At 46.6% G+C, this 65,243-nt stretch overlaps 2 long non-coding RNA genes across 2 annotated transcripts; one reads left to right on the forward strand and one right to left on the reverse strand.

Annotated features, from left to right (window-relative positions):
- Window positions 1-21,940: 21,940 nt before the first annotated feature.
- Window positions 21,941-24,689, reverse strand: LOC119443967 (uncharacterized). The gene is made up of 3 exons (XR_005190386.2): window positions 24,593-24,689; window positions 22,719-22,813; window positions 21,941-22,224 (listed from the first exon to the last, which is right to left on the reverse strand). It is a non-coding gene; the product is annotated as an uncharacterized LOC119443967 (long non-coding RNA).
- Window positions 24,690-31,842: 7,153 nt separating this feature from the next.
- Window positions 31,843-39,587, forward strand: LOC119445692 (uncharacterized). The gene is made up of 4 exons (XR_005190656.2): window positions 31,843-31,954; window positions 32,950-33,046; window positions 35,685-36,537; window positions 39,319-39,587. It is a non-coding gene; the product is annotated as an uncharacterized LOC119445692 (long non-coding RNA).
- Window positions 39,588-65,243: the final 25,656 nt, after the last annotated feature.

Raw genomic sequence — 65,243 nt, forward strand, 5'->3', positions numbered from 1 at the left:
TTGCCAGGTTCAGTTTTCATTGGCGGCCTGTCCGGACCCAGAGATTCTTAGCACCCTCTGCCACGTCGCAGGTCTGACCGCTGCCTTGGTCAGGTGGTCCGCAGCCACTGGGGTCTGAGGGCCATTGGTTAAATGTCGGAGTCATGAGGGAGTTAGTGGCCTCATGACTTTTATGAAGCTTAGTGGGCCTGCCTAGTTTGGTTGCACCTGAACCCACTAGCTCTCACTAGCTCTCGGCAATATTTTTTTGCCGGTGTCAGGCACCACTCCATGCCTGAAAATGTAGTGGACTGGAGCAGGATTTGAACTTACGACCTTCAGATTTGAGGTCGGGTGTTCTACCTCTGCTCCACGCCACCAGCAGTGAATGGTGGTCCCTTATGAAAATGGTTATGTCCTTTATGATTACTGTATGTTTCCTAGGGGTCACACGAGGAAGCATCCTTTATGTTTCCCACATGTTGAAATTTGGCCACTGCTGTTATGTTTCCTTCATGTGTCCGTCCTTTATGTATCCTTCATGTTACCGTACTTTATGTATCCTAGATGCTGAAATTTGGCCATTGCTTTTATGTTTCCTTCATGTGTCCTTCCTTTATGTATCCTGTACCGCCCATACCACGGTGAGGCAGACTTTCTCAGTTTTGGAATAATTTGCCTCTGTGCGTGAGAGCGTTCTGCTTGCGTAGGCAATCACTCTTTCCATGTCCTACTACCGCTCCACAAGAACACCTCCCAAGCCAACATTGCTGGCATCAGTGTTGAGCAATGTAGGAGTGGTCTCATCAAAGTGGGCAAGCACTGGAGGTGTCTGCAGACGTTGCCGCAAGACGTTAAATGCACCTTGCTCTTCGTCGCCCATACAAAAGCAGCGTCATCTCTCGTGAGAGGAGTTAACGGCGACCCAATGCGAGCAAAGTCTGCAATAAACCGACAGTTATAGACGCAGAGGCCGAGGAAGCGCCTGATAGCCTTTTTATCGGACGGTACAGGAAACTGTGCGACGGCGGCAATTTTTTCAGGATCCGGGCGGACATCGGCGTAGCTGACGACATGACCAAGAAACTGTAGTTCCGCAAAGCCAAAGTGGCACTTCTGCGGCTTCAGGGTGAGTCCCGCGGATCCTATGGATTGAGGAACCACTTCAAGCCGTTCGAAATCTCCAAACGTTGCGGCGAACACGACGACGCCGTCGAGCTACACTAAGCAGGTTTTCCACTTCAGACCCAAAATCACAGTATCCTTGAGGCATTAGAACGTAGTATGGGTAGAGCACAAGTCCAAAGGCAAACCTTAAATTCGTATAGGCCTTCTAGCGTCACAAAAGCAGTTTTTTCACGGCCTCTCTGGTCTACCTTCATTTGCCAATATCCGCTTTTTAAGTCCATTGAAGAGAAGTAACGTGGGTGTCGAAGCCTGTCGAGGGAATTGTCGATACGGGGAAGCGGGTACACGTCGTTCTTTATGACCTGATTTAGTTCTTGGTAGTCCACACAGAAACGCAAACTGCCGTCTTTTTTTTTTGACTAGAACTACAGGGGATGCCCACGGACTCGTTGATGGTTGGATTACGTCGTCTTCAAGCATTTTTATCACCTGTTGCACGGCTTCACGTTCTCTGGGAGCCACACGATAAGACTTTTGGTGAATTGGTCTTGCCGTATCCTCTGTAATTATTCGGTGCATTGTTAGAGGCGTCCGACCGACTCTTGACATCGAAGAAAAGCAATCGTTGAACTTGGCCAATAGCGTAAGAAGCCGTTCTCGGCTGTGCTGCAGCAAAACAGTGCTGACGTCAAGTGCAGGAGCTGGGTCTTTGTGTAGGTGCTTGTTCGGGTAGGTAACAGCAACCGCGAACATCCACAACACCGTCAAACTAAGCCAGAGCCGTGCCTTTTGGAAGGTGCCGTCGCTCTATGCTAAAATTTATCAGCAATAGGTTCGTGCGCCCGTCGGTGACATTTACAATTCTTCGTGCGACCGAGATACCGTGAGTAAACAACAAAATGGTTATTTGGGCTGGTATTTTGTAGCGATGCCTTATGACTTATTCTATGCTAGTCTTATCATCCACCGCTCACGGCCGGCTGATCCCGTTGATAACGCCAGGGGACCATCGCTCTGACAACTGACAAAGCGCGATAAGCGCGAAAAGTTATTAGCACCGGAAAGGCATCGCCACAAAATACCGGCCCTTGGGTGCTATGCAGGATGCGCCGAGTTTCTCGTTCGCACGAGTTTGACCCGTGTTTGCTCGATGGCAGTCAGTGAACGGAGATAGCAAGGAACGTGCAAGAACAGCAAGCAAAAATAAATGTCGAGATAAAGCCACCTATGACAACATGAGCGCACTCTGTGCGGCACAGTGATTCCGTGCTTCAAGCACAGACGAGTGCGCAGCAAAACGCGCCAGCGCCGCGCATTGTTATCAACGTATTATCACCATTTAGCAATACCATGACTGTACCGCTGTCTATCTGCACACTTGCCGTGAGCCACTTGCCACGCCTTTCTAGGGCGCGTAAAGGGCGTGCCTCCTCTTTCGAGCATTATCTTTCTATCCCCTGTCGAATGCGAACAGGGCACATGCGGTGCATTGTTGCGCCTACACTTTCCCTCAATCGAATACGTTCAAATACAACAAATAAAATAAGAAACACTTTATTTCTTGAAGTATCTGTTTTTCGTTTGGAATGCCATAAATGTTTGATAACAAACAGAGATCGAGCGAATTATTAAGTTTTACACTTTTTTGCCGCAAGTGGCGACAGTGAGGCGAAACATTACAAGCGGATACATTTTAGAGGGTCGCACGCACGAGGGAGTTCATACGGTGAGCAGTCGCCAGGGGCACTGCAGCGCTATCCTTGATAGGGTGCCTTGATGCCCGCGCGCATCGAGGCACTCTAATCCTTGATAAAGTCAGTCATGACAATAGTCTTTCCATTTCCTGACTATTAGGGGAATGGCAACGCAGCGCTACGGCATGGTTGTTCACCACAGGTGCTTCACTTAGGCCGCTATTAAGGCCGCCGCTTTACCAACTGAAACAACGGGAGCAACGGTTGTCACTGAAAAATGGCTGTGCGGTATTGTAGGGTCCGTAGTGACGCAGCACAGTGAAAATGCGCCCGTTTATCTGCGAGCGGGAAACCTCCGCGATGCATTGCAAAGAAGAGCGCGCTCCCCAGTGACACAATTCATCGCTTGTCATCACTTGCCCAGTGAAGGTGCCTCCGTTCGCATGTATACGCAGAGTTTGAGTGTGTTGTTCTCTCCAATGTGCTTGCCGATTGCCTCTGCTGCTGGGCTAACAGCGATCGCAGATAGATATAGTAACGACAGAGCAGCAATCGCATTTTGGCGGGTGATGGCTCCTGTGTGCAGTTAGGAAATTAAACTTCGAACGCAGGAAGGGGTTGCAACTATTTAGTGTGCCGTGCTTGTGATGAAGAAATGCCATCGCACTGGGTTTTAAAAAGTGAGCGTTTCTCGGCGCTGACCGTGTTTGCGACACTGCAGATCCGATACACCACCGATGACAGAGCAGCCATCTCAAACAACAGCTGCGATACCTTTACGTTGGAAAACACTACGCACTGCTCAGCATCGTCATCCACCACGGTGCATCGACGCCTTGCAAGCAGCTACAGTGTCTTTCCGATAATGATTTGCTGTGCACTACGTCGCTACAATGCAGACCATGTTGTGGGGCCATCACAGCCTAAGAAGATAGATGCATGAGCCAGCGAAAGTCACCGCTTTGTTTTTGATAGTGGTTCTCAGTTACAGTGCATCACCGATGACAGTGTGCTGTGCGTATTTTCTGTCGGCGGTCAAGATAGCTGATGCCTCTCAGTTCCGCACCACGTCGCTGTTGCCGGAAAATAAGTTGGGCGTGGCCCAACCGTGGCGGGCGCGCGCACAAGAGTTACATGCCTCGCGCGGGGCGTGACGTGTGGTTTTGATTGACACGCGAACTCGGGCCAAACTCGTACATCGCGAAACCCCCCTCGAGTTGAACTCGGGAACATGGTGGCGGCAGCAGCAGCCTGTGTAATCGCATCCAGCGGCAGCAAGCGTCAATATAACCATCTGGACCCGTTCACCTACATGTCCGACGTAGAGTTTCAGCGTCATTTTTACCTTTCCATAACGTGAGTGTGCTGGCTGTGTGACGAGTTAGGCGAAGGCCGTCGTCTGCGGAGATAGGGTGGCGGGCAAATTATGCTTTCCCAGCGTAGACTGGTGTGACTAGGCTGCGGAGGAATAGTTCGTGCGATCGCTTCGGCTCTCTCCTGTTTCAAGCAAGCTCGTCCACCGCGCCCCAGCCCCAGGCCAGGTCCGGCGTCGTCATCGGCGTACTGGAGCACCTGCGAGCACCTGGGGTTCAACCCGGACCAACCAACCTGAGCAGGCGAAGTAGTCACATTATATTGGAAGACTCAGAATGGACGCCGGGCTGCCTTCCGGTGCAACAGGTGCCGAAATCAGTTGTGGCAGGTACACGGTACCGCTGCACGGCACGGGCAGAGAGGCGAAGGAAGTTACTGCGCCAACACGGACCGCCTCGGCCGTCCGAACGACCACCTCTCCAGGCGGCAAATGATTTGGCTCACGTACTGTGTGAGCAAAAGCGTAGACTAATGGATGTTGAAAGATACCGTAGACTTGTTTCCTCTATCGGAGCACGCCATCGCCGACTGGAGGAACTACCCCCGTAAGGTCGCGAGGGACGAGCTGCTGGCGCGAGCTCCACTCGGTGGTCCCGGGAAGACAGCGCAAATTGACGAGTGCCTTCTTCGCGGCGAGCAAAAGTGCAATCGAGGCCGCCTAATGACGGGCGACAACGTTCCGCCGAGCCGCCAAAACTACGGTGGTGTTTTGGCGGCTGGTGGTGGCTCATGGGTCTTCGGCATGCTCTGCGCGACCTGAGGGCTGCTGCTACTTTTCAAGGTCCACCAACGAAAGGCGGCGACGTTAGCCGCCATTATTGCATCCAATGTTCAACCGGGGACCATTATTCATAGTGTCGAATTGGCCGCATACAGCTGTATCCCAAATTCAGTGGATGCTAACGGGGCTATGCCTCAATCTGCATTGGGAGACAGTTAACCACAGCGTGCACTTAGTGGAAACCAACACGGGCGTTCACACGCAAAAAATAGAAAGTTATCGTCAAAAAGTGAAGCGCCACCTCGTCAGCAGTGGGTACAGAGTAACTGCACTGATGCTGGAGTCCCACCTGGGATGAATGTGGTGGCACTCAACGGCCACGTGCGCTGCAAAGACCCTTCCTTACGTTTGTTAGAAACCAGAGATTGCTCGAGCTGCCCAGTATAAAGACTCTTTCCTGCGGTTGTTAGAACAACCGCAGGAAACCGCAGGAAAAGCGAAGCTTCAACAGCTTCGCTGTAAAAAAATATTGCTCCCGATTTCTTCCTAATTTTTGGTGATAGTATCACTCAAGCTGTAATTTCTTGTACAATGTTGTTTACTCTTCGATGGTCGCGTCCAGCAATAGAAAAAACTCTCATTGGCCTTATGCTGTATGTGCGAGTGAAAGCGCGCGAGGGCGAGGGACGCGCACTTTCACAGGGAGCGAACGCAAGGCGGAGAGCAAACGCGACTTCCCAGTGAAAGGAGAGTGGTCGGCGAGGAGGGCATCGATGCGCCCTAGACTGTGCGTGAGCGTGCCCGCTTTGTGGGAATAGCCGGTAATGAAGAAGCGGACACCCTCGTCAAAACCGCCCACCATCCTGTTGTGCCGCTCACACGAGCAGTCGCTTCCTCTGATTTTTCGAGGCAGCGCCTGAAAAAACTACTAGCAACCGTTCACCCGCATGCCAGAGTGGTAAATGGCAAGGGTCCCATGCTACATTCAGAGGGTGGGCTTACCAGGAGGGAACGTGCAACGTTGCTTCGACTGCGCACGGGCTGTGTCTAGGTGGCGGCGTGGCTCCAAGCAAGGAGACGCTCCAGCTCACCGGCCTGGGAACGTTGCGGCGACCCCGAGACCCTCCAGCACCTTCTCTGTGCTTGCCCAGCGCTAGCACAGGATAGCTCAAAAGTCATCACTGCCTACAGACAACCGGGTCTACAAGCAGTGACCTCCTGTTCCCGTCGCCTCCCCACCACCCAGCTCTCCATAGCCTCTTAGAGTTTGTGGAGTTGAACGGTATCACCGCCTATAACTAAGCGCTCGCCCTCAGCAGGCCATCGCCTTCATCACCGGCATCTTTCATGAGCGGATGAGACTACTGCTGCTTCTCCTTGTCTTCCCTTCCTCACATCTTTATCTCCCACTTCCCCTTCCCCAGACAATGTCCCGTGCTCCCTATTGGGCAGCAGAAATAGGCGTCATTTTTCATTAATAAACCACTACTACTGCCCGCTCTCCCACCGCGGCGCACGCGCGCAGCCCTGCCAGCCTCTGCCGCCTGTGGCGCCGACTCTCTCTGGGCTCTCGCCCGCCTCTCCCCTAACAGTGTCGACAACGGCTTAGCCGTTCCGTCACGTAGCCAGTGTTTTGATAGCGGTTGTGTGCGGCCACACAAACAACGCGCACAACTGCTGTCGACGGCGGCGGCGTATTGACCGCGTTCGCACCGAATGCGGGCGGCGTTGGTGTTGTGTTTATGAAGAACGTGCCAACCTTTGCCGTACACCCTATGTCAGTGTACCGTAGCGACCATGGTCCCTGTGGTCACTAAATAAATGAAAACCACCGGATTATATATATTTGTCATCTTCAATAGTTCCAATAACCAATTACACCATCACATCTTAATAGTCATACTTGGAAATACGTAATTCCCACCATAGTACAGCTTCTGTGGTCTTCCATTTCCACCCCAGTGGAATGGCTGGCAGTTTTATCTTTCTACTTATAACACTCTTTCTACTTATAACGCTGTCTGTTTGCCCATTTCTCGGTTTTTATGTCTAGATGTTTGCAGAACTTACTCATATCTGTGCTTGGTGAACTTATTATTATTATTATTATTATTATTTGTACTTGGCACCCACTGAACACGAGTATTTGAGGTGTTGCATATCAATATAGAAAACCAATTCATGCCATAATCTTTACCATGTATCGTCAGAATGATTTGGTGAATGCTCTCTGCCGAAATATGCCACACAATGTACGCGTTATCTAAATCGTTTTCATGGCGGAGTATACGTTTTTTCTGATGACTGAAAAGTGCTTCCACGAAAGAGACGCTGCTTTCATACGAAACTTCTCATGCGCTTATTCCTGCACTATTGGACGCGTGCTGAAAGCGTAGTTTTGGCATCATTTTCTTCTGGACTGCTAAAGGAGAAGAAATACGTGCGATAGCCTAACGAGATGCGCAAGTGCGAAAAGGAAATAACACAATGATTTATATCATGTCAATAATGTGTCATTTCGAAGGTTGCACAGAGGAAGCAGTAATGTACGTAGATTCGGACGCACTTCAAAATATATAATAGTTAGCACTCTACCGCACTGATCCACTTTATGGCGGGTGGAGTGTTACACAGCATTTTCTTCCTGCTACAGCAGCCCATAGAATGCGTCCGGGTACTAAAGACATCTCACGCTCCGCGCTATGACAAATGCAGTTGTCACGGTAACGCGGATGCGCGCTCTGACTCACCAGTCGACGTGCGTCAACCGCTGTTGCAGCTAACTACACGCTTCTATGAGCGCACGGTCGTACCTATCTACTTCCGTCAATTACGAAGCGCAGCGAACGAGCTATGTAGCAGCGGTGCTCGACGAGATGTGAGCAATGGGGAGCAAAGAAAAGGCAGATTCCGCTGAACAAAGCTGTCGAGTCGTTGTTATTGTCTATTTTATTCTCTTTATTACTATCTATTAGAATTATATTAAAAATTCTTATTATAGTAATTATTCGCTAAAGTATAGCCGTGAATGGCCCCATGGCGATGCTTGTGATTGAATTATTCATTGGTTTGGGCACATTCTTTGACGTTACGAAAGTTTGGAAACTTTCGCAACGTCAAAGAATAACGTCAACCGTAACGTCAACCCTTAGCGTGAGCTAAGGGTTGCAACACTTAGCTGACGCTGATAAAACACAATGTTTTCCTTGGCCTTTCGGGGTGACAGAGAGAGAAATAGACTTCATTATTTGAGCAGGCTTCTTCGACAAGAGCCCAAAGATACGTGGCCTCCTCAGTAAAGGTAGCCATGGCTCGCTGCCATCGCCCGAGCCCTGTTCACCAACCGTAGCTGGTTTCCAGGCTCTTGGGTCACCAGCAGAGCCTCCCACTGCTTTTTCGATTCTTCCTCTTGTTCAGCTTCTTTCGGCTTGTTATCGCCTGGTGGTGGTGATGACGGTCGTACGTCTGGGTTAATCCTTCACCCCAGCACCATGTGGCACAGCATGTTGGGCGAGTCCGGCAGGCAGAAACTGCAGTCCCACCCTTAGGTCCTTGGATATATGGCGTGCATTAGTTTTCCGCGCGGATAGGTTCCGGCCCGGAGTCTTCTCCAGTTCATCGCTTGTTCTCTACTCAACCTCTTGTGTGTTGGCGGGCAGCAAATCCTCTGCTTCCGGTAGTGTGCCAAGATCTCAGAGCACTTCGTGCGTATCCGTTCATCCTCTTCGTTACAGCCGTTGGTCGATGTTCTATGCGTGCCGGAGATGGCTCGACGGGTGCCTGGTTGAAGAGTAAATATCTCTACTTAGGTTGTTGATAATTGCAGTCCCATAGTGATTGGCTTTATTTTGCCAGACGAAAATCTGTTACATCAACCACTGCCATTTATACTGACAGGAGCTTTTCTCCGCGCTATAGGCTTAAGAAAACGTTTGAGCTCGGGCCCAACTCTGACGCTGCCAATTCAAGTTTGCGTAAAACGCATAAACGCTTTTCTGAGATAACTCTTGGATTGATTTTACTAAAATCTGTTTTATTCGAGAAAAAGACAATTTAGCTTACAGTGTCTGTAGCAATAAACTGGTTTTATAAAGATTGCCGGAAATTGGTAAGTTTAAAACAATAAAAGCACGAACTTTAAGAATACATAACTCTGCACTACAAACAGATATGGCACTTGTGTAAACTTCATCCATTAGAGCTGCTAAAGCAGACAAATAATAATATATTTCACAGGGGTGTATATTATATCAATTTTGCCTGCTTGATATGTGTTCAAGAGGTATGGCAGCGTAAATGGTAGATGTTGGTTGTAATGAAATATATTAAAAAATTCCACATGCCATAAAAAATGCCAATGGGCAATAAATAAGACTTTTTTGTGGCTAGATCGCTTACCCTTCCTGTGGCCCACTACCAAAATTTAAGGTGTGTTTAATTATTCAATGTACCTTTTCTCTGCAACCACCAAGAGGAAACAGCAAGGAGTAAGCCGCAGACAGCCAGGAGATAACGCAAGCTGTTCGCGCGGCCGGACCAGCGGTGACCTCGGAGACGGGACGGAACCGCGGGGGGGGGGGGGGGGGCGGCGACATCGACGACACAGACGGTCTTTTTGCGGCCAGTTTCGGTTTCAAGGAGCCTGCCAAGGGGAATTAATTTTTCGCGTAGCACCCACATGAACTCCGCTATTCCAAATTTGATTGTTGGGATAAGTGGGGTTGAGGACGGGCTCCAAAGTACTCATTTGCTGTAGCCACCTTTTGTTGATAATTAGAAAGTTAAGTGCCCTAACTTCGCTAATTACGCACGCAAGTGCGGAAATTGCTCTCTATCTAGCGGCCGCCGATCCGTACACTCGAATGGTAAACATAAAGTGACCAAGATATATTTTTCTAATTTTAAAAATTTAGTGCAGCTAAGAAAACACCCTATATATATATATATATATATATATATATTCTTAATGGTGTGTGTGCGATTTTTGTTACCTGAAATGTTGACAGGAACACAACTGCGGCATTAATATGAGAGGCCAGCACTGATGTTCATGCCATCTCCTGACGGAGGGTCACCACGCCTACGCTGCTTGGATAACATTTATTTATTTATTTATTTATTTATTTATTTATTTATTTATTTATTTATTTATTTATTATGTATTAGTTCATTTATTTGTCTAACATTGCGATAACAATTATATGGATACTCCAAGCGCATTTCTGCCATCGTCGTCGCCGTCGCCGCGAGGTTCCCTATAAAGTCCAACGGCGATAAAATTGTCACCGCGCGCCATAGACTTTGTGTGCGAGTGAGAGCGTACTAGGGGAGCCGGCAATCGTGGCTCAATGTCGAGAAGCGCGCGGTCGTCTTTGGCGCGTGCGAAGCACGGGGGCGAGGCGACGGAGAAGGAGAGGGGGGGGGGAGAGGATTGCGTTCTGCTCTATCGGCGGCGGCGCCGTATCTTGAAAGCGATCTGCGATGCGGGCGAAGTGCGCGCCCGCGCGGGCCTCATCTTCAAAGTGATCTGCGATGGGGACAAAGTGCATGCGCCGAGTGCCGGTACCTTCGTATGCGCTCTGCTTTCGACGTTTACTTCGCGTTGAAGCGAGCAGGGAGATAGCGCGAAGGTCAGTTTGCCCGCTGCTGCTGGTGCGCTTTCTCACTCCGGCGTTTTCACAGCGAGTTTTCGCGGTTATCGAGCAAGATGAGTTCATGTTTACCTATGCGCGCGTGACACCGTGCTTCTATATTTAGTTAGTAAGCGAATGTTTACAACTTTATACGGCCAAATAAACTACTATCTTTGTTTCGTGTAGCTCTCCACTAAATGGCTGTCGCAATCGATTCTTCGCCTTTTATATTTATTTATTTATACAATACTGCAGGCCTTGGCGAGGCCCAAGTAGGAGCGGTATAAAATAATAATAAATTATATTAGCATTAGCAGATGCAAATTAACAGTGCACAGAATACCACCCAGTCCATCAGCTGCGAGACCAAAGCCCGTAAAACAAACACTTGCTCATGTAATGAAGAAATTCCCGAAACATATAAAATGAGGACCATATGTAGAAATAAATCATCGATACAGTTTAGGCGAAGTAAAGGAACAATAACGCAAAAATCATCTTGGCTAATCAATTCACGAGAGCATGCAATGATGTCAATAATTCAGATGGTCAATGGAATCAAGACAGGTTAGTAGCGATGGAGGTAAATTGTTTCAATCCGCAATGGTGCATGGGAAAAAAGAGTATTTAAAAGGTTACTTCCGGTGTTATAGGGAGTTAAAGAGTCAGCGTGACGATGCCATGTTCGGCGTGCCACCATTGGCTTTACATAAAGCTCGGAAGTGAGGGAAAGGAGGTTATTTTTAAGAAGAAAAAGAAATTTTAACCACTGGAAAACGCTTGGTGAGCATACTTAAACGGAAGCTATGCCACTTAAGGTGCATAACTCGATAAAATTTTTACAGAGGATGATCATGATGTATGATGTTTAATTGCGCAAGGGCCAGGTATAGCCAAACAGCGCCAGGCCAGTGGTTATGAGCTGACAATGGAGCAATGAATTGTGAAAGGTGTGTCGTGGCAGTAAAAGGGCCTAAATCAAATCGCTGTAAAATGCGTAAAATATATATGTATTAAAATTATGGCAATGGCTAATGAGGTCCACTATGATCACGAAAGAACAAATTCCAAGGAAATGACGATAAACGAAAATACATCACAGATTTTTTTTTCCAAAAAGCACTACTGCCTTGATAGACCCTTTGAAGACGTAAGGGCCTGGAGGCGCGTGCTGTTGAAAACTACTATCGCGGCGACATCCTCTGAGGAGAGGATGTGCTACGAAACTATTGGGCAAATGACATGCAGTACAACATCGCTCAGAAAATCCAGAACAGCTTTTGTGTTAAAGAGAGGTTCGTCGCCAAGAAACATATATCGGGGTGGAGAGGGAGACGGTACTGGTATGCCAGAGGAAAGTGTCTTTTATTGCGATAGCAATTATATGGACACTCAAAAGCAGATTTCTGCCGTCGGCGTCGCCGTCGCCGTCGCCGTGATGTTCCGTATGACGTCTATGGAGATGAAATCGTCGCCGCGCGCCGAACGCTGTATGTGCGAGTGAAAGGGTGCGAGGGGCGCGCGCTTTCACGGGGAGTGAACGCACGGCGGAGAACAAACGCGCGGTCTGCGCCGCGCTCGCTTAAGGGCTGCAGAAGTAGGCGTCTCTTTCCTCCTTTACAATCACCATATATGTAGAGCAAACGCGCCTTCTTCCGACACGCGAGAGGCCGTGGGGGAGGGGGGGAAGGGGGAGGGAAGGGAGGCGACGTTTAGCTGCGGCACCAAGGGCCTATTTATATCAGAGGCTCCGGCAACAGTCACCAACGCCGCACGCATTTTGAGCGAACGCGGGCAAAACGCCGACGGCGTCGACAACAGTTCTGCGTGTTGCCGGTGCTGCTGCATGTCCACGTTTATACAGCTGATAAAGCTAATATCATTACTCCGTATAGCTCTCTACAAATTTGCTATCGCAATTGATGCTTCGCCTTTCAGGTGAAACTGCGACAACTTTTTTCTCTCTCTTTCGGCTTCCCTGCACTCCACGAGCACGTGGAGCATGGTAAGCCTCTCTCCACATCTACCACAGGTTGGCGGGTCATTTCCAGTTAAGAGAAAGTTGTGGGTGCCGAATGTATGGCCTATTGTCAGACGAGAGAATAGTACAGTAGTTCTTCGTATTTTCGTAACAGGATGCCAAGGGCCAGTCTGTGGCGTAACTAAGTGGAGCTTATTGTTAGTTTCGGCATCCCACAAGCACTGCCAGTGGCTTCGAAGTTTCTTTCTCGAGTAGGGATTAAGATATCCGGCAGGGATAAAAGTAGTAGGGTTAAGGGCTCGCGATGTAGTTGATGTGGCCATTTGATCAGCCAGCACATTGCCCTCGATGCCTCGATGGCCAGGCACCCTGCATAAATTAATATGCTGGTTAGACATGTATGCTTTGCACAGAGCAGAATATAGTCCAATAAGTACCGGGTTTTGTGTCTATGTAGAGTCATGACGGCTTTTGCGACGCTTAGGGAGTCTGTAAATATTATTGATCTTTTGAGTTTTGATTTGTCTATACTCTTCACAGCCGATAAAAGTGCATAGGCCTCAGCCGTAAAAATGCTTGTTTCCGGATGCAGTACATCGGACTCGGAGAACGACGGTCTGGCTACTGCGTAAGATACCGCTGCATGTGACTTGGAAGCGTCAGTGTAGAACTGAGTGCAGGACGAGTACTTGAATTGAATTTCTAGAAAATGCATTCGGATATGTGCCTCTGGAGCATCTCTTGTGACCTCTACAAACGAAGTGTCACACTCTATGAGTTGCCACTGCCACGGTGGCACTGGCTTTGCTGGGGCCATCAGAGCATTTTCAGGTAGTGGTATATCCATTTGTTCACTAATTTTCCTTACACGTACTGAGAAGGGTTCTCTTGCTGTCGGCCGGTTATTAAAGAGTGTGGCACTGGTCATGTCATTTACGGTTGAGAAGGACGGGTGTTACGAGTTCGAATTAACTTTCAGGAAATAGGTGACGCTTAGGTACGAATGTTGCATGTCAAGCGACCACATGTTCGCCTCTACATACAGGCTTGCCACAGGACTTGTCCTGAGGGCACCAGTGGCTATATATAGGCGGATGCCTAGGCGGTGTAAAGGATCCAGCATCCTTGGGGCGCTAGGCGTAGCGGAATGGTGCACTATGACGCCGTAATCTAGTCTTATGAGTATGAGGCTCTTATAAAGGTTCAAAAGACACTTTGTGTCGCTACTCCAAGCGGTGCGTGACAATACTTTTAGAATATTCACTGTTTTCATGCACTTGTTTCTTACATACTGTATGTGTGCCACAAATGTTAGCTTCGTATCTAAAATCACACCTAAAAATTTATGTTCTGTTTTTACGGCCACACGTTTTCCCTGCAATTCAATGTCAGGATCGGGGTGCAGACCCCTCTTTCTGGAGAACAGGACGCAGGTGGTCTTTTGTGGGTTAAGGCTAAATCCATTCTCATCTGCCCACTTAGACACCTTGTTCAGACCAAGCTGAATCTTCCGCTCACAAACTGCAAGATTGCACGAGGCGAAACCTATCTGTACACCATCGACGTATGCAGAATAAAACATGTTTCTTGGGATGTACAGACGCAAAGAACTCATTTTTACGATAACGAGAGTGCAACTGAGCACCCCGCCCTGTGGCACTCCAGTTTCCTGCACAAATGGCCTTGATACAGCATTTCCCACACGAACACGGACTGTGCGATTAGATAAATAATTTATTTAACATGTTACCACGTATACCAACGTGTGACTGCCACGTGGTATCGTAGGCTATTTCCATATGAAGGAATACAGACAGAAAGAACTGTTTATGGACAAATGCTTCACGAATTTGCGTTTCAAAACGTATTAGATGGTCGGCGGTGGATCGACCTTCTCGAAACCCGCATTGGTAAGGGTCAAGCAGTTTGTTTGATTCGAGGAAATGTATCAGTCGGCGGTTTATCCTTTTTTCGAACAGTTTGCAGAGACAGCTTGTTAGTGCTATGGGCCGGTAACTTGAAGCAGATAATGGGTCCTTGCCCTGATTCAGTATAGGAAAGACAATGGCCTCTTTCCAGGCAGAGGGGATCTTGCCGGAGGTCCATATAGCATTGTATAGGGAGAGGAGAGTTTTCTTTGTTTCATGGGGAAGGTGTTTCAGCATTTCATAAGCTATGCGGTCAGAGCCTGGGGCAGACTCTTTGCAACAACTAAGCGATCCATAAAGCTCAGCAATGCAGAATGGCTGGTTGTATGCCTCGTGTCTAGCACATTTTCTTTCTAGTTTCTATTTTTATATTGCAGCCTTGTGTCTTTAAAATGTTTGTCAATAATGGAATGAGCTGGCCACATGTTCAAAATGTGCTCCCAGGCAGTTAGCTTGGTCTTCCAGAGTGTCGCCTTGTGCGTTTACCAACGGGAGTGGATAAGTTTGTAAACATTTTATCTTATTAACTTTCTTCCAGACTCTGCCCTCGTCTGTATACGAGTTGATGCCTGATAAAAACTTCTAACTCTCTCTCCTGGCATGTCGACGCGTTCTTCTGCCCAGCGATTTTATCTTCTTAAAATTGGCAAGGTTCTCCGCAGTTGCGGACTCGCGTAGCAACCCCCACGCTTGTTCTGTTTCCTACGAGCATTCCGACATTCGTCGTTCCACCATGGGACACGGTGTTTGCAGGTCGCACCACTTATTTTAGATATACATTCAGAAGCAGCATGAATTAGGAAAGATGTAAGATACTCCACAGCAGCATCAATTCCCCGCGAAGATATGTCAGACCACGAGATACTACTTGTAAGACTTTGGAATATCTCCCAATCTGCCGTATCCGACTTCCACCGGGGGGCCTGTGGTGGAGGTTCCTTGCGTAGTGGTGATCTCAGCAGTATCGGGAAGTGGTCACTCCCGTAATGATTTTTTATAACTTCCCATTTAAGTTCAGGAAATATAGACGGGGAAGCTACACTGAGATCAATGGAAGAATATGTTTTGGTTGAGAAATTGTAGTAGGTGGGTTCCTTTTTATTCAGGAGACATGCACCAGAGGAGAAAAAAAATTGTTCGATTAGGCGTCCTCGCGCATCGATACGCGTGTCGCCCCACAAGCTGCTGTGTGCATTGAAATCGCCAAGAACGAGGTAAGGTTCTGGTAATTCATCTATAAATGACTGAAATTCATGCTTGTGTAAAGGATAATGTGGGGGTATGTAGAGCGAGCAAATGGTTATGAGGTTACCCAGAAGTACAGCACGAACGGCTACCGCTTCAAGCGGTAGCCGTTCGTGCGGAACGGCTACCGCTTATTGAGTGGAAGTTGCTGACAGGCTACACTTCTGTCGAGTATGATGGCCACACCACCTGATGATGCAGCAGAATCCTCCCGATCTTTTCGGAAAACAATATTCTAACGTAGGAAATTGGTGTTTATGGAGTTTAGGTGTGTTTCTTGAACACACAGCACTTTAGGATTAAACTTCCAGAGAATTTCTTCGACGTCATCTAGGTTTCTTAATAGTCCTCTAATATTCCACTGTATGATGTCCATGTTGAAAAAAAATTGTTGTGCCTGTGTGTCTCAAAAGGGAGGAGATTGACTTTACTTTACAGGGCCTTTGTTAGGCCCTGTAATTGGTGTTTTGTCTTTTTTGTAGCGGTTGAGAGAACCTCGCTGCTCCTTCGACGCTACATGCGCCGTTTGGCTTGGACTGGTGTCCATAGCCTCTTGCGAGGCACTGGACACCCGCTCCAGAGAGCAATGTGTGGGATGCGTAGACTTCATCTCGAGCGACGAAGTGTTCGCCCCCACCGGGCCGGAGGTCAACAGGACCCCTGTGGCCTCTGCGGTGCCCTGGCTGCTGCCGGAGGTTGTAGTGGCCACTGGTGTGAAGACTTTGAGAGATGGCAGGGCAGCTTTGGCTGCTCCCACCGTAGGGGCGGGTGGCGTTGGCCTCGGCACGCTAGGCGTGGTCCGGGCTGCCGCCAGAGGCCGTTGTGGTGCCGCCCCCCGTAGCACCACTTCGACGAACGATGGTTTCAGTGAGAATAATGAGGAGATCCGTTGTCGAGCTTCACGAAATGTTATATTCTCCTTAACCTTTACTGTAATTATTTCTTTTTCTTTCTTCCAGACTGGACAAGCTCTGGAGTATGCAGGGTGACTGCCGTCGCAGTTCGCACAATGTAGCTCATCATTATTGCAGTCGTCAGCAGAGTAAGCGGTTGTGCCGCACTTTGCCCAAATAAGCTGCCCTCTGCAGATCTGGGATGCGTGGCCAAATCTCTGACATTTGAAGCAACGTCGCGGGTTTGGAATATAAGCTCGAACATGATGTTTTACATAGCCGGTTTCGAGAGTCTCAGGTAAAGTAGTTGAGTTGAAAGTTAGTATTAAATGCTTTGTTGGGATTTCGATGTCATTCCGGCTGATTTTGATGCGCTGCACGTGGATTACGCCTTGGTCCTTCCATCCATCCAAGAGTTCTCCATTCAATGTCATTAGGTCATCTGATACTACACCTTTCGCTGTGTTCAGAGTTCGAAGTGCGCTCACAGAAACAGGGATGTTACCAAAGGCTACGAGGTGTGCGTGTGAGTTTGTTGTATTGTTACTTGTCTTTTAGTTTGAGGAGCAAATCTCCGCTTGCCATCTTTGTTACCTTATAATCGGCTCCAATGGTCTCTTTTAGGCACTTGGCCACAAGAAATGGTGAAATTGCTCTAGCTTTCGTGGACGATTGCTCACAGTGAAGGACGTGGAATTTCGGGAAAGTTTCTTTGTTTTTGCGCCAGAATAGCAAGGTTCCGTCGGTGCGTACCCTTTTCGAGGCACGATTTGTTGAAAAGGGGTTTGAGGATCCCATGGAACGATGTGATTTATTCGGCAACGGCGTGTGCCACCCACCATGGAGCCCAACAAGGTGGACGTGGCAGAACATGTAAATAAGTCTGCACAGCGCCAGCAGTATGCCGTTACTATAACCCAATATGGTATACCCAAGGTAGGACAGCCACACCAGGTTAACCCTTGCCGCCAGGAAAAGTCGAAGTGAATGGAATAGATCTAGAAAAACAGACAACGTGATTAAGAATCCACGGAGGTATGTATAACAAGCAGACATCTGTGGTCTACTGCTTTGGGCAACAGAAAGGGAATCAGATAAGAAACAAATCCTCTAGGTGTAATCAGGAAAGATTAAAAGCGAGAGGGAAAGACAAAGATTGGAGAGAAAGCAAGGAAAAGGCAACTACCGATTTCGCTCGGGTAGGTCAGTCCGGAGGTGCCGTCTACGTGAAGCGGAGGCCAAAGAAGTGTGTTGCCTCCGCCGGGGGGCCATAAAGGTCCAACTCCCGGCATCGGCTCAACCCCCAGGATCCCCTTTTCCCCGGACACGGCTAAACCACGCACGGTAAAGCGTGGGAGGGTCCAACCCCCATGTGCTCGGGTCCGTGGTGTCGCAACACACCAAACGCCTGCTTAAGCAGACGCCCCCACAGGGTCGTCTGCGAGGGCGCCTGCTACGGGGGCGCCTGCCTTTGCGGTTTTTTTTTTTACAGAAGCTGCTTTTCTGGCAAAGATTTTTCTTCTAAGATTCAGCAGTGCAACTAAACCAATAATGCCTCTTTAGCTATATTCTAAGAGTAAGTGGTCATTTCGTTCAGTACTATTGACAGCGTACAATTAGCTGATAAAGTTTACCTGATAAAATGTCACGTATATATTAAATTACAGACCACGAACGCAGAGAATGGAAATAACAGCAGAAAAAAAATGCACCCTAGATATGTACTTCAGATAATTCTGCCACTTTTTGCTCCGTTTGTTCATGACTGAATACTGACAGCACCACCACAATAGAGCTGCCCGTTCCAAAACAAACAGGAAATACGATAGCTTTTTTGTAGCATTTTCTACTGGATAGGGTAAAGGCCGCTCTTGCGTTTGTGTACTAAAACCCTTATGAAGTACACCATTTTGAGTCGGCAATGTGCTAAGTTAGTAGAACATCAGCTTGTAGGAGCAGACAAGCGAGTACCGTTACATTTCAGATTAGGTCAACAGGGAATGATAGGTTATCACGTGGCAATAAGTCCTGTAAAGTAGACCACACTAAACAACTGCATGAAGTTTTCTGCTATTGCGCTGGTCCTCTTAACGTTCTAAAGACATGATTGACGTGTGCACCTATTGACCACTATTGCAAACTGCGTAGACAACGTAGTCTAGTTCCTTATCAGTTCGAGTGCTATAAACCAAAACATCATTGAAATATGTTTCCATCGATTGATCGGTGGAAATGTAATGAGTCATAAGCTGGCGCAAAATCTGCATGCTGGCACTATCTAGAAAAACAGACAACGTGATTAAGAATCCACGGAGGTATGTATAACAAGCAGACATCTGTGGTCTACTGCTTTGGGCAACAGAAAGGGAATCAGATAAGAAACAAATCCTCTAGGTGTAATCAGTGTGTTTACCGCACACCTCGTGAATGCTCGTGGGTGGCAGGCAGCACTTCCAACATGATAGATCCAGTATGACCGTGCCCATTTTGGCGGCGATATGAATTTAATCTACGCGCGCAATAGAAAGGTCCCCATCTAAACTATCCTTTATTGTAGAGTCAGCACATACGTGTTGAACTGCTCTAAGGAAATCGTTGAATTTCATGAGCTGATCTATTAGCACGTATGTGAGCTTTAGAGATGCCAATCAGCGGACTGTATTATCGCGAGGATGTGACGGTCAATAATTATACCAAGCATCAACGGTGAGCCACAAAAATAACCCGTTATCGGGCGTACCTGTGCCCACGAAAACACGTTACACGGGGGCGGAACTTAACGTCTCTACTATTGACGTCATCACCAAAAACATACTTCCGCGTTGAACACGCTAAGAGGCGAAACATTTTCGTTCGCCTGCACAATAACGCTGCACCGTAGACTTCTGAGGACCATCCCCGTTTGCCAAGTCGTTGTGACAACGTAACTCCCCTCGTTCACCGCGAGCTCGAAGCTTCCTATTCGCCATCCTTCTCCGGGATGCCTGCCATCACATCATCAGCCACGATTACGATTACGCAGGCCATTGTCCGACATGAATTTAAATACATGGATGTCAACTCCGGGAGTTAGTCGGTCCACGTGCCCAGCTTGCAACACTTTTCTCGCGGCCCTCCTCGTTCCCGACAGTCCGCTCCCGCCACATCCTGCATTCCATCTGAATGTCATAACTCAAAGGACCGGTCTGTACGTTTCCATTGCTGCTGCATTAGTCACATCGCTTGTCACAGCCCAACCAATCATTCTATCTCCAACATACACGAGTGCTGACTTCCGTAACTCTGCATCTCCTGCTCTATATGCAACTCTTGAACGCACTGCCGCTGACGCCACAGCTCCACACCTTCACTTCGTCCTATCACAGTCGCTTCTTTCCGCCGTCCATCGCCGTCTGCACCCGGCCTGAAACTAGAAACTGCAGCTTCTATGGGAGAAGCTGCGATGTCGACCATTCCCTCAAATCCTCTGCCCACGTTGCATACGAACCCAAACATCCTTGAAGTTCTCCTTCAAGGCTGTCACTGCGCTGATTGACACTGATGCCCACCTCTCTCTTATGAGCGCTGCCTTCCAACGACGAATCAAAATGCTTCTTACTCCTGCGCAAACACGCGTCGTCAGCATTGCGACTGGCGGTATTCTTCCTGTGGCCAGCACGTGTAGAACACGCGTCAGCGTTCCCGGCCGCCGCAATTCTGTCAATTTTACCGTGATTGTTTATTGCCCGACCAACCTAATTCTCGGCCTTGATTTTGTGCCCACACATTTGGATGTTAGTGACTGTTCTCGCAGAGTACTCCGCCTAGAAGTGTCCATGCTTTCGGAAACGTATGATGCAACTTCCAACCGCTTAAACCCCACCAGCTTCGTTCGACTGCCGCCCAGGTCATTATCTTACATGGAAGTGTCGTCTTCCCCACCCGTTCCTGATGGAGAATAAACCTCATCACGCTGCTCTTGTAAGTACACGGTGTTTCACTTAACTTGGGCAGAACTTATAAAATGTCCAATGCTACGTAGCTGGACAGAACCAAGGTGATGTTGTTTGCCGTCGCTTGGAGAAACTCATATTATTTCTTGCAATCTGATTAATTACTGTTATCCTAAATAATTAACCAACTTCTCAATTATTATAGTTAGATGAAAAGTGTCAAATGAAAAATTGTAGAGAAGCATGAAAACTCCCGATACTGCTTTTTGTTGCTCAATACGTGCTGCATGAAAGTTTTACGGAGTGTGAACGATGCCCGGAATGCACGAAAAGTGCCAAGAGCAGCCCGTCGCGCAGCAATATTGCGTGTATTCGCGGGCTTCTTTCACGCTTGAAATAACGCTTTTGTGTAGCACGTATTGAACAACAGAAAGCTGTAGCGCGAGATTTTCATGTAGCTCTACAATTCTCTCATTGAAACGTTTCAAATAAGTATAATATTTAAGAAGTTTATTAAAAATTATGAAGGTTAATAAATAATTAAATAATCAATTTTCATTCCGTCTAACTAGGCGGAATGAAAAGAAATTATCTGAGTATCTCCAAGCGACGGCAAACAACTTTACCTCGGTTCTGTGCATTTCGGTGGCATTTGCACATTTTCAAAGTTTGGACCAAGTTAACTGAAATGCCTTGCATAGTGTAACTAGTCTCTTTTGTCTGTGTCTGCCCACATGTAACATTAATTTATGACTGCCAGGATAGTAGAACGTTACAATCGATAAACCTACGTTTGAAAATATAAAGATTAGCGCCGATGCTAAACAGAACTTGATTACTAAAAGTATGCGAAGAATAAAACCTTTTTACTGTATTTTGCCTTCTTCCTCAAATCGCTTGATATCTCGTGGTGAAGTGACAATCCGAAGTGCGGAAATATGAACACGTGCTACGTCGAAGCTTAGATCCAGTTTTCATTGGAAGCAACCACGCGCCACATCGGCGAGCATCTGTCAGCTAAGACGTCAATTTAAATTTTTGAAAGGATTACCGGTAATGACGCAAATTAAATGTTCATATAAAAACCAGCGTGAAGAGTAACATGAAGCGGCGTGGTGCTTATTTGTTCGAATTCGTACTTCTAAAGCACGCTCTATTTGGTGCTGTTATATTACAGTGATCGTCAAGAAATATAGAATCGATTCATGGCAAGCCTGCTTGCATCCTGCTAATCCAGTAAACTATGTAAAACGCAGCTTTCCAGATTGCTCTGCAGCAAAACACTTTTTTCCTAAATTTTTAAAAGAAGCCTTTCAGAATTCTCCTTGAGGAATGCATAATATAGCGTTACATGTATAAAACCACCATTTCGAGCTTTTGCCAGGTCTTGTTCAAGAAGGCACTTCACATCGCCTAACACAGAAATTACCGGAAGAATTCCCAGGCTCTTTATTATCTCATTTTGACTGGATAGAATAGAATCCTTTCAAGAACATAACATTTCCTTTTTGGCTAACTGACTGGGAAGCACATCGCTTCATAGCTCGCCCAAGCATCCTGTCGCGGACATCATGTAGTAGACATCGTGGGAGCGCTGTTTGAGACCGTTCCATTTGCATTGTCCTGAGTTGTTGAATTTGTGGTTTCTTCGGCGCTCACAGTCGTCACTTGGGGCTGCGCCGTAGAGGACGTTTCATTTCCACTCCTGGTGTGATTCTGTGGGTAGCAGAGTATGATAAATATTAAACAAGAAATGTTGTTGCCACGGTGTATGCGGTAAGTACACTTTGGCCAACCTGAACACATATGTTAGCGCCAAGCTTAGGCATGCAATATTCTACAAAGCTGGAGTTGTACCAACCAATTCTTAAAAGTATTGTTTCTGTGTAACTGCAGAATAATCCTTTTGAAATTCGAGTCACATGTGTCACCTCAAATAAGGATCCATCAGGCGAGATTATCAAGTTCAAGAATGCCTACGCACTTAAAGGTCATATCCATTGCAGGTTCATCATAGCCAGCGAATACACACTATCAGCAGACAAGGCAGTTACAATTGGTATATAAAGTTCAAGTAAAGCTGCCGCAATAATATATATTCACGTTTGCTAGTTTGCTTGGGGAAAGTTTGACAGAGCTAGGGAAGCGTTCAACGTATTCTAAAAATAATGAAGTGACAAAAACTGCCGTGCGATGTTGCGGCTGCTTACAAAACGGTGGTGGTGTCCGTGGTGCCTGCCATGGTGCCTTCCGAACTCAGATTCACCGCGTTCCTTGCGCTCACGATCGTGAGGCGAGGCTGTCACTGCATAAAATATCACGAGTCATATAGTTTCCTGTCTTAGCCTGAATTAAGCTTCGATTGCAAGATGAATTTTTTGTTGCGGTTGCTCCGCACTGTTATTAGTTTGCTGCTCCAGCAGAAGGTTGACTTAGAGAAATAGAGCAATAAACTATCTTCTAATTTAGATGCGAATTTCTTCTGGTTTCTTTCTGTTTTTCTTTGTTTTTTTTTGTCGAGGGACGTTGTAAGAATGTCATCAGTTACATATCCGCAGTCTTAGCTGCACTGTAAGGCATTTCATAGTACTGATTTGCATCTCTCAATTCATTTCATTTGCATTCATAAATAAAAACCGCGAGATAAAGAACACTTTGTAGCCGCCTACAACGCAAACGATTTAATAGCCTACTCTTCATATTAGAACGAGTCTATTGTCCCAATTCAGAGCAAGCAGAAATAGGGGCGTGACCTGTAACGTGCCGCTCAATAAACACAAATTAGTTTTATCGTACCTTGATATATAAAAAAAGCTCTTAATCAGGAGTCACACCAAAAGCATAGGCACGTAAATGTATTGAAAATTTAAGAAATTCAGCACTAGACGCGGCAGCGCATCAAAATGTAGTGTTGTCTGTTTTTTTCTCGGTCCGCGACGATAGATCGCCGAGCGTTTAACCCATTGCGCCACAAACGCAATTGCAGAGAGCTACACAGACGCGCCTTATATATCTAACACTCCTCCGTGTACCTGCGCTCTTGCTCGGGGCGGTGCCGCCGCCTACGAGCAGAAAAGAGAAGTACTGCATTATGACACTAACGCGCACCGACAGTGAACGCTTCGGTGGTCTCATCACTACGACTATAGTGCCTAGAATATACTTACTAGTGTGCCGACCGCCGGGCGTTTCTAATGGGAGACGCTGGCACCGCCGGTGATGCCTTCCGCCGGAGGCCACCAGACGGCGACACTGTTTGGGACCGTGCTAACCGAGCGGCGCATCGCGCGTCGCTTGCGCTTCGGATGCACTTTGGATGCGCGTTCGTAAGCGCAGTCGGTTGCGGCGCGTTGTAGCTTTCGAGCAAGTAGCATGTGGTGCCGCCGCATGTCATTGAAGACACGTTTCACTTTCGTGTTCTATACCGATTCCTATATAAGAGGGATCAACCACATTTTTTTTCATTCTAGTAAACACCAATGCAACCTTGAAGAAAGAATAAGAAAACGTAAATAACGTAAATGCCTTCTTATGCTAGTCTATATCACACCCACAGTGTAGGCATTTATTGTCATTTTTGAGCTGTTAACTTATTATTAGTACCTTGCAGACTGTACACATGAGTCGTAGTAGAGAGCTGTGCTCGTTGGTATAAGTACATTGTTAAGGAGCGCAAACAAATGGACACAGGCCACGTAGACACCAAAAGTATGCATGTGACGGGTTGCACACTAACTAGAATGGAGGCTATAATTTAACAGTCCCAGCTCCCTCTGTATTTCCAAAATACCACCTGAGAACTGCGTGGCTTTCTCCTGGATTTATTTTTTATGCGAGAACATTACTTGACTCAACGTGTGACGCCGCACTCATCAGAAATCCCTGGTACGAAAAAGGCACACAAATTACACCAAGTATATCTAACGGAAAAAGAGTGGCTACGGTGAGGACTCGATCCTCTGCCCCACCGCAACTGCTACCGCTCAGTAGATGAGCGCGGTAACCCCTGCTACACCACACAGTTTTCGACTTATGAGTAGGGAATCAAGTTCGCACACAAATGGAAAGAGCGAAATCAGTTTACCTGCATATGCTGCCACCATCAAGAATACCAATATAGCCAAAGTTTTCATGGCGCTCTACAAGTTTTCTCGTGTTGCTAATGAGTACATTTACGAAATAGAGATGCTCCTTTTATACGAATATTCTCCTCCTCTTATTCGTGTAGTATTAAGCACGTGCTGAGGGCGGAGTCCTGTCATCACTTGCTTCTCTGTTGCTAAAGGAGATGAAATATGTGCGATGACCGAACCGGATGTCCTTGTACCAACAGGAACTAACATAATGCTTTATGCCACGCCATGTCAGTGATTTTCCATTCTAATGGAGGTCTAGCGGAAGCAGTAATATACGCCGATTCGGGCACACTTCCAAATATAGGAATAGTTAGCGCTCTACTGCACTGATTCGTGGCATGGCGACTTGAGTAATATACAAGAGTGATTCCTTTGCCGGCTTCAGCAGCACCTAGACTGCGTCCGGGTAGGAAACATCACATGCTCTGCGTTCTACGAATATCGCAGGTGGCACGTTAGCGGGCATGCGCGTGCTGACTCACCAGCCACCGTACGTCAACAGCTGGTGTAGCCGACTACACGCTCCTATGAGCACACGGTCCTACCTATATGTATCTCTTTCCGTCGCTCGCGAAGCGTAGGGCGCGAACTACTTAGTAGCGCGGTTTGACGATGTCTGCAAAACTGCGTCGTAAGGAATACAAAGTCCCCAGTGCACATCTACCATGCTCGAAATAAGTCAGCAATAATTTAATGTAATTAACACATTGTCTTAAAAGGAGAGGGTCTTAAGTTCCAGAATATCAGGCACAGCTCCATCAAAATTCGTAGCTGTCGGCAAGAGTATTACACATCAGCAAGCTCTGAACACTGGGAGGTATGGAATCTCTTCAACGGGGAAGAACGGGACTGACAAGCGCCGTGCTACGTCTCCTGTCTGTGTCTCCCGATCTCCGGTGTTTTTCCTGCTGTTTTAACGATGAATGATAAATGTATCTACTTCGGAATGTTTAATTCGCCGAAAAACCATACGCTATCGCAATATATGTCGCACTATTATTATGACTTGCATCATTTGGAATGGGCGCCTCGCCCCGGCTAGAATAGCACTGCGAATAAAATTATTCGGCCAACTGGTTATATTGGTCCCCACACATAGACTACACCGGTTAAAATTTTATTTGTCGGTTTTATAAAGCTCGTTGCACTTGCACACAACCGTTCCGCCTTTCACTCCTCCATACTATTTTATTATAAAAAATGAGGCTGTAAGAACCCTGTCATGCTGACGTTTCACCTATAGCTGATGGGAAGACAGGCGTACCTTTAATTACCGTACCTAAATCAAGGTCCTTTGCATGACGTCCTTCCAACGACACTGGAATACGTTCTTAACACTTCCATAACAAATATCTTCCGTGAGAATACCCACGCTTGCTTTACTGCATATGTTGACCTCGCATATGTTGTGGGTGTCGCAGGTCACGTACGCAACTATCGTTTGCGAACCGAATGTGTCCTTTGTTGGGATCGCGCTTGCGTTTGTGTTTGATATATCTGAGTAATATATATATATATATATATATATATATATAGGTTTATCTTTGAGTAAGGAAGGCTGCTTACTCCTTCATAATTCTATGAGTTACAGTATAACAGCGAATCAAGCTGCGTGGTGCGTGTGCTTGCGTACCTTGGTTCGGAGGGGTCATCCGACCTTAAAGAAAACTGAGGGGTCGAGGCTGATAAATAATCTGTGGTGTCCGATGCTATGCGATGTTGCAAGTGGAAAGTTGTTACGTACCCAACCGCTTTCAACGTCTCTTTATACGTATATTCTAAGTAAGCTTTCTGTAAATGTAAGGTTTCTTTCCACGCTGGAACTTCTTCTAATCTTTTTTTCGGCAAGCGTTGCGATTCAGGTTCCTTGATACTTCCAATTCTCCGCCGGTAACATCGCTGTTGTGAGGGAGAATCCTAACGGTATGAAGCAACTAGCTTGAACACCTGCAGCATGTCCTGTCACCGCAAGCATTACTAAATTGCCAAATTTGAACACTTACAATAACAACATTTAGTTGTTCTCTAACAATAAAGAGAAACGTGCAAAAAATTGAGGTTAAATTCTTTAATGGTAACATTGGAAATCTTTAATCGCAACCCCCCCCCCAAAAAAAAAACACCATACACACACACACAACAGCAATAGTTATATCATGCAGTCGCAAGGTCAGCTGAGTGATCAAGAACTCGAGCTGGAACATTTCAATGCGCAGAGCAAAAGTGACCGACACTAAATCTTCAGCGCCAACCATTTGTTGACCACGTGGTAGCACACTGGTTGGTTTTATATTAACTTGGCGGGAAGTGATACTCCTCACACAGTAAGCTAGTATCCCGCCAGGACGTTTTACATGAAATGCATGCAGTTAGGCAGAAAAATAGCGCATGCCCATCCGCTTTTTTGTTTATCGTTGAACACCCTACACAGGCTGTCACTTTTAATATGGCAGTCGGGTCACAGGTTTTTAAAAGCTGTGTTTTAGCAACGGCTTGCTTCCATACAAGAAAAAAAGAAAAAGAAACAGAACCGTGTGTCAGCTACAGAGTTGTAGCTCCTCGCGATTCATGGATAGAGACACGTCAGCATAGACTCTTCCAAAACAGTCATCGTTGCTTTGCGCTTTTAGCTACACGCAGCGCAGGTAAACATTTAGTACCGCTGAGCTAAAATGGAAGCATTCAAAATGAATGCGAAGACACAATGAGGGGGAATCACCTTCTTCAATCAAGTGACCAGCCGTGGTGGTGTATTTAGTAGCTTCGGTGTTGCGTCGCTAAGCCCGAGAGCGCGGGATCCAATCCCGGCCGCAGCAGTCGCATTTCTACGGGGGCGAAATGCAATAGCGCCACCTACCGTGCGTTGGGTGCAGGTTACAGAACTCCAGGTGGTCAAAATAATTCTCAAACCTCCGCCACGGCGTGCCTGCCTCATAATCATATATATATTGCGGTTTTGGCAGGTAAAACCCAAGAAAAGTTCAGTTTTCAAATGCGTTTCATAAACTACCCCATTTTCAACCAACCTTAGTTTGCCATAAAGAAGAAATAAGACAACTATTTAGGCTTCAGAGGGACCGAAACCTTTTAGCAACAATAGGAATCTGGACTTGCCTATGAAAAGTGCCCCACCAAACGCGCGTGTTGGCAACTACAGGCCGCGGACAAGCTACTATACGCGCACATCCTTCACATCGTGTGACTACGCTTTAGAGGTGTGCTTTTCTAATATATATAAAAATAGCCCCTGAACTCTGCATGGAATAATAGTTGTCCATTTCTTCACTATAGTTCGCTTCTTTGACACTTTGACGATTCCCGTCGAGTGCCATAGTACTAAATTCCCGCTTGTTTAGTTTATACATGTCACCATGTAAGACAAAGAAAAACTGTACCACCGCATGCTTGATGTATGGCCCACAGCGTAGTACGTTTTCTTTTACATTTCTGTTCATAGACTTTGTAAGCGAACATATCCGAAGACAAAAGAAACGTGGTTAAACCACCACGTACAGGCGAGCTTGCTAATTGAGTATTTCCATAAAATCACTGTTCCAACAGTGCCAAATAGGTCGGAAGATTGAATCGCAGTTACGTGTCTGCATTTAGACTCTTTAATTGTCAGCCCATGTTAAAAAACTGAAAATGTGTTTGAGAGCGGTTCTAATATCTCTCATTCATATCTCGAATTGTACATTTCATGATAAAGAAATACACAGAAGGTTTTTTAAACGCATAAGCAATCATGCAGATACAAAAATAGATTGCTTAAAAAAGTGTTTACTTAAGTCTCACATTTAGAGGCAATTTCGAGCGACCCACTAATAGTATGGAAACGAAAGGTGACAGCCTGTTGTGGCGAAAGCAAGGCAATTTTGGCCAAAACAGCAGAATTACACTTCGCACCTTTATCTCCATAGCCTGCCTATTTCTCTCCTCAAGGGTTGCGTCACCTAGCAGGGTCCCGCGTTGCCTTTTCGGAATCCTGGCGATAAATATCATGAGGTTTTGATGCGCGATGTTGAGAACTATAATTCTTAGATGAAACTATGCTCTCGAGCCTAATGTGCAAGGGCCTCAAACTAGACACTGTCGTAGAGAAACCAAAGTTTATCTATCTTTGCGCAACACGGGACTAGTGATAAAGCGAGGGGCGTTCAACGTGCTCGTTGATGAGCAGGTCTTGTCAGCACATTCTCTCAGCCCAAATTACTACAACAACGCCATCACTCGTATCGCACTCCAACTTCCTTTGACTGCTCTCTTTATGGGTTCCCGTCAAATAAGGTTACAGGTAATAAACAGTGGATGTCCAAAACATCCACTGTTCAGAAGAACGTCGCATTAAAATGATTACACCAGGGCTGCCAAGGCGTGGTTCTCTATGAGAACACGTTCGTGTCCGTCTCTTCAGCTGAGCGTCATCGACACAAGCTGTCCAAGGTACATCTGCGCCGACTACCTAATACATTGAAACTGGGAGTACACTATCCTCGAAAGCTGGTATAGAAAGCTACTTTGTTGCTAAGTGAATATAGCAGCCCGCTTTAATGTGCACCTTTAGAATGTTACGAAGACCCCGTTTTTGCAGTTAAACACCAGGGTTTCATTTTCATATTAGAGAGCACGTATTTAGCCGTTACATGGCAATTCTTGGAGAGACGATATACCACGCGCAGCCACAACCCCGTTCAAAGGTTGTGACTGAACAACCTGAGCAAGGGATGAGCAAGATAAGGTGACTTAGAAACGCCTTCCTGTAGTGGCATTTAAACATTCTAGTAGAAAGCAGATTACCAGGCTGAACCGCACGTCCTAGAAAGAAATTAAACGAAATGAATTGATAATTGATTCTTAGTTAACGAATACAGTAGTTTGATATGTCTAGGTAGTCGCTTTTATCGCCTTTCTCGGTCGCGCTGCCGTTCCGGAGGATAAATATTTTCAATGCAGACTATGTCACATGAAAGAAAAACTAATTGTTCGCTCAAGCTTCTGAAGGCTTTTAATGGATTGTTAACACTTTTTAATTCTGCTATACTCTGAGCAAACATTAAAATCTTCGCGCTAGGATAATTCGGGATGTAGCCTCGTTATTCACCACACTCGAAGAGGCCTTTCAACAGGTGCACTGAAAAGCGGCTCCCACCGGTCGTGCGAACACCAAATGAGAACTGCTTCTAGAGCGAAGTTTGCGTTTTGTGGGGTACCTGCGCCAGCTTTTGGATGCATCGCAGAGAAGAATTTTATTATTCATACGTGCAGAAAATGCCTCACGGCAGTGAGAATCCAGAAAGTCTAGAGCCAATGATCAAATTTAATACGTGCCCATTCTTGGCCACCGCTTCAAGAACATTGGTGGAGGAGATGGGCCATTCCTTTTACTTTTCGTGCTCCAAGATGCTGGGCTCAGTGTGTAAAGCTGTCAGCCAGACTGAACCCTGGAATTCAAGTTGTATTATTAAAAACACGCAACAGTTCCTCGGCTAGGTGCTTGGTTGGTTCTCTACGACATCCCTCTCTCCCGCGAATTTAACTACGTAGGCACGACTGGCCGACGGCTAGAACAGTACTTTTGGCTAGCATGAACGCAAGCCTCGTTTTTTCCATCGTACCTTGCTTCAAACGTCCCTTTCAGACGCCACTCAAACACACGACTATCCAGCTGATGTAACCCACACTGTCGGAGCTGATCATCATAAAGTATTCTTTACAAAAATAAACACAGAAATAATGCTTCCTTGGTCCAACACTGTATTGTGCTACTTCCCTCATTTTTTTGTCACTTGGGCTGTTAGCGCCTCGAAAATTGTACTGATGACTTATGCTTATCGTTTACACCTGTGTGATTGCACAGCAGCCCGCACCATGCCCGTTTAACACTCACGTGCGACAATCTGTAATCAGGCGCACCTATGATGATCATTTCGTGATCCCCTCACAATAAGAATGCAAAGTCAGTATGTGCCCCGTGCCTAAGAGAGGGAGTGAAGGACTTATTTCCGCAGACATCGACCGAATTTCAGATGGCGTTTGATCCAAAATAAAGCTCTTTCTAGTTCAAAACCCCTGCGCCACATTTCTCCAATCAACGGTAGCACAAAGTATCGCCGCTGTAAGCGTACATTGCAATAAAGAATGGGGTTAAACGGGGGAAAAGAATATCTCACGATGACATCTGAATAGTGCTCTTCTTAATTCATCAATATTGGCTACTAGCTTGTCCTTAGTTTAATAAAACTGAATATAATCCAGAAAATATACAATCGATGGTGGCAACTGTGAAGCAGTCGAACGGGAATAATTGTTTGTTCTACATGTCTGCTGTCGGATATACTTCGATTGGAAAAGCGTCTTTTTCTATGTGCATCGCATCACTTCATTCGCACTTGGTGGCACCGGGTAATATGCTGACTTTAGCCTATTTCTGCTTTTTTGGATTGCACGTCTAAGAGCAGAGGCTAGACCTCAACGCCAATCATCTGCCGCCGGTAGGAAATCGCTGGATGGATTGAACACCCCAACTTTGCTGGCGTCATTCTTTATTTGCACGGCATAATTTTCCTTTTTGCTGAGTTAGATCTTCGGCTTAAAAAGTTGCCCCGCAAGGAACCGTAACTTGATACATCGGTCACATTCGTCTTGACTTTGTGTGCCTGTTGCATTGCCTGGAGCGATGAAATTTGCTAACGATGCATGTGCTGAGTAGAAATTGTTTGTCCTGCGTTGCACGGTTCTGTGTCATCTTCCTTTTTTCGCGTGTCTTGAGATACCATTGTGATTTGGAGGATTCTCGGCCCGAATTTGGAGATATAAGAAAACCAACCGCGAACACAAACTCCCAATAGCAGGCGCCTTCTTCTTGTTTTGTGAAAAATGTACGTGGCCCACAAACAGTTTCTTTTTGCGTTTCCATACAAAAAAGCACCATATCTATAAATAGACAAGGTCTCATTGTTGTTTTGTAACTCGTGCAGCAGTCAAGTGATTTTCCATGGACAAAAATAAGGGAGACGGATGCTTTTTTTTTCCTTTCGTTTGTCCTTTCTGGGAAATGCATGTTTCCTTCTCGTCAAGTGTCAACACGTTCACGTGTTTTTTTTCCGATTGTCACTGAGGGATGCATTTCCTGTTGTTTTGTCGTCTGAAGATGTGCGTGTAATGAGTAGCCTTGGACTCATACATATAAATACTGACACAGCACCAACGAACCCAAAGGTAAGTTAGCACCTAGTTGTGTGGCGTTACTTATCCAAGTACCTTGAGCAATCCGCTCTCTATCCGTTACAGAGAAACGGCGAGCCTTCCAGGTTAGTATATTCTCTCGTTTTCTTATTTCACTTTGGTAAGACTAAGTTACGTTTGCTTTGCACAGTCAACAAAATGTAAAAGAAACAGCGCTAGCAGAAGTAGAGAGCCTAGCATGTTGATTGAGTAGCAAATGTGCTATATTTCTAACATATGCCGGGAAAGTTACACAACATTTGAAAATCAGTTGGATAATTTCGCAGATTTCGCATAGTAGCAAACAAGCCAAAGTCGCGTACTAAGAGCAGATTTGACTATCATCTCCCATGGTAGCACAGTGGCTATGACCTTGCTACTAGCAAGACTGGCACAAGGTCACTTAGCTAAAGGTCATGGTTTCAATTCCAGCTGCTGCGGCCTCAGTGCTGTGGATTTGGAATGCAAAAAAGGAAAAAAAAAAACTCTCGTGTTTGTACATTAGGTGCAAGTTTAAAAAAAACCTGATGGTCAACATTTTTGTAGCCCTAGACTACGGCGTCTCTTATAACCGACAGGGCTGTTTCAGAAAGTTAAACGCCGTTTTTTGTAATAAAGACGTGTTACGAAGAGGAAGCCAAGGAGTTTTATATGAGAGACAACCCAACAAGTCGTACATGAAAGCGGGCATATTAAACCCTGCTCAGAATTGTCTAGCAAGGCCAAACAAAATGGACCCTTCAGCGTTGTGGCCATTAATCATGAGTTTAAAATAGAAGGACCTCGCGTAGAAGCTAAATTGAGTAATTAAAAAAAACATGTACTAACCATACTTTGCAATATGGCCACACATTAAAAAACCGCAAAAAGTAACCTAAACATTTTTTTTTGCTTTTATAGACAACGGCCGTGCAGCTGTCGAAAACAAATAAATTTTCGTAAAGCTAGTTCTTGGGGTATGCTGCGATTCAAATGGATTTATCTCAACGTATATGCTTTCATAGTTCTTGATATATTCTAATTTTATAAATTCTATGGGCAAAATGATGAGACTTCTAAAAAATCATTTTGTGGACACCAGATCCTGCAGTGCAGTGCTGCCTGGCAGCTAGAAGTCCTGCAAGATATGAAGTTCACCGCTGGTTTTCTGCTGTTCTGCGTTGCTGTAGCCGTTTCAGGTGAGTTCGCGGCATTTTAGTTTTTGTGCATGACTATCAAAACAGCGCCTACGCGATTCGATGTTTTCGAACTTGTAATCTCAATCCCCTAATGTCGTATCGCCTGTACTATGGCTTTCTCGGTGTCTGGCTCAAACCCCACATTCTAGCCTACAGCTCTAATGACCGACGTAGGCGCATCTATCATTTTCCGGTTACATTTAAACATTTTCCAAACACCAGCCACTGTAGCAACGGATCAGCCATTCCGCTGTCGGGAATGAAAGCGTAAAAAATTGTACCAACTCAAAATACTGCTACCGGTAACAAGCATTTGCAGCATTGAATCAAGAACTCATTATAATCTAGTCGACGAAAATGTGGTCGAATATCGGCTGGTAAAAATGCAGCCACACTCTTCCACCACACTGCTTCTACTGCGCAGTTCTTTCCACTCCAAACTCTACGCCGTCTCCCGGCTCCCCCGTAAAGTCCGTGCTATACGTGGGCTTGATTCCACTTGGCACTAATTAAATTAAAGGGATTCTTTCTGTGATTACAGAGTGACATAATCCAAATTTCAATTACCGAGTTACGAAAGTTGCTTTCAAAGAGGTGCATTGAAGAACAGCATAGACCCCAGTGGCACAAACACATTGCTCCAAAGCAGCGTGAGAGAGATTCATTGAAGGGCAGCATATACCCATGCCACGTACCCAGTCGTGCATCTCCAGTGACCCATGTCGGTGTCAGATAGGTTCTTTGAAGAGCGGCAAATAAGTACACACTCCAACGTACCCAGTGACCCAAAGTTTACCGAACCAAGGTCAGTTGCGAAACTGCCCGCTCTCGCCTAACCTCTCGCGCGGCACGCGGATGACTTCAGGTTAGAGGGCGCTGGCTCTGCAACTGGGCTTCCACTAGCAGACGACAGAGCACGAGGTATACTGGCTACGCCAGTGCTGTTGCAAGTAGGTGTTCAGGAAAAACAAGATTACTTTTCGCGACTTCATTGCTACTGGTATTTCCCTTTGAGCTACCGTCAGGACTAAAATTTCAGTAATATTACGCGATTTGTTAGCAAGTACTGAATGTGGCAAGGCTGCGTCGCTTAAATGCTGGCTTTTCACAGCGCATGCGAGAATTGACGATGTCCAACGGAGAAAGCGCGAATTACTTCAGTTTTTCTATGGAATATTATTAGTGCTCAAAGTATACAGCTTAATCCCATGACGTTATGTATCCTTCGTGCTGTCACTAGCACCTGTTCAGGAAATATAAGATGGTTTATTTCTCGTGGGGGCGGTCATACTACTGGTATTTCTTATTCGAGTTACCGTAGTTGCATAATTTTCAGTAATAATTATCAATTTAGCTGCAACAATTGGATGTGGGCAAGGCAGCGTCGCTGAGATTACGGCTTCTCATAGGGCTTCAAAGAAATGCCGATGGCCAGTGGTAAAAGCCTAATGTGTTTAGATTGCTGCGCGGGAGTATTAGTGGTGCCCTACTTATACAGCTTATTCTCACGTCGGCATGTAGCACTTATAGACCTCAGCTGAAGTTAATATATCGGCTAACACTTACTTCTAAATCGCTGCTGTAACCCCGAGACTATGGTGTTGTAGTGCTGAGCTCAATCTCGCAGATTTGATCTCGCCCACGAGGGCCACAATTAGATGGGAGGAAAGGTCACAAACGCTCGTGTACTTGGATTCAGGAGCACGTCACAGAACCTCAGCTAATCAAAATTACAAGCACAATACCTTGTTATCCGCCTACATGTTTGTTTTTTAGTCACATACGGTAATATATATAGATGTATATTTCTACAAAGGCCTTATGCGACATTTCACACCGCTATTAATCCAACATATTTTAAAATTCACGTAACGCACAGTTTACTTACACTGCTACATGTTACACATAATTACAACGTACAAAATTATTTTAAAATGTGCCTTTAAAATGTCATTGTTAAGGTGACATCACGAACGCACGATTTGTCCGAGAGTGCGTTATTAAGATGAGGAATCGTGCTATCACACGCTGGATGGAGATCTGGGTAGCGTGGATACATAGAGAAGTAATGCGGCTTTTGTGCATCCTGTAACCATTCAGGCACAAATCCTTAACAGATGCTATGCTGGCGTTCAGAAAGCGCAGCAACTTTGTACAGTCTGCCGAACGCACATGTGGTAACATTTCATGCCGACTGAAAAGCGAGGAGTGGACGCGGGTGGAGCCTGCTGTGACAGAATCTCCATAAATGTCGCGGATAGTGGCGGCGTTGCGCAACATCGCTCAGCTTGGCAACTGCATGACCTCGGTTCTATAAACGTCGCCAGTGACCTAAGTTTGTCCGACGGTTGGTTTCGAACGCTCTTCGCTCAGCACAGCGTTCGGCCCGACATGCTGTACATTCGACCCAGAGACCCAAGTTAGGGGGAAAGTGGTTAGAAAGATAGTTAGATAGATAGATAGATAGATAGATAGATAGATAGATAGATAGATAGATAGATAGATAGATAGATAGACAGTCCCCTGGAAGTGTGTAAACTACGCTAAGTATGCTAATCGCGTTAATTTTTAAATAGGTATCACAACGTGGAATGACTAAGGTGATGTAAGTAGTAATGCATTATTTCTTTTTTTTAAGCTACGCCAAGTAAAGGCCATGCTGTTCATCGGAGCAACGCAAAGAACAATCCGAGAGAAATAGCCCGCCCTAGACAGCAGCATAGCGGTGACAGAGGAGTAATCGGTGCGCCAGACGATGAGACAAAGTCAAGACGTTTGCCGAATGATGGCAATGGTAGCGAGGATGCAAGGCGTGGCCTTGGAGCACGGCCGACATTACCGAACGGCCAAGAGGGTCGACATGGCTACAGAGGTACCGGAAATTCGAATAACGATGACGTCATGAAAGCCGGGGACCTGACATCATCAGCCAACAGCCTGCTCGTCCATTCCAAAATACAGGCGATAACCGAGGCGCGGAACCTGCATCTAATGATGGGCAGCCGGGCGCTTTCCTCAGATAATGGCAGCCGCCTCAGAGATGTAAGGCGTAGCAATATAAATGGCTATCGTTCTCGCGTTCGGAGTGAGGACGACAGCCGTAGCAGCGAAGAAGACAGGCCACAATCTGGAAGACGTTATCGTCCGCGTGCCGGAAGCGATGACGACAGTCATGGTAGCGAAGAAAGTCGAGAATATGGGAGACGTTATCATCCAAGGTTCGGAAGTGATGACGACAGTCATAGCAGCGAAGAAAGCCGAAGCTATGAGCGACGTTACCCCCCACGGGTCAGAAGTGATGACGACCGTCGTATGAGCGAGGAGAATAGGCGTAGGCGTAGAGAACGTCGCCAGCACCCCAGACGCAGTGGCGACGGCAGCGGAGAAGAGGTGCGTCCATTTGGACAGCACCGTCGAACTGCTTCAAGAGGATTTGACCTCAGCGACTAAGCGGGGCAGTACATCTGTGCTCTCGCCAGTACAGCGCGGCAGTAAGTCCCAGTTGAAACTTTTTTTGCTCCTTCTATGCTCCTTCTCAAACATTTCCGAGTTGGTCAAGAAGGGACTTAACTTTTTGAACCTAATGGTGCGCGAAAGAAACAAATGCATAAAAACAGAAGATCGGATATACTACGGGCGCAATTGGGTATGTAGGCGTGCGCGTTATTCTGTAGATATTTTGTCTGCTTTTCTAGGGGACTGAAATAAGCCTGTTGTGAGTAGAAGTGCCCGTGATGTCAAGTCTTCCGCTCTTGGTATTTGATTTATTGGAGTTACACTAAAAGGGGGGGGGGGGGGAGAGGATCTGCGTCAAGTCTAAACTAACTTGTTAACCAAGAATCAAGAAGGGGCGGGCAGAATGAGTAGAACACTGTGGTATAAATGTTATAAACAGGGATAAGGACCCTGAGAAAGGCTGGCCAATGTTTTGATAGGAGGACCTATCTTCGTCGAAGGCCTATCTTCTGAGCAATCGTATCCCAGTTCATAACCTTTATACCACATTAGAAAACAAGAAGGTATCTTTAGTTACTTTGGCGCATATATTATTTGCAGTGCTTTTATTATTTATCATGATAAAAATATGTGGCGCGTGATTATTACGCCATGTACACCTTAAACGAGGTATGTTGTGTATTATACGAGCATAGGAGGATACACACACATGATTGGGCCTGTTCTGATACAGTTGTCGCTTTATGAGATAAAAATGAAGCTGTGGAAGCGACATTGCGGCTAAAAATATTGATATGAGTAATTCCAATTTATCACCTTCAAAAGTACATTAGAAATAAAAAACACTATTATAGAAAAAGAACTTTTTTACACATTTCGAAATTTTTAAAAGAGAATCTTTTAGCCTCTGTGCATCCACTTATAGAACCCAAAAATGTCACTGCAGTCCTGGAGCATTTCTTGTAATTATTATGAAAGAACTTTTTTTAGCGAAAGGCCAGCGATGTATTGCTATTATTGGCAAGTTTAACTTAACTCCTCAACCTCGAGTAGAATGTATATTTCCAGTCTTAGTTTCCAGATTGTCTAGAAGACACTGAATATTAAGCTTATGCTTGAAATATTCGGTTCACCTGTGTGCTATAAACTTTTGAGAGATATTACGTCAAAAATAGAGAGTAGTTCTTCACAAAAGCTAAATCTGGACAATGTCTGTTTGCCCTTCATGAATCAGATACTTCTTTCTAGCGGAAATGTTCTTAGAATACACTAAAGCGCAGTGAGCCGAGCTCTGTAACTTGAAAGTTATTGAGCAAAACGTAATTATATTTAAAAAGAAAACACTTCAGCCCGTACTCCCCTGTATAACGGGCTTGGTCCGATTGTAATAAAGAATGAATCCCGTAACTGTAATCGATTCAATGAGGACACCTATAGCGCCTGTTAGCGATGTATTTTCCAGACCGTAGGATCTGTCAGTTGTGCACTTAAGAAAAAAACCGGCAGATCCCACACCCTGCGCGCATCGATGTTATGCGAAGCAGTGTACGCGGAGACTATGAAGTTAACGAAATGACCATGGGAGCACCAAGTCGTAGGCGGCTGTTTTATAACATACATGACACGCATGTGGTCACATTCATGTCATGGGCCACGGCGGCCTTATTTCGATGCCGGCGAAATGCAGAAAACAGCCGTGTACTTAGATTTAGGTGCACGTTAAAGAACCCCAGGTGGCCAGACTTAATCCGCAGTGCCCCACTACGGCGTACCTCATAATCACGTGGTTGTTTGGCACGTAAAAGCCCATAATTTTTATTTAATTTTAACACTCATGTCATGCCTTATCATTTATGTCCGAACCCATTTAAGTGCTTTTTGATCGTTAATCATTTTTCGCCGAGTCAATGCCATTTTTGCTGAGTCATGCTCCTGACTATCACTTCTACCGTCATCCTTTAGTATTTCCTTCACTAAGTGCCCACGTCCGAACCCATTCCAGTGGTTTTTGAGCGTTAATCTTTTTTCGCTGAGTCATTATCATTTTTGTTGAGTCATGCTCATGACTACGACTTCTACCATCATCCTTTAGTGTTTCCTTCACTTAGGACCTATGTCCGAACCCATTCTAGTTACATACCAAGTTAACGAAATGACTATGAGAACACTAAGACGTAGGCGGCTGTTTCATGACCTGCATGAAACACACGTCATGACTATGCCAATTTTGTTACATACCAAATTACGAAACGACCATAAGAGCACCGAGAAGTAGGCGACTGTTTCATGACCTAGATGAGACACATGTCATGATATTCATGTCATGACCTATCACTGATGTTCGTCATACACTCTTGTCATATTTAACCAATTTTGGTACCCATCAAGTTGACGAAACAACCATGCGAGCACCAAGACGTAGGTGGATATATAGATAGATAGATAGATAGATAGATAGATAGATAATACTGTCAAAGTGGCAAATGTTTGCCAAGAAATGCTTCGCATTTAAATTGCACTAGTGTTATTTCATTTCAAGCTGCGTCTAGACTGTAATCTACCAACATAACACTTATTCAGGAGGCATAGGAAGTTAACAGCGCGGCACCGGAAGAGAAAACAACAGCAAGAACTGTATTATGTGCCATGAGCCGCATTGTTTGCTTCACATGAAGCAAGCCAGATCAACTGTTTTAAATGAGAACCAAATTGAACCAGTTACGCCGCGCAATCGTTGGCTTACCGATTGCTTACTTCAAAAAAATGTATAATTTTTATGTGCCTTCATGCATATATTTGTATATTCTTTCCTACAGCAGATTAGGACTGGCTGGCAAAATCAACTGGGAGCTGATCACTTGGAAGCGTTTGTAACAGCTGCATCAAGTTGGTGCTTAAATTCAGCTGCGTGGACGCAACGTGTCTCTCCATATTACATGGTCATTAGCGACTCCGAAATAAACAGAAGAAGCAAAAGCGGCAGAATGATCTTCAAAAAGACATGACCTCGTATTTCTTCCCGGTTTAATAAAGATGCATTTGTGCAGAAATAATATGTGATTTGTTAAATAAACGTAATCTTAGAATAACACGTGCCTGACACATCGCTGGATCGTCCGAATCGTGGCCATTCACCACTTTGGATGGTCGCGGTGTACCAAAATACTATGTTATTCTGACAATCTACCAGTTTACGTAAAGGTTGGACACGTGAGACATCCTGTGTTTCTTTATGTGCCAAGGAGTTTGTAATGTCACAAGTGCTGCAAGCTGGGGCAAGCTTGGCCTGACCCAGACATATTAGTAGGGAATTGTAATGACCGCCATTCAATGTGGGGCTCTGCTATGATGTACGATGGATGATTTTCTACTGAATCAGGGCCTCATGTGCATCAACTATGGGTCCCAGACTTTCCTTCGCGGCACATCGTACGCCAACTGTCTGGCTGTTTATTGCGTTTCGAGAAGCCTCTTGTCTGCTAGGTGTTGGTGTGTGTACTTAGAAACACACGGAAGTGACCATCTCAGGACTTACATGCAGCTAAAATGGTTCTGCCGTCAAGCTCCTCTTACTGTGCGTTGTGTAGACTGGCAAGCTTTCCAAGCTTCTGTGGATGCGCAATGCGTCGGCATCCAATCGTTTTCGGAAATCGAAAGTTTTATTGCATCAGCCGTAACTGCACAGACAAGGCATGTCAGCGTGACCAGACCCAGATCAAAGTACGACGCGGAGCGCACGAACAACTTCGTGGAATCCGTCGCCGCGCCGAACGAAAGTATAGGATGGCGAAGTCACCATCAAATTTAACTACTTCTCGCAGAGCCCAGCGACATGTACTTAGGCACCTCGACAAACTCGATAACGAACGCTGGAGAACATTTGCTGGTTCTCTAGACCCCCCAAAAAACATCTATCTAGAACATGGCAGGTTGTACGGAGCCTTCTGGCACCTACGTAACAACCATACCCTTTCCAAAATGTGGCACTAAAGCAAGATCGGAGTAAATTGTAAATTACGCGCGTGTACGTGCATCCGCTCCACGGGAATTGCTTTCATATTGCGAGTGGCTGCAATTTTGTGACGATCGCCTCGATCTTCCGTGAACTATGCGTTAGCTAGACGCTGCGATTTCTGCCTCCCGACGCTCGTCCGCCTCACGGCCCGATTTCATCACCCACCCTGCTCTGTCATCTCAACCAGGAAGCGCGGAAAGTCCTTCAGTCATTATACATGTCTGCTACCGGCCGAGCTGAACTGTAACAAACTGGTTTCACAGTTCAGTTCATTCCTTAGCTATTTGAAATCAAGCACTGTTCACCTGCACTTCTTATCACACGCACATCATCATCGTCATCATCATCAGCCAGTGGCGTAGCCAGAAATTTTGTTCGGGGGAGGGGCTCAGGTTGCATCGCGGCCTCCTCCTTATAGAATTTGTCGAGGGATCAAATGCATGAATGATAACTGCACTGACAATACCATTGTATAGTAGGTGCTGCAAACGAATTATTGAACGCTATGCACTGTCAAGTAAAATATGCATTTTTTTCTTAAAAGAATATATTCGTATACCCCAAAAATTGTGGCAGAAATAACTGATGTCAATGCTTCCGTGTTTTTTTTTCTTTGTCTATTTAATGAGTAAAGAAAATATCACACGAACTTTATAACTACATCAGTTCGAAACCAGCAAAGCAGTGCATGCAGCTGGTATGAAAAACGTAAAGGCCATGAAATGAATAAGTTGAGGACAAATATTTTGACGAATCTTTGTCATTCAAGAACCTTGTTTACATTTTTGTACATATGCAACGGCCAGAAAAAAACCTCTATGACGCTGTCCCTCGTTGCAATAGATTGCGCAGGAGCAGCTGTAACCGGTCGTGTATTGTGATTACACCGAGATTACACTCGCAACAGTGAGTACAAATAAAAAGTAGGAGTTCTGCAAAATATACGTTAGAAATGCGAAGATAGAATGGAATAAACAAATGCCAAGATTCAACTTGCTAAACGGCAAACAAAGAGTCGCTGGAAACAAAGTTCACTGCTTGTATACACGAAACCTCGCAACAAGATATTTAAAAATACGTATAAGTCTCCAATAAATCTACTTACTTAAGCAAACGTCACTGTATATAATGCGTCAAACAAGACAAATAAACATCTTGTGCAGTCACAGATAGTAAACTTTGCGCACAGAAAGACAGATGATCCAGGCAAGAACGAAACTATGATCGCAGAAATCGTGATATGGACTCGGGCCATGCGGCGGTCGCGACAGCGCCATATGGGTATAATAATAGAGGAATAATGCAAAATGTGTAATTTAACTGCCTGCACAGCGCCAACAATTATTTTGCACCCAAATTAAAGGAGGATATTGCTTCGTTTCAAAAAAGAAATAAAAGCAGGTAGCTGAAAATGAAAGAAAAGGACAAACGAAAGCCACAGATGATGCGGCAAGTTGAACTACCCAATATCCGAGTGTGTTTTTGGCAAACGCCGCGTGGGCTGGGCTTTCATTAAGTAAGGTCGGTCAAAATTGATTATTGATGCACTCTTAATTTTCGTATTCGCATGATAATTTTGATCATGGTGCTAACTGCTAGAATAAACGGCGAAAATTTCTGTGGTTTGAAAAGCGAATGACCAGTCATAGGTTTTCATAATTAAAAGCTTATGGACCTGAAGGAACAGAGCTTTTTACTTGCATTGATTTTTGCTGCTTCACTGTCTAAAGGACAAACTGCTCTCGGCGGGGAAGTTGAGCGAAGCTGGTCAATGACTTCGGACACGTTGATGCCGACGTCTCTGTGGGTGTTAGAAGCGCCAGCCTAACCATGCGTTCCACAGGCATTGTAGAGCTCAAGTAGTTTTTTAGTAAACTCTTGTTAAAAATATTCTCTCTGCGCTGGCAGTGATCACTGGAGGGTGGACTAGAATCTGCAGCAGTATTTACACATTTACATAGAACCTGCAGTGGCAATGAGAGGTGGGAATCTATTCCGGTTCTAAAACCGAAAACACTCCCTCGATGTCGTTGGCATACTTGTTTAGGTACCTTGCACAAACTGTAGGCTGTTCGATTCCAGCGATGTCCGTCTTTTCGTCAGGAATTATGGAGAAGCAGCCTGCTTTTGCATCTAGGCTTTCTTTGATAATTTCACCACAAATTTCCATAAGTTGGTCTTGTGCATCTGAGCTTAAATACGAGGCATTACTGGGGCAACTTTCCAAATGGTTCTTCAGATATGTATCTCCGCAATCATCTCGCATGCGAAGAAGTGCTCTGAAAATACCTGTATTTTCAGCGGGGGCTATGCTTAAATCCATAGGGCCACTGTTCCTGTGGCCACGGAGAGCCAGACCTTGTCGCCCGCAAAAACATTCCTCAATAATAGGCCGCTTACTTTCTTCTATTTGCTCTTATTTTACTTTGCCGGCCCTGGTCCAGCTGATCTATCACATTGGGCACGCTTCCGGTAAATGCTTGGAGAAAGTTATCAGTTGCTAGCTGGCAGTCACGGTGATATTTAGTATTTTCGTGTGTGTGGAAGATTCCGAGCGCGTGCTTCCATTTTTGGAACGGCTTGGACACCAGGGCTCCAGTGCGCTCATGTTGGCCTAAGTTTATAAGAACATCAACCCCATAAAGTTCCAGAATTTAAAATCTTTTAAAGCACGCCTTTGGAAATATCAGTGCACCTTTCGCGTCAAAAGTTTATGAGAACTTTATACCCATAATGTTTGTAATTGAAATCCATGTGCTCCGTAGCATTCCGCGGCCGCTGCGAGATACCTGCAACGCGCCCGCTCGCTATCGAAAAGCCGTTGAAAGTTTGTGCTCGGATGGGGCTCCTTGCGTTACGTGACTCCAGGTGCGAGGGCCTTGCCACGAAATCCAGCCCGAGTTCGCAATGTTTGTGCCGAAACGTCGTTTCGAGCGTGAAACATACATTGTAGACAAAATCCAGAAGTATTCCCGGCGTCGGTGGTAGTTTACGTCGGCGGTGCATGCCAGCACGAAAAAATTTCGGGGGGGGGGGGGCTTAAGCCCCATCAGCCCCCCCCCCCCCTGGCTACGCCCCTGCCATCAGCATATATTTATGTCCACTGGAGGAGGAAGGCATCTCACAGCAACCTCAAATTACCCCTGCCTTGCACTAGCTGGTTTGAAATTTCGCATGCAAATTTCCTCATTTCATCACCCCACCTAACTTTCTGCCTCCACAACTGCGTTTGCCTTCCCTCGGCACCCATCCTGTCACTCTAATAGTCCACCAGTTACCTACCCTACGAATATACACGTCGCACTTGCGACGGGTAGATCGTCGTGGGCTATGGTGTCGGTACATCCCGGAACGAAATGATACCACGTACATGCTGATAAATTTCTTAATTCATAAAATGTCCCGTGTACATCTAATGTGAAACGGGAAACAACTGGCGGTGTCTTCTATTCAGCAGCGTAAATAACATCGCTTATATTCCAACGGTGCCGGCATTTGCATTGAAGTTTGCACATAAATACTAAACGCTATCCCGATGAGCGCGTATGCTCGCAGAGTTGCCTCTAAAAGTATTTTATCGAATACGCACACTTTGAGCGTGGTGGAGTGAAGTAAAAGCAAAACCTATTATTGCGATAGCAACTATATGGACACTCAAAAGCAGATTTCTGCCGTCGGCGTCGCCGTCGCCGTCGCCGTGAGGTTCCGTACGACGTCAATGGAGATGAAATCGTCGCCGCGCGCCGCCGAACGCTGTATGTGCGAGTGAAAGGTCCCGAGGGACGCGCTCTTTCACGGGGAGTGAACGCACGGCGGAGAACAAATGCGCGTTCTGCGCCGTGCTTCCTTAAGGGCAGCAGAAGTAGGCGTCTCTTTCCTCCTTTACAATCACCATATATGTAGAGCAAACGCGCCTTCTTCCGACACTCGAGAGGCCGTGGGGGAGGGGGGGAGGGGGAGGGAAGGGAGGCGACGTTTAGCTGCGGCACCAAGTGCCTATTTATATCAAAGGCTCCGGCAATAGTCACCAACGCCGCAGGCATTTTGAGCGAACGCGGGCAAAACGCCGACGGCGTCGACAACAGTTCTGCGCGTTGCCGGTGCTGCTGCATGTCCAAGTTTATACAGCTGATAAAGCTAATATCATTACTCCGTATAGCTCTCTACAAATTTGCTATCGCAATTGATGCTTCGCCTTTCAGGTGAAACTGCGACAACTTTTTATTTTTGCTTTTGTACCCATAAAAATCTGCGAGAACAGCCCGCATTACGGTTTCCCGGTTTCTGTTGCGAAGGGACCCGCAAGATTCATTCACTCCCCCTAGAGTGGAATGACGCGGCTCATATGTGCAAAAATTTACCTTTCGCAACGTTTCAATAAAATTTTGTGTCAGCATTGCACCGCCTGGAGCATAATCGAAACAAACAGCGAGTAGTGGCCGTATACGAAATTGTCGGCTCAGCTGGCCCTAGGCTCCACTGAACGTGATTTACATCGTCTCAGACTTAATTGGGTGGCTTAGGGAGGCAAACTTTAGTACCTGTTAAACTTGTAAGTATGTTTAGGCAGATGTTTAGCGTGATTCAATGTACATGCAACCGAAGATGTGGCGGCTATTGCGTTGGCAGTACGCTCAGCCGACGATCGCCAAACTGATTTTCTCGACGTCGTCGGCAGGAAATCCCGCAATGCTAGGGCGACTAGAAGTCATTCGTTGAGTCGTTGTCGGCTTACCATGGCAAAAGGGTCCCTCAGTGAGACGGTCTGCCCTCTAATCGGGTGATTGTGTGCATCACATATTTCTCGCTTTCTTCTGAACCGCGTGAGCGAGTACGTTCTACGACAGGCAGCCACAAAGACGACGGTTCAGGATAGCTACGTCGGCAGCAATGTTAAGAGTCCCAACAGAGTGACATATAAGGCTTTCTCAATCTATTGCTCGCCATTATTGAAGAGTGTCAACTAAGTTGTTCAGGCTGTCTTCCACACATTGCCCACGCCACATCCAGCTTTAATTTCAATTGCTGCCGTCTACTCTGCACACGTTGCGGACACCCTCTCGAGGTAAAGCTGTGAGCCGAGTTACAAAGCGGTATCTGCAACGGCCGTCTGCCGCTGTACACGTTTTGCGTGGGCTCCATGCCTAAATGTTGTTTTATTGCGATAGCAATTATATGGACACTCCAAAGCAGATTTCTGCCGTCGCCGTCGCCGTGAGGTTCCGTATGACGTCAATGGAGATGAAATCGTCGCCGCGCGCCGCCGAACGCTGTATGTGCGAGTGAAAGGGTTGGAGGGACGCGCGCTTTCACGGGGAGTGAACGCACCGCGGAGAATAAACGCGCGTTCTGTGCCGTGCTCCCTTAAGGGCTGCAGAAGTAGGCGTCTGTTTCCTCCTTTAAAATCACCATATATGTAGAGCAAACGCGCCTTCTTCTGACGCACGAAAGGCCGTGGGGGGGAGGGGGAGGGAAGGGAGGCGATGTTTAGCTGCGGCACCAAGTGCTTATTTATATCAGAGGCTCCGGCAACACTCACCAACGCCGCACGCATTTTGTGCGAACGCGGGCAAAACGCCGACGGCGTTGACAACAGTTCTGCGTGCTGCCGGTGCTGCTGCATGTCGAAGTTTATACAGCTGATAAAGCTACTATCATTACTCCGTATAGCTCTCTACAAATTTGCTGTCGCAATTGATGCTTCGCCTTTCAGGTGCAACTGCGACAACTTTTTTTTTTGTACTGCGATATATGGACACTCCAAGCGCCTTTTGGGCGTCGTCGACGTCGTCGTTTGCGAGATGTTCCGTATAAAGTCCAAGGGCGACAACACCGTTGACGCCCGCCGTATGAAGTGTGTGCGAGTGAAAGCGCGCGAGGGGAGCCGATAATCACGGCTGAATCTGGCGCACGGCAGAGATGGAAGCTGACGGGAAACGCACCGTCCTGCGTTGTTTGAAAGGCCGTGAGGGAGGGAGGGAGGGACGGCGTTGTTCTCAGACAGCAACTGCGCAATTTCTGTACCGCGTGCATCGGAACTGACGATCGCGGCTCAATCTCGCGTGCGCAGCGCGGGAGGGAGGGGAAGGCGGCGTTCTATTCCCGCACCAAATGCGTACTTCGCGCGACCGCGCGCCTTCGCGTGCGCCATGAAAGCGGTCTGGAGGTGGCTTATACCCATGTCACACGGGCACACTTCGAAGGCCTTTCAGTCGATGGCCTTCGAAACGCCACAATTTTATCGACTCAAAGAAGTTGTGGCGCTGCGACACGGCCCTTTTGAAAGGCCGCTGAGTGGTTCAGGGGTTTCTCGCCAAAATTATGTGGTGCTGCAGATCTTTATTTTCCTTTTCATTTCACCAAACGTTAAATAATAATAAATCCAAAACTAAATCACACATTTAGTTTTATTTTTGTTTAAACATTGTAATAAATTGTTTATACATTGTTATACAAATATGTTTAGTTTTAATTTGTAGAGTAGCGAAACTGTGGCAACATTTGCGCCACTCTATGCGGCTGCCGTTGCGGAAAGGCCAAGGTCGATCCACATAGGTCGCGAAGCTTCGGGCAAAACGCGGTTCAGAACCAATTGTCACCAACATCAGCAAGGGTGGTTATGGGAGCAGCGATTGAAGCGCGACGTATGCTTGGAGGGAATAAACACTGGGAAAGAAAAAAGCGTTTTTTTTATTAAAGCGAGACGCAGTTAGATTCATTCAACGAAAATAAAATTCCTAATCCGTTTTATATACGCATGGCAAGAGAAGAAGATACCACTCTATTTTACTTGATAATTATCATTAAATACCTTTTTCAGCGCCCACCGTGAAAGCGCCCATCGATAGCGGCGGGAGTTGACGCCGCTATCAGTTGCAATGCAATGCAGCTCTTGGAGTGCGTGGAAAGGCGCGCTCGTAAAGTTCACCCCTTACAATACGCCAGCCCCCCCCCCCCTCACGTCTTGTGTAGTTTTGCATGTCGAACGGTTGTCTGAATTAGGTGACGCGGATTGTTTCATTGTTTCTTAACCTGTTCAGTCTAAAGTAGTGAGTTTCGACCGCCAGATAATTGTTCACTTTAGTTGTTTTCTGGGGAGAGCGCTGACCGACAGGCTTGGCGTCCGACGAAAAGACGAGAACTCTATGCAATCTACCTATGCGATTTCGATACCCGTACGGCTGACCTTTTCCTGCATCGGTTTCTGCGCTGAAAGCTCGGAACGCCTATCAAGTCGAATGGCGGGGCATTTGAATATACAGCTGTAATGGCAGGCCTCCGAAAACAAATTTCGCACCAATGACAACAAAATGACGTTACTTCTGTTTTCAACGGATATGACGTCAACTTATTTTTTCTTCCGCCGGAAGTGTTCCCTCCTCAGACAGATGGCGCTACCCATGAACCGCCGATGCGCCGCCATGTTTTGAACGTATGGGCTTCTATGGAAGCTTCGCTACCAGGTGTATTTACCTTGGAAAGGCTATCGGGGTTTCGATAGAGTTGTAGGATGCTCCGTTGACTCGATAGACTATTGACTCAGTGCCTTTCGAAACCGCCCATGTACAAGCTCGAACTTAACCTTTCAGTCAACGGACAACGTTCAAACGGCTGGAAGGTTTTACTAACGCCCGTGTAACACAGGTATTGTACCTTTGCGCGTGCGGTGTTCTCGTCGCTCAGTTTTCGTTGAAGCGATAAACACAACGAAGGTCACTTCGCTCGCTGCTGCTGCCGCGCTTGCTCACGCATGCGTCTCAACAGCGAGTGTCCGTCATCATCGAGTGTGTGTTCATGTTTGCCTGTGCACGCTGACACCATGCTTGTTATTTATTAAGTGAACATTTCCAAGTTTACACGGCTGATAAAACTACTATCCGTACTTTGTACAGATGTTAATTTGCTATCGGAAGCGATGCTTTGCCTTCCATGCCCAACCGAGGCATTTTTTTTGTACAGGAGTCCTTGTACAGGAGTCCAGTGGAGCATAGTGGCGCTTCATACGTGTATTATCACTTTTCAGCTTTGAAAATGTGGAGATCGAGAAAATTTGCTTTCAAAGGAGCCACTAGGTGATTACAAGGTTGTCTGCGTCACAGCCTCTAATACTAAGCGACTTCCTGGAGAGACAGTCTGCGTCAGCATGTTGTCTGTGACTCTCGGAAGAAAACAAAACATTGGTTTATTTAGGGGGAGAATGGAACCTTCTTAAGCACCTGCTCGATGATAAACAGACCAAGGGTAACCAGAGGCTCTCCGTAGATAGGCTGGTGCATAAGCAAAAAGAGGGGGTCATTCTGATACGGGCCTTCTCCGAGATCTGGCACGGAAGTAGCTTCCGATAGGGAAGGAGGAATTACGGGAATGCCCTCAATACTTGGGGAAGGACGCACGAAAGCTCGATGATCCGTTTTCGGTGGCAGATATCAGGGAGGTCCTCCACAATCTCAATGGCAGGTCGGCCCCTGGGCCGGATGGCATAACCAACCGGGTCTTGAGGAACCTAGACGACCGGTCCATTAGCACCATTGCGAAGGAAATCAACAACGTATGGGAGGAAGGTAATGTCCCGGACTCATGGAAGCAGGCGACGGTGGTACTGATTCCTAAGCCTGGAAAGCCCCCAAGCCTGGAAAACCTCCGGCCCATTTCGTTCACGTCATGTTTAGGTAAGGTTGCCGAGCACGTTATACACAACAGGATCTCACAACACAGCGCGACGGGTTGTTCCCGTACAATATGGTAGGGTTTAGACCGTCACTTTCTTCTCAGTATGTCATGCTACTGCTTAAAAGACAGGTTATTGACAGCACGACTAGAGACGTCAGGGGAATTCTTGCACTATATTTGTCCAAAGCCTTCGACATCGTGTCGCACGACTTCATCTTAAATGAGATTTCGGCATTGAACTTGGGAGGCAGATTTTTCGCGTTTGTGGAGTCCTTCCTGAGGGGCAGGACGGCGGTCGTCAAGGTGGGGCAGACCAAATCAGAACCATTCGCGCTAGGAAACAGAGGTACTCCACAAGGGGCGGTGATCTCGCCCATCCTGTTTAACATTGGAATTCACGGGCTCTCAAAGCGGCTGGCCGCCGTGCCAAATGTGGGACACGCGTTGTACGCCGACGACATTACGATCTGGCGCCCGGGAGGCACGGAGGTGGCCGTGGAACAGGCGCTCCAGAAGGCCTTGGACGTGACCGAGTCCTTCCTCGAGGGCACGGGTCTCCGACTCTCCCCGACCAAGTGAGAGCCCATGTTATACAGACCGGCAAGGCAGGGGGTTCGGGGGCTCGTGCCGCTCGAGCAGATCCCCATATATGTGTACACGCGGGACGACCAGAAGATCGCCAGGGTGAATTTGATCAGAATTCTAGGATTGTTCCTCGATGCCAGGGGCTGTAATGCCAAAACCATTGCGCATCTGACCGCCAAAACCGAGAATATGCTCAGAATAATCATGAGAGTCTCCAATAAGAAGGGGGGCCTAGGCGAGGACAATCTACTTAGGACGCATCACGCTTTTCTTATGAGCCACATCAACTATGTGGTCTCGGCCCTGCAGTGGACAAATACTGAAAGGGACAAGCTTGACACGTTGATGCGGAAAAGCGTTAAGAAGGTACTGGGTATTTCGGTCACGGCGAACACGGACAGGCTAATGCAGCTCGGCGTTCATAAAACCACCCTCGAACTAATAGAGGCCCAACAAGCGGCGCAGATCACGAGGCTTTCGGGCTCCAGCGCGGGTAGGCGCCTCTTGGAGGCGGCGGGCTTGCGGCCGCGTAACAGTCACAGTGAGGTGGTTCAGCTAGACGAGAACTCCAGAGGGACCTAAGTCGTCGGTCCCTTCCCTAGAAACGTTCACCGACAGCATAATGCGGGCAGGCGAGCAGCTCGTGCCAGGACGATCTTAAAGACAATGGTCGGCATGGAAACCTTCGTGGACGCAGCTCAATATGGGCGCTCCGGTAAATTCGCTGTCACGGCGGTCAGCGAGAAGGGCGAGCTCCTATCTGCTGCCTCGGTAGGCGCTGTCACGGCCGACGTTGCAGAGCAGGTGGCGGTTGCGCTGGCGATGCAGGATTCTAGAAGGCCGTATATCTACACTGACTCACGCGCGGCCGGGAGGGCTTTCGCTTCGGGAATGGATGTGAGACAGGCGGAAGCGCTTCTGAAGAGCAAGTCCAGAACTAATTCTGACCCCGTGCATTACATTACGTGGTTGCCCGCTCACAAGGGTGAGAACGTGCTGCCGGGCCGCCCGAACCCCAATGAGATTGCTCACCACCGTGCGCGAGAATTCACACGCCGCGACGGCGGTGAGGCTTCATTGGATCCGGAGGAGCTCGGCCACTGGGACCCCTTATTAACATTCCATGAGATCATCTCCCACTATAAAGAGGAACGCAGGCGCTTCCCGCCTCCACACCCAAATCTATGTAGAGCTCAATCGATTACGCTTAGGATGCTTCAGACGGGGTCAAATGCCTCGCGAGATTTCCTAAGCAGGATAAACAGAGAAATTGACCCACAGTGCCCGGATTGTGGGGAGGAGTTTAGCAGTCTAGCACATATGCTCTGGCAGTGTCCTGCGTTACGGGATACGTCACTCACCAGCGAACAGGACTGGGACGAGGCCATCTCTAGTACGGAACTCAAGCTCCAGTCCATGGCCGTCCATAGGACCCGTGAAAGAGCGGAGAGGCTTGGCCTCCCTGATTCCGACATGGGAGCAGCCAGCGGCGAGCCGGGGGCCCCAGTGGGTCTCCGCCGGCTAGTCCTCCAGGACCTCAATAAAACTTCATTGTCTGTCTGTTGGTTTATTTACCGACTCGGCAGGCGTGCGCCAAAATCGCAGATTTGGGTCACACAGGTTCCACGCCAGCGCAATTATTGGAAGTATCCCCCACCCCTCCACGCTCAAATGACAGCTGCAAATAAAATTCGTACACATATGAGCCAAACTACTAAACTGCAAAAATAACTGCTAGGTACACGTCTTTCGATACCATAAATTTAGGGTCGGCCGCACTTAACCAACATCTAGCATAGATTATCAGACATTCGCAGTAACTAAGCGTGTACCAACACATTAGAGATGTCAATGCCTCTTGTACCACTGTGAAGTTCCGTCGGAGATGCTGATTGATGTTTGTAAATAAATTTCGACGTCAGCAGGAACTTCAGATGACGTACTAAGTCGCACAAGGGAGACCACACAAATAGTACACCGAGGTGGGGAAAGCCCTGCTTGAAATACGCCCTATTAGCGGATCCACAAATAGGGCGACTGAATGTGAACAAATGCTATCTGCATTTGAAAGCTCTTTCAAACGACGAGGCGCTCTAAAGACTGCGGTGACTGCAGTTTTTTGGCAACTGCATTGGATGGCATTTTTGTTAGCAATATGACGGTTGCAACTGCATTTTCTGATATATATGTTTTTCTATCATTTTCTACAATATCTCATCGTTTTTGCGCATCTCCCTTCCTCATATAATGGTTTCGAGGTCCTAAAATGAAAATCAATATTATGATTATGAGAATATCGCCCAGCGTAACCGTTCTACGGAGGCAGAAATGACATTTAAAAAATCTAAGCCAGTGTTATATTACAATCCAGTACTGAACCTAGCCGTGAGCTGTGTTCACATGAGTTATGTTGACATATAATAACGTCGCCGCAGTATCACAGTCAATTCAAGCGGCGCAGAGCGGCGTCCATGAATATTTCAGAAGTTCGAGTAAGATTTCGCAGTCCCAATAACATCACGTTTAATTGAGAATCCGTACGAGTGTACATAAAAGCTGTTCTCTTCTGTGCTTGATGCATTGTAAGTTGTCCGCAAAGCTGTAGCGTATAGTCACAGAAAAATTGAAGAGAACGAATGATACAGGAACGATGTCATTCATAAATTGAATTGCGTAAACATGCCTGACAGTTTCTGCAGTTCAGTCATTGTTACACGTCGCAAGATCTCTAAGTACACTTTGTTTCTTTCATGAAGAGTATGGCCGTTTCTAACAAAGAATTGATAACTTAACTTTCACTCACTTCCTTTTGCGTCATGTCCCGCATCTGCTTATGGACAACCTGGTGCTTTTAAAAAGCGACACAATATAGTTTTTACTTCATGGAATGAGGTCAACTGAGTGGTATTTATGTATTGCATTCTCCTGGCTGTGATAGAGAGGGTTTCTTGAATGGTTATAGAATGCGTTTCTTGAGCACAACCTCCAGCGTATAGTGCTCACTTGTGTTAAGTGAATAATTTAAACAAACCAAAGCATTTTCTGCAAAGGACGGTAACGAACAAGTGCTTCTGAGTGCGGCACACTGATGAAGGCATGTTTTGTCTGAAGCAGACGAGCTTCAAGCCTTCTGGAAGCCGCAATACTCCAGCTGATCAGTTCACCATTCATCAACATGCATGCCTGGAGGGGATCGACACAGTCTGTATGAAACAAAAACATTATTCCTATCGCATTAAATGCACACAGTTCCAACAGTTGTGAAAAAACGCAGCAGTTATGTACCCTTCGCCTTCTGGCAGCAGCAGGCAGTCGCACGACACAAGTGCAAGAAGTCGAACTTCACAATCTCAATGGCAGGTCAGCCCCTGGGCCGGATGGCAGACTGACATCGTATATTAATGAATAATTGGTAGTCAGCTCCGTGGTGAACATTTGACTTCCTAAAAACACATCGTCAGTATAAATCAATGTGACAATAAATGCTCCAATTGTCTTCCTAGCACTCTCCTGAGTTAACCATACTGTAGACCATCCATACTCGCTCGATGTATGTGGTGCAGGTCTCGATTATGGGGGAGCTGTCTGGAGATTCTTCAGACTTTGGGCGTTTCTTTTGAGCTACTGAGTATCTAAACTACTTATTAATACCCGAAGTACTCTAAGCCTGCTTCAGCCACTTTCAGTCTATCTACATATCTAGCCTCTTCATGCTGTCTTCAACGAAAACAATTTTTTTATAATTTCTCCAAGACTTCAGGAGCTCGTCGACCAGCAGATCCGCAAGACATCAAAGGTGGCAACATACCTGGAAAAGCAGTCTCCGAAGGCATTACATGCGCCGAGCGCTACCAACGCCTCAGGAGACTACCTCATTAGGGAAGCCCCGTCATGTGCATACAACAACATAGTGAGCAACAAATCTGCGCGGTGCCACAAGGCCCAAACTGAATCGTACCAATGCTCTGCAATTAGAACACTTCAAGAGAAGATTCAGTCAATCGAGAGTGCTTACCGTGCCATATTCACATATGAGATATGCAAATTGGACACCATTATAACCACTTGACGCCACTCAAGTGAACAGACAAATGGACCATGAACGCATACACGACAATCACATGACACCCAGACAACAGCAGAAATATATGTAATCAATGACGGATGAATTGGAGGCACAAAAGAAAATCCCGCCTGACAACCGAATCGGCGTATCCGTCTACATGGAATCATCAAGGGTAGTCGAAAAGGTACATAACTTGAAAAGTAAATAACACATTATCCTTAGCCAAGGCGCATGCACACGCTCACTGAAGATGCCGCAAAAAGCTGAGTGTACGTTAACGTTGAATAGGTACCCGCGCACAAAGGAATTACTGTATATGGAAATGCGGACGAGCTTGCGACAACGCAGTCAGGAAAATAAGCAAAACTGCACCAAGAGGAAATCGGCTACTAAATTTATCACATATTGTCCCTTCAAGTAGCGCGGTGAAGAGATCGACGAGAAGCACGAGCACTATTTCCTCCGTGTCCCATCCCAATCCCACCTTGACTGAGGAGGAGGAGGAAATGATTTCCGGTTCCTCTGCCTTGGTGTCCCTGCTCACAGCGAACATTGTAGCACGTTCATGACAGCGTCCTCAGGACTCTGAAGAACAAGAAGGAAGGCTACCCTGCCCAATGTTCAACAGCAAAGAAGTTGTCATTGCGGTACATCTGCATTGGAAGTGCGCTGCAACAAAAGATATTCGAGAAAGCCACTTTCCTCAAGGACTAATCACCGACTGCCCCGAATGGCTTCCGGGCGTGGGTTTACTAACGCCATTTTATTCTAATTTTCTCCCAACACATCGATTCTGGTTCAGATTTCCTGATATGGGAAATGCGAGACAAACCTAGGTCAGAGGCAAGTATTTGATTTTACAATAAGAACGGATTTACCACCACCAGTGCCAGGCCATATTAAACACACGTCATGCGGATTTCTTGAGAACAACGCCCCAATGCTTTAGCGCTCCACCACGAATGACTGCGGCAGTGAGGGATACATTTTCGCCGTTAGTACGCACTGGCTTGTCATGCATCGCGGAGGTTACGCACTAGAAAAGGGGGGGGGGGGGGGGGCTTCGTGGTTGGGTGACGACATTGGAGCAGCATCTCCAGTGCGAAGCGGGAGAGAGCAGCCCAGCTGCAGCACACCACTCAAACGAATCGGCTCGCCAGCAGCCCGATCTCGGAGGCCACACCGAACGACGGAGACTACGCATGAATTTCGCTGAATGCACTCCCCGCAAATGACGCAGGGTGCCAAGACCGAAGTGCGATAGTGGAGCCCGATAGCAGCACACGGCTCATGCCAGGTGCGTTTCGGTTGTGGCCATACAGTGTGTTGTTGCATTGCTTCGATGCTAATCGCATGATGGACAGTGTCGACAAAAAAGCTCTAGTGTGTTGAGGGCGTCGTGATGGTTCAAGTAACCGATGATACCCGAATTGCTGACGAGAAGTACCACGGGCCCCAGCAGCAGATTTTCTGAAATGCACAGTTTTGCTGCGCTGTCTTAAAAGATTCACGACATCATAGCATAACTGTTTTTCTTATGCTGGAAACGCTGTGTAAAAATGCTTGTATGAGAAAGTTCACTTTCTCATATCGAGGACATATCGATCGCAGTGGCGAGCGATATGTTCAATGCGTGGGCAGTGAAAACAGATCGGCTTGTCGTCCACGGTTCGCCATTCGGACGGGTTGTGCTAGAGTGACCTAGAATATGGGAGAGCGTCCAAACCGCCGGCTCCGGCGAGGGCCTTTTTCTGTGAACTGCCGCGCCGCGTCGCTGCGGCTCCGGACCCGTGGGCTTTTCGCGCTCGCGAAGCGCGCGAAAAGCGAGAGTCGTCTGCTACGCGCTGTAGCTTTTTCCGTTCATTTTCCACGCAAAGCACTTAAACTCTATTTGACTTCAACAGTGTGGTGCTGCATAGAGCTTACCCATCTTTGAGCCTTTCTTTGTGCTTGGGCAGCAAAATAATGGAAAAACTAACGTATCAAACTCATCAGCGCGGCCTAGCTCCGGTGCTATAGAGTTCGGCAACGGTATTACCGTAACTGTGCGTGCGTAGAAACGCGCTAAATGAGCCCGCGCAAGGAAAGAACGTAAAAAACGGTATTCGCATGGGTACGCGAGCAATAGCACCATGCTTGCAAGAATAAGAGTAACGAAAAAAGTTAATTACTCGCGCAATCAAGTGAAATACTTAGGTGCGTGCAGTGACCGCTTCGCTCACCATTACGCGCTTTTCACTCACGGTCAGTAGTGGTTTACAGCTATATGCATATGTATTTATTCGAATATTTTTTATCCACGACCATATTTTATTATGAACAGGGAAGAGTGAGAAGGCGTAAGGGAAGCAAGAGAAAGAGCAAAGACCGCCCTAACGCCGCAATATTGTTGGCTTATTTCGCTTGAAAGATTCCGTACACGAACAATTCTTGCTCTACGCTATCTCCTCAATACAAACTTCGCGCATGGTGTATCTTAAGGTTCACCGTGAGCAAAGATGTTTTCAAATTCAGACATTCGAATGAAAAGCCATTCGATGCAGCCAATATAGCTAAACAAATATATATTTTTTCTACATTGAAATGAATAGATAGCTACTACTGGCCTAGAAATAGCTAGGCCAGTAATAGCCTTGTTTTAATAATCCGTGAATCCTCTCTGAAATTACCAACATGTAACTTCTCATTATACCATAGTTACTGCGTAACGTGTGATTTTTTACGTAAACTAACAAGCATTCATGGCGCGTGACGATGCTTGTGCTTGCATTATATTGAGAGAAAAATCGTCTTGAAAATTGATGCACTACAAATATCGCAATTGATTGTACATATCCCTAAAATAGTTACCTTCAATAACAGCAAAAAAATGAAAAGTTTATGTTCTGGTGATTTGTTGCCTCTTTCATTACGTAACTACAAATACGTAGTTATTGACCAGTAAGTATATTTGCTGTGTACGAACCAGCGAGCATACGCAATAAAGATTCCTAAAGTTACTTTCATGTTAAAATTCGCTTAGTGTTTGCGCTCTTGCAACACAAGAAGGCGAAAGACGAGTTGCACATACGTAATCAATCATGTTCGTTTTCTGGCGCTTGCTCGTAATTATGAAATGAGGCATACGTATACAATGTTGCACTGTTAGCGTTTCACTTATTTTGGTTTGTCTTGTTTTTTGCCGCATATATTTCTCTCGTACCCTTTACCTATACACGCTGTGCTATAGCTTAGTGGCTTTGGTAGGTTGCACTGCTAAGCTCGAGGACGCGGGTTCGATTCCCGGCCACGGCGGCTTACATTTCGATGGAGGCGAACTGCATAAAACACCCGTGTGCAGAGATTTAGGTTCACGTTAAATTACCCCAGGTGGTCGAAATTAACGGAGCCCTCCACTGCGGCAGTCTCTCATAACCATATTGTGATTTTTGGGTGCAAAACCCCAGAAATTATCATTACTATAATTACCCTTTACCTGTGCTCTCAGTTCTTCATGATATATGGGTAAGTTCGACACGTTTAGATCGAGATTGGCATTAAACACGCTTTTATCGTCACACCCACAGCATCAGAGGGATTTCTGGCCGTCGTCATATGACCACACGTCATATTGTTATCGTTACTCGTGACGTGAGTGCAAGTATGTCAAGTTACTAATGCCATTAACCATCAGTCATCTAAGTCAGACATTTGCGCCTTTCCACACGATACCTTGGTATATATACCAAGTGAACGAGCCGCGAGAGCTACGCGGTTTGTATTTATTCTTTGGTACCGCGGCATCGGCCAACAGACACATTCCGCTTCCCAAGAGCCCGGTTAAGGATTTCGCCTTAATAAAGAAACAACAGAGCGCGGCATGCCCTCTTGTAAAACAAATCGAATGCAGGAAATAAAAGAAAGGAAACGATAGAGTGTAAAAGCGTTAGCATGAGCTAGCCATATCTGCTACGTTCTCTTGGTTATTATCGCGGTCTCCAGCTTATTTTCTTCTGCAGCACGTTCACGTTGCTCATTCCACGTATAACTAAATGAAGTAAGCGCGCGGAATGCGTTACTCAAACAGCCGCGTAAGCGCGGACCAAGCGAGCTAGCAGGAAATAGACAAAATACCCGTATTCACAGCCGGCAAACGCGTTCTCTGTGGGGTGAGTCACTGCGGTATTACCTTGTGGTGATATGGTACTTAATATATCCCAAATTATCGCGATGTTGACTAATAGCAACCAAAATATCAGGCTCGTAGCAGACGCCCGCTGCCTTGGCGCGGCTTCCGTAGCGGAGAAAGCCCACGGGTCCGGAACAGCAGCGCCGCGGCGCGGGTGTTCACACGGAAAGGTCCTCGCTCCTCCCATGCATTCGCGCGGCGCTTTGGACACTCTCCCATATTCTAGGTAACTCTAGTTGTGTTGTCCATAAGAGGAGTAAGAAGAGCGGGGTGAGAACGTGAGTAGAGAAAGAGGTTCCGAGCGCACCGAACGAAGGGAGTGCAGGCCGACGTTTGACAACTCTTGACGGACGACGGCCTAGATTAAGGAGATCGTCGCCTGAGAATGATCAGGTGACGGGAGTGAAGGGGCCGCCGGTTGTGCGGCTTCGACCACACGACGAATGATGCGGGTTAAGTTGTCACATCGCGAAGGGTAGTGGAAGAGGTCGTCGCAGGATTACGTAGGAGCTGTTTTGGGAAGTCGCGTGATGTGCTGGGATACCCGGCGGCTTTTAGCATTCTCGAGACGGCGGCACTCCTTGAGGATCGTATCGATGCTGGCGACGTTTGCAAACACCAGTAAATTGAAGGCGTCATCAGCAATGTCTTTGAGGACCTGATTAACGTTATCGTCCTCCGACATGCTCGGATTAGCCTTGGCACAAAGGGTCAAGACGCCGAGAATGTCCGACACGTAGGACTCGGTCGACGTCTGTGCCCGTGTGGCAAGGGCCTTCTTGGCATTGAGTTGGCGACCGCACGGATTGCGAAAAAGGTCACGGAGCTTCTCTTTGAAGAGTTCCCAGCTCAAGATCTCCTCTTCGTAAGTCTGGAACCATGCCCGTGGAGCTTCGTCGAGGTAGAAAAGAACGTTGACAAGCATAATAGTCGGATACCACCTGTGACTGGAGCTGACACGTTCGTATAAGCGGAGTCAGTCGTCAACATCAGGACTGCCGACTCCGGTGAAAACACAAGGATTCCGAGGGGGGAAATGCATGACGTAGGTCGGGGCTGCAGGCGGAGACGCTGGCGTAGATGAAGTGCTAGTGGTGCCATTGCGACCGCTGTGAAGCTCCACGACGGGTACGGGGAACGTCCGCCTCGACTAGAGTGTACTAGATTGGCGGAGTGGGTTCAACGAGGGCTCTTCTCTTAGGATTTTTTTATTGAAAATCCAGGTGGCGCCACCGTCACTTTCTTCCGAATGAGCGGCCCCGCTCGCCGGCCGGACATTTGTCGCGTCGGTGACCCTACCGCAGCTGCATGGAGCTTTGACAGGCGCATACTCGGTGGCGCTAACACTGAGATTATTCCCCACCGATCTATTGCAAATAAAATGAAAAAAGAGTGACGGAAACAACGCAAACGACGCACCAATGACGGTGCGTCGAGCAGACGACAGCTACTCAGCTCGCGAGATCGCCTAAGCTAATGAGGGCTTCCGAAACAGCCGGATCCAATGTTTATTGGCCGGAGATTCAGAAGAAGGCGACGGCAGCGCCGCAACATTTTCCGCGTTTTTTGCTTCACCCGTGGCGCTTGCCAAGGCGTCCGCTGGACCCACTTCCCCAATCTAGTACACTGTACCTCCACCAAATAATGTTACGTGTAGCTGATGCCCAAGGCTATTTACATTTTATTTACAGGGAAGATAACCGAGGCCAAAATAGCTGCGCTATATTAAGCAGGGAACACGTTTTCTGCCTTCTACTCAGTGCAGCCACACTGTGGCGGCTGTTCCGTATCAATAGATATTGGCGACGTGAATTTCAGGGAGCAAACATCCAAAGCGAACAACATATATATAAAAGGCGCGGTATTCAGAGAGAAAATAGCGAAGGAGATCAAAATAGATATAGTCGACATGGGTTTCAGGGTGTAAATAGTCAAGGAGAGCAAAATATATATGGAAGATGTGGATTTCAAGAGGGAAATAGCCAAGGAGAACAATATGGATACAGAAAACCTTGTATTCAGAGGGAAAATTCTCCGTGATAACAAAATGAATATGAACAACATGATTTCAATGGGAAAACAGTTGAGGTGTGCAAAAAAAATACAGGCCCGCTATTCGCAATGGCCAAAACGGATAAAATAGATATGGACGGCATGAGTCTCGATAGGAAAACAGTCAAGACACGGTTTTCAGTGGCGAAATATCCCATGAAAACAACATAAATCTGAGTGGCAGGGATGTCGATGGAAAAATATCATAGGCGAGGAACATCGATACGGAAGAGCCAGTTCGCCGAGGGAAGCAAGCCACAGTGAACTACGTCAATACAGAAGGCCTTTCTTTCGGAATGAAAATCCAAGGAGACTGTACAAAACTGTGGGCGGTAGTAATGTCAGCATACATGGAAATAAACTAAAATTTAGGCAAAATGGAACCGCTGTGAAACATTTGACCGGATGTCAGCCGGCAGTTTAACTGGAAAACTCTTTACATGTGCCTCAGGCTATGATTTAAGCTTGACATTTGGGCGAGTTGGCACGGCTCCATGAAAACGTGAAGGAAGCGCAACCCTCAGAACAATGTGAACAGTACCCTGAAAAAATGTGATAACAGTGCAATATTTTGAACAGCGTGTCGTGCACTAAAACACAAGTTGAGAACTCATGGTCCTATTCAGGAAGCATACAGACGTATTCACGAAGGCTTAATTTCTACCAATACATCGAGAAGATTCCAAACACGGCATACCTTTGCCCCAACTTGTTCTTCTGCCCGTTTTCTCTAATTTACTGGATGTGAAGTGTCAAGAAGGTAAAATAGAAAACTACCACAAGTGTATATCGTGATCAATGTAGCCATCTTTTTTTCGGGCATGTCGCTAAACTATGAACGTGAAGTCGCTAGACTTTTCTAAATTTTGCTCAAGTGGCTAAAATTCTCGCTAAACCAGTCTAGCCACAAGATGTAATGTAGGCATTTCGGAACACTATTTTATAGGCTAACATGGCATAACGCATCTACCAGAACTTTTCACGTTCTTCTAGGGTGTATGAAGGTGACGAACACACATAATTTATTAGCATGATGGTGGAAGACCTCGTTTAATTTACTACGGCATTTTGAAAACTAATAATCATTACAGCTGAAATCCTCTGTTTGCAATCAAACCTTAGGATAAAAAATTTACCGCACCTTGAGAGATAACCGGTCGCTTTATTCTCTAATAAGAAAGGGGCACTTCGGCTATGGTAGCCTGGAAACTTTCTAGCTTGAGGCCCTAATGAAAGAAGGATAACATAAGCGACATGTTCCGGCACATGTTATACGGCGATGAAAATCATGTGGCCTTTACACACGCCAAATACTGCGTTGCCACCTTTTTCGTCTACGTTAATGATCCGTGCAGTATTGATTTGTCCTAAAGCTGCGAGAAAAGCAGTGGCGCACTGCTTCGCATCAACGAGCCTTTCTATACTTCATTGGCCGTAAAACTATTCCAATCTGGTTTTTATTCCAATCTCTTGACGTCAAATTATCGCAACCGCTGACCTAAGCATCGGGCGTCGACCTGGGGCACTATAACGTAAAGCTATTAGAAACTTTTCTATTCCCATTCTGCAATCAGCCCTCCACGATCGGTCAAAACCTTTTCGGGCCACACCAACTGCGCCTGTCTGTCACGCGACGTCCCGAAAATTGCAATAGCTCCCCATTTGGTATGACGTGTACACACGGATTATGCATGATTAAACCGAACAAAAGAAAAATATTTATTCCTGATTCGACACCTTTTTTTCGTTAGCCCTTTGCTATTGCATAAACGTTTTCGGGCTGCGCCAACTTCGCCTGGCGACGTCACAAAACCGCGAGAAATCACCTACGTCAAAGTGACGTGCGCGCGTTAAAGATGCATTACTATGCCGAACAAAACTGCAATTTTTTTCTGAATTGCCAGACAGTGCCCCCCAGGAATGGAAGATGGCTGCCCGCCGACCGCTCAGGCCCTCGCTAGTCACACCTGCCGGTGAGCATGGATGTATTTGCGTATAGTAAACCTTTTTGCGCGGCCGTAAAACGTTATTGAGGCCCTTCGACACGTATAAGACATCACTCTGCCAATTCTTCCGTGCTGAGGATCCGTTTTAGCGGCATTCTCAACCTTCCATTGCACGCGGCCGCGATTTTCGAACAGCCACCGCAAGCTACGTAAGGTCCAGTGGGCCAATCTGAGACGCCGGCACCACCCTCTTTATCCGAATATCTATTTTCACTGCGCTGGATCGACCCCATCGAACCTCTCTCCACTTGATCCTGATCCTCGCCTATTGTCAGCCAAATAGATAAGAAAAACCGCTCAGTGTAGGCAGTGTTATTTGTTTTAATGCGAACAAAGGTGACCTCCTACAAACGAGGAGAGCGTTCGATTGGGCTGTTCAGACAATGCCGACGGTCACCGCCTGGAACTTGCGTCGGCGGTTACGTAAATTTGACGTCATGAGATTGGATTAAAATCACATTGGAATACTTTTACACTATAGGACCTTGCATCGTTGTCTGAACCACCGCCAATCGAACGTTTCCCCTCGTTTATTGGTCACATTTGTTTTCATAGCGAATAGCATTGCCTACTTTGACAGGCTTATCTTACCTAATTGGCTGTCAAAAGCAAGGAAGACGCAGAAATGAAGAGTGTTTCGGTGGTGCCGAGCAAGCGCAGTGAAAGTAGATAACCGGATCAGGAGGGTGGTGCCGGCATCTGGGATTGTCCTGCTTTTCCTTGCTCAGCTTGTGGTGGCCGGTCGAAAATTGCTTCGGCGTGCAACGGAAGGTTAGAAATGTCACTGAAACGAATCCTTAGCAAAGAATACTTCGCAGAATAACGTCGTATACGTGCCGAAAGCGGTCGACAATGTTATACTGTGCCTAAATAGTTTTATTAAAAACTAATAATTACGTTCTGCACAGTAGCTCCTAGCAGGCAGTGTCAGAGTGAACCATAGGCAAAAGTCTTCTATACCTTTCGGAGCGGGGCAGTCTCTGAAAGGTATTAATTAACTTCAGGGGGTTTACGTGGCAAAACCACGATCTGACTATGAGGCACACCGTAGTGGGGGACTCCGGAAATTTCGGCCACCTGGGGTTCTTTAACGTGCACCTAAATTTAAGTACACGGGGGTTTTCGCAATTCGCCCCCATCGAAATGCGGCCGCCGTGGCCGGGATTCGACCCCGCGACCTCGTGCTCAGCAGCCCGACACAATATCCACTGAGCAACCACGGTGGGTGAAAGGTATTCCGAAAAGAAATCCGAAAGAAGTTCAGTTTTGTTCGGCATGTTAATGCATCTTAATGCGTACACAGCGCTTTGACATGGTGAGTTTTCGCGGTTTTGGGACGTCGCGTGAAAGGCGAATTGGGCGCAGCCCAAAATCTTCTCACCAATAGCGGTGGGCTAATGGCAAAAAGCAAATGTGTGGAATTAGAAATGATTATTTTTCTTTTGTTCGGTCTAATTATGTATAATCATTAGGCACACGTCATATCAGATCGGGTGTTTTCGCGGTTTTGCCAGTTCTGCCGTGACATCGTCAAAAACAGTCACTATAGTTGCCTATTGTGGAGAACTTGCCACTAGACACACCAAACAGTCGCCAAATCGAGCGAAAAAATTATGAAATAATAACACTGATTGTGACGCACTCCCTTTCACGCACACCAGGCTACTCATTGCACAAAAATGCTTGCCCCATATGCCGGACTCACAATTGTTCTTTTTTTTTCGCCTGTAGTAAGGTGATTGGTCTGCCACAACCCTACATGGTAGTCTAGTGGCTATGGCGTGGCACTGTGTCACGGAGCGGCATATTTTCCAATGGTTTGGACGCTGATTAACGACACGCCGAATTACGAGCGTCAAAAACGTGGGCTCCTGACTGTGCAGCGTATCATGCATTCGACATCGACACGCCGAATTACGGGCGTCAAAAGCGTCGTGGCCACTCGGGGTGCCATCTCGATTCCAGACGCGACACGCCGATTATGGACCCCGAAGTGTGCGTGTACGGCCACGTGGTAGTTCCGGGCTCGACCTTGGCCCTTGACATTGGGAGAGAGGATAATCTGCGGTTCTTCGTCCATAGTGAAAGGGCGCGGCCAAGATTGTTGGGAGCTAAGAGCCCTGAATTCGGAGAACGCTACATAGCGGCAGTTTCCCTACCTAGGGAACTAGGGAAAGGAGAGGCTATTGAAGCGCATGTTTTTGGCCCTGCTGATTAGTCTACAAGCTGATCCTGTAATCTGCAGGAGAAGTAGTCAAGGAGCTAGCGCCGTCCAGTATCGCCTGGGCCGCCTAACCGCGTCGGAACTCCAAGTAACTAGTTGACGTACGAGACGTCAAACCAGCGTCTGCAACGAAGTCCTCGGTAGTCCGCCTCAAGTTAGCTCAACCTGCTTGAGGGAAGTCGTCAGATCTAGACTCCCGGGAACCCCAGCTCAGCAATTCGCATCCACCTCGACAAGATCGGACCACCAGCCTTCTTCGGGAAAGCTTTGTGCACCGACTTCCACGGTTTATGGACTTGCTGCTGCTGCCCGGCAATGCGTATGACACCATTTGTTTCTTTTTGTTTTCATTGGAACTTTGTTTAGTGAATTACTGTTAAGTGTTATTCTTGTATAGTTGATCCGCGCACTGTTTCATTTTAGTATCTACTGTTCATTGCTCGTATTTATTTGTCTTCATCATTGTGTTATATTAAGTTCAGGTGTGTTAGTCTGTCTTGTGTTTTTCTTATTATGTTATTTTATTAACTTGTGTATATTTATCAGCCGATAAATATCTTGTTTTTTGTTTACTCCCGACTCTGACTCTCTTCACTGTGTTCGCTTGAGTAGGGAACGACCAACCAGCTTGTCTACCCCGTCGATCGACTTCGCGCCGACGACGAATCGGGGACAGCTGTGACACACTGCTAAGGTCGAGGTCGCAGGTTCACTCCCGACCTTATTTCCATAGGGGCCCTTGTTCAAAAAACGCTCGTGTGCCGTAGAGTGGGTCACGTTAAAGAACCCCAGGTGGTCGAATAATTTCCGGAGCCCGCCACTACGGCGCTACCAACGATCAGTGCCTGGTTGTGTCACGTTAAACCTCCGAAATTAATTTATTTACAAGAGAAATCGCTTACCATCGTGAATGTGAAGAAAGGTATGCGTGCCCGTTTATAAATTGCTGCTTTGC

This window comes from Dermacentor silvarum, chromosome 3 (assembly GCF_013339745.2).
Source record: "Dermacentor silvarum isolate Dsil-2018 chromosome 3, BIME_Dsil_1.4, whole genome shotgun sequence".
Classification (NCBI taxonomy): Eukaryota; Metazoa; Arthropoda; class Arachnida; order Ixodida; family Ixodidae; genus Dermacentor; species Dermacentor silvarum.